This window comes from Trichomycterus rosablanca, chromosome 10 (assembly GCF_030014385.1).
Source record: "Trichomycterus rosablanca isolate fTriRos1 chromosome 10, fTriRos1.hap1, whole genome shotgun sequence".
NCBI classification, from domain to species: Eukaryota; Metazoa; Chordata; class Actinopteri; order Siluriformes; family Trichomycteridae; genus Trichomycterus; species Trichomycterus rosablanca.
Window position 1 is genome coordinate 40,210,629 of NC_085997.1, and position 61,642 is coordinate 40,272,270.

General features: G+C 40.4%; 1 protein-coding gene across 1 annotated transcript; it reads right to left on the minus strand.

Moving 5' to 3' along the window:
• Positions 1-3,624: 3,624 nt before the first annotated feature.
• Positions 3,625-60,596, minus strand: myof (myoferlin). The gene is made up of 55 exons (XM_063003359.1): positions 60,443-60,596; positions 58,886-58,941; positions 58,576-58,667; positions 49,779-49,887; positions 49,221-49,314; positions 46,747-46,865; positions 45,849-45,977; positions 45,346-45,408; positions 43,987-44,037; positions 43,879-43,909; positions 43,691-43,806; positions 42,453-42,579; positions 41,268-41,371; positions 40,309-40,377; positions 40,184-40,227; positions 39,540-39,622; positions 36,582-36,626; positions 35,134-35,258; positions 34,897-35,010; positions 33,376-33,553; positions 32,679-32,803; positions 32,469-32,578; positions 32,119-32,311; positions 31,380-31,535; positions 31,114-31,245; positions 29,397-29,560; positions 29,207-29,321; positions 28,975-29,077; positions 27,984-28,123; positions 27,190-27,360; positions 26,985-27,081; positions 25,866-25,943; positions 24,737-24,918; positions 24,375-24,533; positions 24,180-24,281; positions 23,281-23,442; positions 23,010-23,175; positions 21,626-21,696; positions 21,443-21,499; positions 20,261-20,269; positions 20,055-20,153; positions 19,721-19,849; positions 18,019-18,174; positions 15,928-16,019; positions 15,668-15,838; positions 14,724-14,872; positions 14,492-14,631; positions 12,633-12,721; positions 10,562-10,657; positions 10,319-10,460; positions 6,519-6,618; positions 5,850-6,040; positions 4,685-4,794; positions 4,446-4,593; positions 3,625-3,796 (listed from the first exon to the last, which is right to left on the minus strand). The coding sequence occupies exons 1-55, from the start codon at positions 60,528-60,530 to the stop codon at positions 3,758-3,760; spliced, it is 6,180 nt and encodes a 2,059-aa protein (XP_062859429.1). The 5' UTR covers positions 60,531-60,596; the 3' UTR covers positions 3,625-3,757.
• Between the last annotated feature and the right edge of the window lie 1,046 nt (positions 60,597-61,642).

A 61,642-nucleotide genomic window follows, 5' to 3' on the forward strand; every position in this document is an offset into this window, starting at 1 on the left:
CATATATGAACTAAAATAACTCTAAATGTGAAATATAAACATTAAATCACACTAGTTTGTATTAAACTTATTAAAGTTTATTTGATGCTAGTTTATTTTCAAATGATTTTAAATGAAAACAGTAATTACCTGCACACACGCTCACCTTCACTCAGTGTCCGTTATTCTGCAGCTGTGCTTTTAAAATAAAATAAAGCTTAAACTAAAGTAGTAAATTAAAAGTGTGGGCTGTAAGTTAGGAGTTTAATTCTGATTAAATGAGCAAACACAGTAACGGTAACGGCTCCTTAACACACCTGTATTCCGCCCTGCTGACGTCAGCTGACCTGTCACGTGATCTACCTGCACTGAACCCCCTTGTACAGTCAGTGATGGTTACCGGTTATATTCTCTAACTGATTTAAATCAAACAAACAAAAAAACAAAAGATGCGCGCTGTCTGCTCTGTCTTCTTAAATTTTGTATTATCTTAAGAGTTTAACATGTAAAATTATTACTATTATTATTATTATTATTATTATTATTATTATTATTATTATTATTATTATAAATGTATTACAGAATAAAATGATCTGTTTAAAATTAATAAGCCACCACCAGCAGTTTATGATCTGTAGCTCATGCAATATAGTCACCCAGACACATGAACACACAGATGCTTCAGCATGATTAATGAGGGGCGGCTCCGGGCTCCTGACTCCGGGCTCCTGACTCCGGGCTCCTGACTCCGGGCCCCAGGCTGGATTGTTTCATTGTCTGAACTGAATATACAGCCTCCAAATTTAAGGGTCTGCCCAAAACCTAGTGACCCGCCCTGCTCCCCACTACCTACCTGATCAGCTCCTCACTAGAGAGGATTCTAATAAAACCTGAACTCACAATCAGATTATTTAGATGCTCTACTTATACAGAGATTCACCCATCACATCACCACAGTTTTAATCTAAATCTAAGAATTTAGACATGCCTTCTTCTCAGGAGCGTAGGATGATGTAAAATGCATCTACAGTGGGGAAAATAAGAATTTGATCCCCTGCTGATTTTGTAAGTTTACCCCCTTACAAAGACTTGAACAGTCTATAATTTTTAAAAAACATTAAATAAAAGTTATAAATTAATTTGTATTTAATTAAGGGAAATAAGTATTTGATCCCCTACCAACCAGCAAGAATTCTGACCCCCACAGACCGGTTATGTGCCCATGAGGCTACAAATTAGTCCTGTCCCTGTATAAAAGACTCCTGTCACAGAATCTTCCGTTCAAATCTCTCCACCACCATGGGCAAGACCAAAGAGCTATCAAAGGACGTCAGGGACAAGATTGTAGACCTGCACAAGGATGGAATGGGCTACAAGACCATCAGCAAGAAGCTTGGTGAGAAAGAGACCACTGTTGGTGCGATCATTCGAAAATGAAAGAAATACAAGATCACAGTCAATCACCCTCACTCTGGAGCTCCATGCAAGATCTCACCTGGTGGGGTAAGAATGATTCTGAGAAAGGTGAGGTCAGTCCAGAATTACACGGGAGGAGCTTGTCAATGATCTCAAGGGAGCTGGGAGCACAGTCACCAAGAAAACCATTAGTAACACACTTCGCCGTAATGGATTGAGATCCTGCAGTGCCCGCAAAGTCCCTCTGCTCAAGAAGGCTCATGTACAGGCCCGTCTGAAGTTTGCCAATGAACACCTGAATGATTCAGAGAAAGCTTGGGAGAATGTGATATGGTCAGATGAGACCAAAATTGAGCTCTTTGGCATCAACTCCACTCGCCGTGTTTGGAGGCAAAGAAATGCCCGGTGGGGACGGTGTTCTTGTGGTCATATCCAGCATTTCTCTGCTCCCAGCACCCTTGAGATCATTGACAAGCTCCTCCCGTGTAATTCTGGACTGACCTCACCTTTCTCAGAATCATTCTTACCCCACCAGGTGAGATCTTGCATGGAGCTCCAGAGTGAGGGTGATCGACTGTGATCTTGTATTTCTTCCATTTTCGAATGATCGCACCAACAGTGGTCTCTTTCTCACCAAGCTTCTTGCTGATGGTCTTGTAGCCCATTCCAGCCTTGTGCAGGTCTACAATCTTGTCCCTGACGTCCTTTGATAGCTCTTTGGTCTTGCCCATGGTGGTGGAGAGATTTGAACAGAAGAAACTGATTCTGTGACAGGTGTCTTTTATACAGGGACAGGACTAATTTGTAGCCTCATGGGCACATAACCGGTCTGTGGGGGTCAGAATTCTTGCTGGTTGGTAGGGGATCAAATACTTATTTCCTTTAATTAAATACAAATTGATTTATAACTTTTATTTAATGTTTTTTTCTGGATTTTTTTGTTGATATTCTGTCTCTCTCTGTTAAAATAAACCTTCCATAAAAATTATAGACTGTTCAAGTCTTTGTAAGGGGGTAAACTTACAAAATCAGCAGGGGATCAAATACTTATTTCCCCCACTGTATGTAGAGAGATCACTAGGTTTTCAGGCAGACCCAGTGTGAACATTAAAAATAGCCTGCAAACAACATCATATTAAACTGTTCAGAAAAAAGGGGTCCACAGTCTAACCTAGAAACATTCCAACATTTTATTTATTTATTTATTTATTTATTTATTTATTTATTTATTTATTTATTTATTTATTTATTTATTTATTTATTTATTTATTTATTTATTTATTTATTTATTACCAGTTATAACTTTTAGTTCATTTAATTCTGTGTTTGTATGATTTGTGTAAATCCTATTTATTTAAAGTTTCCTCCAGACCACCCAAGAAGGATGGGCCCTGCTGAGTCTGGTTCCTCTCAAGGTTTCTTCCTGTAGTTTTCAGGGAGTTTTTCCTTGCCACTGTCGCCTTCGGCTTGCTCAACAGGGGTTTTTGTATCTGTTGGTCCTGGATTTTGTAAAAGTTGCTTTGAGACAATGTCTATTGTAAAAAGCGCTATATAAATAAAGTTGACTTGACTTGACTAAAGACCAGTTTAAAGTAGCCAATCCACCTTCCAACGTTTTTGAAGGTTGAAGGAACACAGAGTAATAATGCAGTCTGTTATTTGGAACACTGAAATTGTGCTTTAAAGTTCATGCAAACCCACACAGACAAAGGGTGAACATGCAAACTCCATGCAGAATGGACCCTGAGTTAGGGTTAGGTTAACCCAGGCCCTTCGTGGTGTGAGGTGGCAGCTCTACCCACTGCACCACCCTCTGTAAAGCAGAGATCATTTTAGGCACTCTGGTGTGCAGTGCTGAGATCTTGAGCTCTCAAGTTCAAATCTCAGCTCTGGTACCGCTCTTGGCTGTGTGTCTGTAGGGGGCGGGACAATGGCTGAATAGGGATTCCTCATAAGTGCTGCAGTTACGCCCTCTGCTGGCTGATCGATGGAGATCTGTGTGTGACTCTCCGTATGAACCCTGGTGCAGGTGAAAAGAAGCGGTCGGTGCTGCACACGTGTAGGAGGGGGCATGTGTTAGCCATGACCCTCCTCGGTCAGGAGTGGAGGTCTGCCTCAGTAGAGGGTAATACCATCGGGGAATTAGATATGACTAGATTGTAAGGAAAATGCATAAACAGAAAATACAAAAAACAGATGATTTTAAATACAAGGTGAAACAGAAATAAATCCAGTTTATTAAAATCAGTTTTATTGCTTCCACTGATTGCAGTAAACAACATTTGATTCTGTTTGTAAACATTTAAGAATAATCAGTTAAAAATAAAAAGTGTTCATGTGGCGTGTTGTTTCTGTGTGCGTCTCATCGAAGAGGCTTCACAATTTTCATCGATATGTAATTCTGCAAAAGAAAAACACAAAATCAGTTCTGAGCCCCCAAATTCACACAAACTCAAACTCCACCAGTTCTGAATATTGTTTATAATCATCACACGTTTTTTTCATGTGAATCGTGCAGTCGTGACTGAATATGTTTGTATTGTTGTAAAGATGAGGTTAAACCACAGACGATGCAGAATTAATAAATAGAATAGAGCATCTTTATTTATCATCTAAACATCTATAGGATCTGTACATGAGCAGTAAAGAAGTAAATGAAATTCTTCTCTCATGTGGTTCAGCTTGTTTGGAGGCCGGGGTCAGAGCACAGGATCACCCATTGTATAGTGACCCCGGAGCTGAGAGTGTTAAGGGCTCAACAGTGGCTGGTTAGCAGAAGTGGGATGCAAACCCACAACCTTTCAATTGTTACCCAAGAGCTCCACCCACCATACTGTATATTATGTGACACGATTAAGTGACTTACATTACTGTGACTGTAAGGGCCCAACAGTGGCAACCTGGCAGTGGTGGGGTTTGAACCAGTGACCTTTCGATTTCTAGTCCAGTGATTGTGTGTGAGTTAGTGAGTTAGTTCCAGGTGAGGTGAGTGAGAGTGAGTTAGTTAGTTAGTTAGTGAGTTATAGGTGAGGTGAGTGATCTTCTCTTACTGGTAATGAATACAGGAGGATTCCAAAAAACAGCAGCACCAGTATCAACAACAACATTCCGATAAAGATCCACTTGAATCTCCTCCACACGATGAACTTCATGGTCTTACACGGGTTGGTGAACCAGAAGAACGACGTTTCCGGTCGGCTGAATAAATAAAAAAAGAGATTATAATCGTTATATAAAGTCGTATTAGCTGTTATTAATGATTAAAGCTGCGCTGTGATTGGTGCATTACTTGGGTGGGTTGAGTTTTGGGTTCATGTTGGGTTCATCTCGACCTTTTCCTGCTGGTCTCTCATCTTCTTCCTTCTCATTCACGATCTCCAGCGTAATTTCCACTTTCCCCTAAACACAAGATCTTTATTATTAATGATTTATAAACTTTATTAATCACACTTACAGGACTGATTACAGATCATAAATATAATCTCTTCCTGCACAGGTACAGAGTTCAGCAGACGCTGTTATCAAAAACTCATAATTGTGCCTGAACTCAGCTTCAGGGTTATAAGGGCTTTGCTCAGGGGTCCTGCAGTGGTGGTGGTGAACAGGCAACCTTCTGATTACTTGTCCAGTACCTTAGCCACTGAGCCACTGCTGCCCTTCCTGTAATAATGATGCCCGCCTACAAAGCCAAAAATAGACCAGCCTGACCCACCTTATCAAACCCCGACCCAAACATCGAACCGTCCAGCTCAGCGGTGTAACTAGGAGCTCATGGGCCCCAGTGCAAAAGAAAATTTGGGCCCCCTCAACAAAAATATATATATATATAAATAGGTCTAGTAACGTTCAGCAGGTTACACAGATTCCCAAAATCCCTTGCTGAGCACTCGCTGTATATTTTGATTACATATATTCTGATATTTCATTGTCTTTTAGTTATTTTAATATTTTACTTAACGTAAATATTGTAATATAATAATAACGACCTGGCGAGTGCCTGCCCCCCCTGGTAGTTACCCTCCTGGTCCAGCTACAAGTCTGACCTACATCTCTGATCTAACAGGGTTTCAGCAGGTTCGTGTTACTGGAGTGAGGAATGTTTACTGAGGCGGCTCCACACAGAACATGTAAATTTATGTAAATCACTAAAACGACACAAACGGTTTTTCTCTTCATGCCTTTATGACAGGGCGGCACGGCGGTGTGGTGGGTAGCACTCTCGCTTATGTAAACTTTACAGTGAAACCCGACAGAACAAAGAATTATTTTGTTAGATAGAAGAAAAATAAAGTGGATTTTAAACTTGACAATTCTGTTTCATGTTCCTGTAGGAATTTCTAAACGATTTACAAACTTTTAATTGAAGCTAAAAGTCCAGAGACGAGTTTATAATTATTTATTCTATAAAAGATTTACTGGTAAATTTTACTTAGTATTTTATGAGTTCTACGTACACCCAGCTCCTTCTTCCCGTTCTTCTCGATGTAACAGGGCCACCATCCCCGAACCGACTTCTGAGCGAACAGGGACTTGGACTGGTCGAACTTCTGAACTGGTTTGTTGATGTTGTCCAGCATGGTGAGTCTACACTTCTCTGGAGTTTTTGCAGGTGAGATGAGATGGTGCAGGTTCAGCTCCACGGTTCCTGGAACACAGAACGGATCAGTGAAGATCAGACGGAGCAGATCACACGTCCAGAACAGCAGATCACACGTCCAGAACATCACATCACACATCCAGAACATCAGATCACACGTCCAGAACATCACATCACACGTCCAGAACATCACATCACACGTCCAGAACATCAGATCACACGTCCAGAACATCAGATCACACGTCCAGAACATCACATCACACGTCCAGAACATCACATCACACGTCCAGAACATCACATCACACGTCCAGAACATCACATTGCACGTCCAGAACATCACATCACACGTCCAGAACATCAGATCACACGTCCAGAACATCACATCACACGTCCAGAACATCACATCACACGTCCAGAACATCAGATCACACGTCCAGAACATCACATCACACGTCCAGAACATCACATCGCACGTCCAGAACATCACATCACACGTCCAGAACATCAGATCACCGCTCTGACTTACCCAGGTAATCGTCCAGAGAAAATTTATCATTGTCCCAAATCTGGATGATCAGCTGAGGTGGAATTCTGAACTCCGTTTTATCCAGACTCCAGAAATGTTCCTGTTTAAAGTAAACACTGTGTTAGTATTTAGTATTGTGGGATTTTAGTATTTAGTATTGTGGTATTGTGGGATTTTAGTATTTAGTATTGTGGTATTGTGGGATTTTAGTATTTAGTATTGTGGTATTGTGGGATTTTAGTATTTAGTATTGTGGTATTGTAGTATTGTGGGATTGTGGTATTGTGGTATTGTGGTATTGTGGGATTTTAGTATTGTGGTATTGTGGGATTTTAGTATTTAGTATTGTGGTATTGTGGGATTTTAGTATTTAGTATTGTGGTATTGTGGGATTTTAGTATTTAGTATTGTGGTATTGTGGTATTGTAGTATTGTGGGATTGTGGTATTGTGGGATTTTAGTATTGTGGTATTGTGGGATTTTAGTATTTAGTATTGTGGTATTGTGGGATTTTAGTATTTAGTATTGTGGTATTGTGGGATTTTAGTATTCAGTATTGTGGTATTGTTGGATTTTAGTATTGTGGTATTGTGGGATTTTAGTATTTAGTATTGTGGGATTGTGGGATTTTAGTATTGTGGTATTGTGGGATTTTAGTATTTAGTATTGTGGTATTTTAGTATTGTGGGATTTTAGTATTTAATATTGTGGTATTGTGGGATTTTAGTATTGTGGTATTGTGGGATTTTAGTATTTAGTATTGTGGGATTTTAGTATTTAATATTGTGGTATTGTGGGATTTTAGTATTGTGGTATTGTGGGATTTTAGTATTATGGTATAGTGGGATTTTAGTATTTAGTGTTGTGGGATTTTAGTATTGTGGTATTGTGGGATTTTAGTATTTAGTATTGTGGTATTGTGGGATTTTAGTATTTAGTATTGTGGTATTGTGGGATTTTAGTATTTAGTATTGTGGTATTTTAGTATTGTGGTATTGTGGGATTTTAGTATTTAGCATTGTGGTATTGTGGGATTTTAGTATTTAATATTGTGGGATTGTGGGATTTTAGTATTGTGGTATTGTGGGATTTTAGTATTGTGGGATTGTGGGATTTTAGTATTGTGGTATTGTGGGATTTTAGTATTGTGGGATTGTGGGATTTTAGTATTTAGTATTGTGGTATTTTAGGATTGTGGTATTGTGGGATTTTAGTATTGTGGTATTGTGGGATTTTAGTATTATGGTATTGTGGGATTTTAGTATTTAGTATTGTGGTATTGTGGGATTTTAGTATTGTGGTATTGTGGGATTTTAGTATTTAGTATTGTGGGATTGTGGGATTTTAGTATTTAGTATTGTGGTATTGTGGGATTTTAGTGTTTAGTATTGTGGTATTGTGGGATTTTAGTATTGTGGTATTCTGGGATTTTAGTATTTAGTATTGTGGGATTTTAGTATTGTGGTATTGTGGGATTTTAGTATTTAGTATTGTGGTATTGTGGGATTTTAGTATTTAGTATTGTGGTATTGTGGGATTTTAGTATTTAGTATTATGGTATTGTGGGATTTTAGTATTTAGTATTGTGGGATTGTGGGATTTTAGTATTGTGGTATTGTGGGATTTTAGTATTTAGTATTGTGGTATTGTGGGATTTTAGTATTTAGTATTGTGGGATTGTGGGATTTTAGTATTGTGGGATTTCAGTATTGTGGTATTGTGGTATTGTGGGATTTTAGTATTTAGTATTGTGGGATTTTAGTATTGTGGGATTTTTGTATTTAGTATTGTGGTATTGTGGGATTTTAGTATTGTGGGATTGTGGGATTTTAGTATTTAGTATTGTGGTATTGTGGGATTTTAGTATTTAGTATTGTGAGATTTTAGTATTTAGTATTGTGGTATTGTGGGATTTTAGTATTTAGTATTATGGTATTGTGGGATTTTAGTATTTAGTATTGTGGTATTGTGGGATTTTAGTATTGTGGTATTGTGGGATTTTAGTATTTAGTATTGTGGTATTGTGGGATTTTAGTATTTAGTATTGTGGGATTGTGGGATTTTAGTATTGTGGGATTTCAGTATTGTGGTATTGTGGTATTGTGGGATTTTAGTATTTAGTATTGTGGGATTTTAGTATTGTGGGATTTTAGTATTTAGTATTGTGGTATTGTGGGATTTTAGTATTGTGGGATTTCAGTATTGTGGTATTGTGGGATTTTAGTATTTAGTATTGTGGGATTTTAGTATTGTGGGATTTTAGTATTTAGTATTGTGGGATTGTGGGATTTTAGTATTTAGTATTGTGGTATTGTGGGATTTTAGTATTGTGGGATTTTAGCATTTAGTATTGTGGGATTGATTTAGGCTTCGTGTGTATTTTTGTACTATACACATTAATAAAATGATAAAACGTCCAAACCAGAGCGGTTCTGCCTAAACATGACTGAACACATCAGCATGTGGGCTACACGGTCAAAAATAATAAACCCACCCATAAAGTGGGTACAACAAATACAACAAACAATACTGTTCCATACTGTCTGTTCCATACCATCCAAAACTGTTTTGCAGACTGGTACTCTAATATTTATACAATGTTCACTCTAGAACAGCGTTTCCCTTCTTTTTGCACCACGGACCGGTTTCATATAAGATATAATTTCACGGACCGGCGGGGAAGGGAGGATTTAATAATGTTGCTCACAAATGATGTAAAATGAGCTTTTTTTCGCTGCAACGAGACGCTGCTCCCACCTAGGGTACCGGTCCGCGGCCCGGTGGTTGGGGACCACTGCTCTAGAGAATGCTTCCATGTTTCCAGAGTCCAGCTGTAATGTGCTTTATGTCAGTCCAGCTGCTGCCTGGTATTACTCATGATAAAGTGACTTGTGTTTAGCCATTAAGTAAGAGGAACCTTTAGCATTTTCTTCCCGATTAAGTCATATCCAATTCCCCGATGATATTTCCCCTCTACTGCTGCAGACTCGTGACTAACACACGCCCCCTCCGACACATGTGCAGTACCAACCGCTTCTTTTCACCTGAAGATCCGTATTGCACATGGAGAGTCATGCACTGATCTCCATTATCCCCTGTCTCTGTGCAGCACCATCCATCAGTCAGTAGAGGGCGTAACTGCAGCAGTGATGAGGAATCCCCTCCGGCGTTCCCACCCTCAGACCAGCCGATCGTCGCCTGTACAGGCACCTGAGATTCAGCAGTTTTATTGTGTATTTTATGGTGTGTTTGGAGGGCACAATGTTGAAGCACATCTGTTCTTGCAGCCATAATATTAAAATAATTAAATACAGTTTAGAGGCCGCTCAGGTGGCGCAGCGGTAAAACACGCTAGCACACCAGAGCTGTGATCTCAAACACATCGTATCGAAACTTAGCTCTGCCATCCAACCGAACTGGGCAGCTACATGAACAACGTTTGGCTGGGGTTCATACAGGGTTAGGGAGCCGGAGAGGGAGCTCATAACTGAGCGAATTACGACCTCTGCTGGCTGATCAATGGCACTGCACAGAGTTCAGGAATAATGCTGATCAGGGTGTGGCTCTCTGTGCACAAAGCTGATCTGCATATGAACTCGGCTGTTGCAGGTGAAAAAATGCAGTCAGTACTGCACACGTGTCGGAGGGGGCGTGTGAGTCTCGCTCTCCTCAATCTGGGCAGGGGTCAGCACCAGTAGAAAAATTGGGTAAAAATTGGACGCAGTAAAAATCAGGAGAAAATGCATAAAAACAGTTTAGCAGCGTGTAGGTCTCCGAACTCGTACCAGTGTCCTCATTACCTTTTTAGAAACTAAACAGAGTTGTTCTGCCGGCAGGTAATCAAAATTAAAGATAAATCTCCAGTTAAAGTTTCCATCACCATCCAGAGATCTGTAATGGACGTCAGTCTTCTGTTTATCTTCCTCCTTTCCTGCCATCCAGCTAATAAACACATTTACATAAAACAGTTTTTGATTAATAAACCAACAAATAAAGTCCACTCAGAGGAACATTAATTACACGTGATGGAATCTGTCTCTTACCCCTTCACATAAATATCACTCATGTGCTCCCCGGTGATGCTTGTCTCATCCAGGATGACGTTAGTCGTGTTCCAAACAATCACGCGTAATGAAAATCTGGTGAATAAATAATAAATCATTAACATCAGTACAAAGTATTTATCATTTATCATCAAAAGCTTTAATTATTAATAATACAACCCCAAATCAGAAATCAGAAGTTGGGACAGTGTGGAAAATGTAAATAATAAAAACACAGAGTTTCTTACATTAACTTCATTTATTAATAAACATCCATTCCTGCATTTTAGACCTGCTTAACATTCCAGAAAAAGTTGGGACAGGGGCAATTTAGGGCTAGTAATGAGGTGAAACTAAATAATGATGTGATGTTAAACAGGTGATTGTGATCATGGTTTGGTACAAAAGCAGCACGAGGAAAGGCTGAGAGTCTCTGATGAGTAAAGATGATCAGAGGATCCAGTTTGTCCACAAATGTGTGAGGAAATGATTGAAATGATTAAAAACAATGAACCTCAAAGAAAGATTGGAAGGGATTTGCATGTTCTCCCTCTACAGTGCAGAATATCATTCAACCATTTAAGAAATCAGGAATTTTAGTGTGTAAAGGCCAAGGGAAGAAGAGGGTACGGGTACTGGACTGACCTGCCTGCAGTCCTGATCTGTCCCCAATAGAGAACGTGAGGAGAATTTTGAAACGACGACGACCCCCCGTACTGCTGCACATCTTAAGACGTGTTTGCAAAAAGAACGAGACAAAATAATGTCACGTGGGAAGAAAGGACGCAAATGCAGAAGTAAATAATAATAATACTATTTTATTTAATTATAAAGGACAACGGAAAGATAAACAGCAAACAAAAAACAGAACACAAAAAACCCGATCGGAAACTCCGACGGAGCTGCTGACGCAGCTAAATGAAAAATAGACAAAGTGAAACCAAAACAGAAGGAAGCGGGACGCGAACCCCGGTCAGCCGCGTGGCAGCCGGGAGCGTTACCACCGCACTGTAGTGGTGCTGGAAAACGGGAGCGCGAGAACCTCTAATACGCTTAGGAGCGAAGGGAGAGGAGGGGAACTCCGAGGAGCGCTAGACCCAACACCGCGACTAACAATCGCAGTGACCGGTCGGCGCGCCCTGGATCGCGGAGCTGACACACCAATCTGAAACCAGAAAGAAACAAATAAACAAAGTTAGGCAGTTCTAGACTGCGGATTCGAACCGGGGTCTTTAGCACGGCAACCGCTTGCTCAGCGGAGTCGCCACCCAGCGGTTGGAGAATCCAATGTTCAGAATAACTGAAGGCACTGATGCCAGAATACTTTCAGCGCTTTAACACAGCGCTGAGTGAAACCGCTAACGCTAACTGCTAGCGCAAAATGAACTGCAGTTCGAGGACTGCACCGCGTCGCACCACACTATATCTACGAGACCACCAGAACATACCAGTTACCTCAAACCTTGCGGTTTTACTTACCCGAATGGCATACGCCACCAGGGCTACCAGCTAAGGCTACGAACGTGTGGACGAGCTGGCACCACGGACCGGAAAACAAACAAAGGTGCGACACCCGCTGCTGTGTGGAGCTGGCTTAAGTAGTCAGCCCCACGGCTGCGGGTGATCAGCACTAATTAGGAGGCCTGGTATAAGAGGCCTTTGTTCTCTGAGCTCTGTAATGTCTGCTTCGCTGGGAACCCGGGGCACGTTCACCAGCTACCACAGACCTCGTTATAAATAAAAGCTGAAACACTAAATCACTTGGTCTCCTCGGTGCCAAAACCTCTTTTAAGTGGTGAAAAGGAACGACGACATTACAAAGTGGTAAATGCTTTACCGTCCCAACTTGTTTTGGAATGTTAAGCAGGTCTGAAATGCAGGAATGGATGTTTATTAATAAATGAAATTAAGTTGAGCAGATAAAAGATGAAATATCTCAGCTTCATCCTGTCTGACATCAAATAAAAGTTAAAGTCAATGTAAGAAACTCTGTGTTTTTATTATTTACATTTTCCATCCTGTCCCAACTTTTTCTGATTTGGGGTTGTACATCACTTTTATTTTTTCTTACTTTTTAGCTTTGCGTGGAGAAATATCAAACGGAGCACCAGGAAGTCCAAGAGTTTTGGGGAAAACATCAACCCACATCTGAAGAGTTCCCTACAAAAGATAAATAACAAATAAAATAAAAGTGTGATTCTCATTTTTGTTTTATTTTGGTTTATTTTTGTTTTATTTTTGTGTTTAGTTTTATTTAGTTTTATTTTTGTTTTATTTTGTTTTATTTTTGTTTTATTTTGTTTTATTTCAGGTTTATTTTGATTTATTTTTGTTTTATTTTGGTTTATTTTTGTTTTATTTTGATTTTATTTGGTGTATTTTTGTTTTATTGTTTTATTTTTGTTTTATTTTGTGTTATTTTTGGTTTATTTTGGTTTATTTTTGTTTTATTTTGATTTATAATGTTTTATTTTAATTTATTTTGTTTTATTTTGTTTCATTTTTGGTTTATCTTGGTTTATTTTGGTTTATTTGGTTTTACTTTTGTTTTATTTTGTTTTATTTTGTTTTATTTTGGTTTTATTTTGTTTTATTTGTGGTTTATTTTGGGTTTATTTTGTTTTATTTTGTTTTATTTTGTTTTATTTTTGTTTTATTTTGATTTATTTGGTTTTATGTTTGGTTTATTTTGGTTTATTTTTGTTTTATTTTGTTTTATTTTGTTTTATTTTGTTTTATTTGGTTTTATGTTTAATTTTATGTTTGTTTGTTTTTTGGTTTATTTTGGTTTATCTTGGTTTATTTTGCTTTATTTGGTTTTACTTTTGGTTTATTTTGGTTTATTTTGTTTTATTTTTGTTTTATTTTGTTTTATTTTGATTTATTTTGTTTTATTTTTGTTTTATTTTGGTTTGGTTTATTTTGTTATATTTTTGGTTTATGTTGGTTTGGTTTATTTTGTTATATTTTTTGTTTTATTTTGGTTTATTTTTGGTTTTTTTGGGTTTATTTTGTTTAATTTTGTTTAATTTTGGTTGATTTTTGTTTTATTTTGTTTTATTTTGGTTTATTTTTGGTTTTTTTGGGTTTATTTTGTTTAATTTTGTTTAATTTTGGTTGATTTTTGTTTTATTTTATTTTATTTTGGTTTATTTGGTTTTATGTTTGGTTTTATGTTTGGTTTATTTTGGTTTATTTTGGTTTACTTTTGTTTTATTTTGTTTTATTTTTGGTATATTTTGGGTGTATTTTAGTTTATTTTTGGTTTATTTTGGTTTATTTTTGGCTTATTTTGTTTAATTTAGTTTTATTTTTGATTTATTTTGGGTTTACTTTGGTTTATTTTTGTTTTATTTTGTTATATTTTGTTTTATTTTGTTATATTTTGGTTTTATTTTGGTTTTATTTTGGTTTATTTTGTTTTATTTGGTTTTATGTTTGGTTTAATGTTTGTTTTATTTTGTTTTATTTTGTTTTATTTTTGTTTTATTTTGGGTTTATTTTGGTAAATTTTGTTTAATTTTGTTTAATTTTGTTTAATTTTGTTTTATTTTAATTTATTTTGTTTTATTTTGTTTTATTGTTTTATTTAGTTTTAATGTTTTATTTTGTTTTAATATGTTTTGTTTTGTGTATTTTTGTTTATTTTTGTTTATTTAGTTTTAATATGTTTTATATTTGTATATTTTTGTTTATTTTTGTTTATTTTGTTTTACTTTTGTTTTATTTTTATTTATTTTGTTTTATTTTATTTTATTTTAGTCTATTTTGTTTTATTTTTGTTTATTTTTGTTTATTTTGGGTTTATTCGGTTTTATTTTGGTTTATTTGGGTTTATTTGGTTTTATTTTTGTTTATTTAGGTTTATTTTGGTTTCTCCATGTTGTTGAGAAGGTGACGGAGGGACGGAGCAGATCTATATACTCGTACCTGAGACAGCGTGGGCTGGAAGCTGCTGTAGAGCGTTCTGGTTTCTACGTGCTCGGGTACGAGTCCTTGTGTTCGGAGAACATGTAAAGCGATTCGTTCATTCGGGGGTCCCAGGTGCTGGTGGATTTCCTTGTTAGCCTCTACAGAAATATAATGACATGAATATTAATCATTATTATTAATAATTAATAAAAACACGAACGCTCTGATGAGACGATGGAAAAATAATCACCAAAGTCGGAGAGTTGATACTCCTGGCCGTTGAAGCTCAGGGTGTTCCCGTTGTCCTCGGTTCTCGGAGCTGAAACTCCTTTCAGACGGGCGTGGTTCTGTAAAATCTGGGAGGGCTTCAGCTGATCCCGCCACTGGTTTGGACCGGATCTGTTTCAGAGAGAACATGTTAAATCTGTTAAAAATAAATAAACCTTTTCTTAGCCCATTCTTAGCTGCCATCTGGAGCTTGCAGGTTTGAATCTCAGCTGTGCTACCTGCAGGCTGGACAATGACAATGATTGGTCCAGGGGTGGGAGTGCCGGAGCGGTTTAACGCACTAGCTCACCACTCAGCAGAGCCTCGGACCCGACCAGGCGTCTACACGATCACAATCGGTCGTGTTTGAGTTAGGGAAGGGCGTGTTAAGATAAGATTCCTTTATTGATCCCCATGGGGCAAATTGGTGTTGGGTGTTTTACTGCTGCCACTTCAGTATGTGAATTTTACTGGTCTGGGCCCCTGTACCCTTGGGGTGGGGCAGCACACAGAGCTTAGCTTGTCTCTCTGTACGCTATACAGCTCTGTATGGGAACCCAACACTGACGGGTGATAAGAAGTGGCGGCAGATTGAACATGTGTCTGGGGTGGGGGAGGACGTGTGGTGATCCGGTTCTCCTTGATCAGATCAAGGGTTGTGCAAATGGCAGTGGGTTAACAATGGGGAATTGGATATGACTAAATTGGAAGACAAAGGGGGAAAATCCAAGGGGGAAAAAATCTGAATTAGACTAACCAGAAAGTCTAGATTTAAATCTTTATATTTGCAGAGATTTATTAGCTGGTAAATGTGATCACATGCTATAAACGTGATGTTATGATAGTAACATTACTACACAGGTAACACGCCGGGCCCCCCAGGTTCTCTACCAGCCCTGGTGTTGAGGAGATTTTACTGATGCTCACGTGCAGTAGGTCTGAGGGACGCCGCAGTACGAGCCGAAACGTGAAAGGAAACGATTCTCCAGATCAATAACCGTCTCGCCCACTTTCTCATCCCGAGCCAGAAGATCAAAGTCATACACGGAGATCTTCAGATCTTTATCTTGAGGGAGGAAACACGACATCTCAAACATTCTGGTGATGAGAGAGAATAAAAAAGAGGATTTAATAACATACACTGAACTATAAAAGTCTACAAGACCAGAATAATGAATCCTAAATACCTTCCAAACACCGGACTGGTGGTATTTGGAATGTAATTGTCTCTGTCATCAATGCTCTTCTTTCCCAAAGCGATCTTTATATAGGGGTCACACTGTACAGAAAACACAACACAGTCATAGGGTTATGGTTAGGGTTAGAGGTTAGGGGTCTATAGGGGTCACACTGTACAGAAAACACAACACAGTACCAGTGAGTTTTACAATCATCATGAGAGTGAAAGGAAATAAACAGTCTAGGGTTAGAAGTTAGAGGTTAGAGGGATATAGGGGGTTATGGTTATGGTTAGAGGGGTATAGGGGGTTATGGTTATGGTTAGAGGGATATAGGGGGTTATGGTTATGGTTAGAGGGATATAGGGGGTTATGGTTAGAGGGATATAGGGGGTTATGGTTATGGTTAGAGGGATATAGGGGGTTATGGTTAGAGGGATATAGGGGGTTATGGTTATGGTTAGAGGGATATAGGGGGTTATGGTTATGGTTAGAGGGATATAGGGGGTTATGGTTATGGTTAGAGGGATATAGGGGGTTATGGTTATGGTTAGAGGGATATAGGGGGTTATGGTTATGGTTAGAGGGATATAGGGGGTTATGGTTAGAGGGATATAGGGGGTTATGGTTATGGTTAGAGGGATATAGGGGGTTAGGGTTAGAGGTTAAGTCAAGTCAAGTCAACTTTATTTATATAGCGCTTTTTACAATAGACATTGTCTCAAAGCAACTTTACAAAATCCAGGACCAACAGATACAAAAAACCCCTGTTGAGCAAGCCGAGGGCGACCGTGGCAAGGAAAAACTCCCTGAAAATTACAGGAAGAAACCTTGAGAGGAACCAGACTCAGCAGGGCCCATCCTTCTTGGGTGGCCTGGAGGATACTTTAAATAAATACACGATTTAAGGGGATGTAGGGGATGAGGGTGAGGCTAAAGCCTAATAAAATGGACTGACCAAAGTGACCTTTAATTCTGATCTGTCAATGGTTTTTCTACCGTAAATCTGAACATAATCAACTTAGAAGTGAAATGTACTCATACAGGACACTTTCTGACGTTTCTAAATATTCTGCTCTCTAATAATAATAACGCTCCGGCCGTCTTAACCCACAACACACACGATGTGTAAATGTTCCAGCAGCTTCCGGTGTAGTGATGAAGCGTCGCTCCCTACTCCCTACACAGTCTGAAGTTCACTTCATTTGAACATTCTCGTTACCTCTGGATCTGAATCTCACTTAAAATGGTGGAATACCCTACGTAGTGCACTTCACAGGAACGACCGGGGTGAATGGAACGCTCCTACAGAATCGGTGCTGATGGTTGAAAGAGCCACTTTCTGAACCAATCAGAGCTTCTGATTGTAATTGTTAGTAAGAAATGCTGTTATTTGCATTTATTCGGTTTGCGTCACACAGATGACGCGGTAATGAAACGCTCGATCGGCTTTCTAACCACTTCCTGTTTTACTTCACCACCGGGAAAAGTTTGGAGGTTTTTAATTATAAGCACATTTACAAAATAACGGATTCTGTTCCTAATGGGACGCACGCTTATAAATGTAATAGCATCTGGAAGAACAGAAGCTAAGGTAAGCAGCGGTTATGATTGTTTTTGCCGTGTTTGGGATTTTGGCCGCTGTGCCGTGATTTATCGAGCGTTTTTGTTCTGTAATGAAAACAAAACGTATCAGTTGAAGCTTTTAACTGGAACCTTCTTGTTACAGAAATTACATTCATTTACACAATGAGGAGGAAAGTAAAGACACGAAGTAAAACGGCTAAATACACTCGCTAATCTGTTGTTGTTTTTATCTGAACTTACAGATTATTTCTTTATTTCTACGCTACATTTATAATATATGTTTTGTGTAGATTATATTGACTTGTGACTCGTATTCTGTGACTTGTGAACATCTCTGGTAAGTGCATGGCAGAATGTGAACCTAGCTCTCCAGTTAACACGTATCAGTGCACCCTCAGTGCAGGTCCCCAGCCCACATAAACAGGAGTGTAGCATCATGAATTAAACATGCAGCAGAACGATCCGCTGCTGCGTCGCCCGTTTCCATCTCTGCTCGAGCCTCATGATACTTACTAAACCGTTGTTGTCTTTGGGCTGCAGGTCAATCGCTCTGACCACGTAGATCCTGACCAGGCACTCCTGCGGGCCGCTGTCAGGAAGCTCTCGGAACTGCTGTGGAGGTGGTCGCACGCTGGGGTCATCTGATAGAGGATAGATCTTAAAGGAACCCTAAAAACAACAACCGGCGTCTTTTTATTAATCAGAGAATAAATGAAAATAACAGTTTTATACAAACTGCTTTAAAACATGGAAACACGTCACATCATCTTCACTAACTGCTTTATAAACTCTCACTCAGGACTCTGTCGGGTCACCTCACACCCCTACACCCTCACTCACCCACTCAAACCCACGGCCAACATTTACAGCAGCCAAACAACCTTTCTTAGAAGGATGGAAAATGTGGACACAGGAAGAACATACAAAACACACATGGACTGAAGGTGAGGCTTTAATGTAGATCTACAAAACCCTGGTGCTTCACAGCCTCTGCACCAATAACACCACGTGAAACAATAAACACATACTACACTAAACCAACACTAGGTGGCGCTGGTGCATCAGCATTACAGCAACACTCCACCTCCGTCTTTACATCTATTAGGAAAACCAGTTTATTAAGAACTCAGAGTCACTGACTAATAATAATAATAATAATAATAACGATGACGTGGTTCGGAGGTTAAGGGACTGGACTAGTAATCAGATGGTTGCAGGTTTAAGCCCCACCAACAACAAGTTGTCACTATTGGGCCCCTGAGCAAGGCCCTTTAACCCCAAATGCTTGGACTGAATTTACTCATAATTGCAACCATTAAAACCACCTCCTTGTTTCTACACTCACTGTCCATGTTATCAGCTCCACTTACCATATAGAAGCACTTTGTAGTTCTACAATTACTGACTGTAGTCCATCTGTTTCTCTACATGCTTTGTTATCTCCTTTCATGCTGTTCTTCAATGGTCAGGACCCCCACAGAGCAGGTATTATTTAGGTGGTGGATGATTCTCAGCACTGCAGTGACACTGACATGGTGCTGGTGTGTTAGTGTGTGTTGTGCTGGTATGAGTGGATCAGACACAGCAGCGCTGCTGGAGTTTTTAAATAACGTGTCCACTCACTGTCCACTCTATTAGACACTCCTACCTAGTCGTTCCACCTTGTAGATGTAAAGTCAGAGACGATCGCTCATCTATTGCTGCTGTTTGAGTCGCTCATCTTCTAGACCTTCATCAGTGGGCACAGGACGCTGCCCACGGGGCGCTGTCGGCTGGATGTTTTTGGTTGGTGGACGATTCTCAGTCCAGCAGTGACAGTGAGGTGTTTAAAAACTCCAGCAGCGCTGCTGTGTCTGATCCACTCATACCAGCACAACACACACTAACACACCACCACCATGTCAGTGTCACTGCAGTGCTGAGAATCATCCACCACCTAAATAATACCTGCTCTGTGGTGGTCCTGACCATTGAAGAACAGCATGAAAGGAGATAACAAAGCATGTAGAGAAACAGTTGGACTACAGTCAGTAATTGTAGAACTACAAAGTGCTTCTATATGGTAAGTGGAGCTGATAAAATGGACAGTGGTTTTAATGTTATGATTGATCTATGTAAATCTGTAAGAGCTTGAAATGGATTTATTTTATTGACACTTCTCCTGGTGATTGAATCTGGACAGTGCATCTTGGTAACAGTTTTGTAATTTCTTTACCTTGAATTCTCCGACTACACTCGGGTCGTCCTCACCGTCGTCACTTCTGCCCCGACAGAGTTTAAATGTGTTACAGAAATCAGTCAGTCCTTTATACTCAGAAACGCTCTCAAGTTCTCCATCAAACACCTGAAAACAACAACAAACAACAAAACTCTCTCCAACATGAAAAATTCTGAAGAAACGTGGATGAAGATTCTTAATGAGCAAATAAATATTGATTTAATAAATTACTACACATGATCTGAATTAATCTAATATCAATATTTATTTAAGTCCCTCCTATAAGGAAGATAAATATTTGATGTAGAACGAGCAGGACTTCGTCTCGTACCTTCAGGGTGTCGTATCCTTTCTGAAGGTACGGCCCACATTTCTCATGATCTCCAACAGAAGCGTAAAACTTGCTCCACCAATCGATCGTCTCCTTCTCCTGTAATTCAGAATAAAATCCTCATAAAAATACACAACTAATATCTAAATCATCAACTTAAACCAGTAATACAGTTTCATTCTGAAGGAGGAAACAGAAACTTTTACCTTTTCTTGCTGTTGGGACGGACGGCATGTAAATACAAACACAAGATCATGTTAAACATTTCATCTTAAATAAATAAATAAATAAAAAGCAAGAATTGTACAAGCAGATTCAGCTCGTGTAATGATTAATCTAGACTAATAAATAATTCCGTAGATTGTTTTTAATTTCAGGACGGAAAGTTGTCAGAAATTAAATTCAGCTGCTACCTACACATGTTCTGATTGGAACGAAGAGAATTATTTAATATTTTAAAGATTATTTAATATTTTAAGGATAAAATCAGTGACGTTTAATGCCTGGTTCACACTACACGATTTTTGTCCTGATTTTCGCTCGGTGACTGGTCGGCGTTAGATTTGCTGGCGCGGGAGAAACTCGGCGTTCACTTGGCGATCGAAACTCGGCTCTCAGTCGCTATATGAACTACTCAACAACTCGATCTGAGCGGCTCGATTTCTAGCATGTCGAATATCTGGATCTGAGTTGCCCGACTGGCAATGAGTGCGGTGTCAAACAGCCGATGAGAACACAGGATACGGTGAGAGGGGAAATGCAGGGGAGGAGTGTAAAAACGTGGTACAGGGGCGTAATATAGTTTATATCAGAATACATCAGCACACACACACAAGTTTTACAGTATTTCTGACCTGATCATTCTCTACAAAACACCCACGCTGCATTACAATAAATATTTATTAACCTCCAACAGAACAGACGCCCCCTGCTGCTGGCGTAGCCAAATCCACTCAGATTCATTTGTTTTTCCTACTTGATTTTACGCTGCACATCAGCGCATTAACAGCTTTCATCTCTCGCTTATTGTTGATGTACATGTTTGGACGTGGTGTCGTTAAACCCCTCGTCACTTCTCACGAGTGTTTTCGTGACTAAATGTAGTTTGTGAGACCAGAGAAGCTCGTCTGTGATTCCAGTTGGTGATAGATGGTGTAGTGTGTGACCCCCTATCACCCATCAGTCGTGTAGTGTGAAACCCCCATCACCCATCACACCAACTTAGAAGACTCCCGATTACAAGAGATCCAGTTGTACAGCGATCTGACCACTTGGAAAGTCGTGTAGTGTGAAACCCCCATTACCCATCAGTCGTGTAGTGTGAACTTGGCATAAGCAGAAGCAGAATAATTCAGTTGAGCGGCGTCACGTGTTCAGACGATACGTACACGCAGAGGAACTGATGGAGCCATTTTGTCTACAGCTGCTGAGATGCCGTGTAAAAACTGAAATTCACAACGCTGACAATTAACCAAAGCTCAAAGATACAGAAATAAAAACCCTGAACATGATCCACATGATCCAGGAACACTCATGAGATAAAGTGAGGGGAATGATGGTGGATTGTTCACCTGCGTCTCTAGTAGAGGACGTTCCTCTATGTTTATGTGAAGCTCCTGAGGAGCCGCCGCCATCAGAGCCACTGCAGAACAAAAGAACATTAGAAAAACGGTTAATAACAAAATACCTTCACATCACAGTACCAAACACACGTTAGTCTCTCTTACACACTTTTACACAAACTGACCGGGATTATGCCCGGGATTATGACCCGGATTATGCCCGAGATTATGCCCGGGATTATGACCGGGATTACGACCCGGATTATGCCCAGGATTATGCCCGGGATTATGACCGGTATTATGACCGGGATTATGACCCGGATTATGGGTGCTGCACAGCTAAATGGGTTTTGTGAACGTGGGTTCAAACCTCATCTCCGTTCACTGTCTCTGAGGACTTCTCCCGGTGCACTTGAGTTTCCTTCTGAAAATTCTCCTTCACCCATAAACCTTAACTTTTAATTTCTCTTTTTTCTGAATAGCCACGAACTCCCACAAATACACTCCAAAATCCTGTGGAAAAGTGGGTTAGTGGTGCCAGCTCCAGATCATTTTGCCCATGGAACTGTAGTGGGATATCTTAACAAGCTCATTGTCAGGTGTTCACATACTTTTGGCCACGTACTGGAACTATCATAAGGTTTAAAGCGCTGTTGTTTAACGTTCCATCTGAATCGACACCTTAATCACAAGCTATCATGAAGGCAGCAGGTCTGAACGACCCGATCCTGGGAAATCGAGGGAACCAGGTCATGTTCCAGTCTTTAAGAATGAAATGGGTTCAATACCCGTTCCTTCTGTCTTCAATGACTTATTCACGTCACTTTACTAGGCCGTCGTGGCTTTGTGATGGTTGGCTGCACAGATGTGTCAGTGTTCTCCAGCACCCTCTGTCTCATGTCGCCCCTGATTATACAATCCACGTCCAGTTTGTTCTCGGTCCTCTTCATCTTCCTTCCACAAGTCCTGTCATACAGTAACATCTCCTTCAGTGTTCTCATGTGGGGCCTCATCACACCCAGAGTAACAGAACTTATGGGACTAAACATGGTTTTCCATTCTGGCCGTCTCGTACACTCGCTCAGTGGTGATCATCTTCCTCCATCAGATTTTCAGCAGTTTTCTGATGCTCCTGTTCTCAAAAGCCTAAACGTGTCTTTCTCTTTCTTCATCGTCCATGCTTCACATAATATGTGGCTATTGGCCAGACCAAGGGTTTCATCAATCAGTCATAGCTTGGTAATGGTGCTAATAGACGTGTTTTACCGTATCCTTGTCAGTTTGAGCATTACCACCTCACCATTCTCAACTTCACGTCCACTTATTAGTGATATGAAAAAGCAGTGAGTGTTTTAAAACGGTAATAAAATCAGGACACATTTCTAAACTTTACCTTTAGATGACATGGCCACTTCAGCGACGGTGTCGTACGGGTTGCATCGGAACTCCTCCAGTGTGTCAATGGTGCACTGGCCAACTACAGGCTTCCTGCCAAACGGTCTGTGATCAATCACCTTCAGCACTATCGGAGGCGTGTACATCTCGTCTTTAGGCAGGAGCTTCACAATCAAACAGAAGATACGTTACAACTTTTTGACTTTGTGGTTCGTGTCCAGAGAAAATGATTTATATTTATATTTATATATTTATATCATTAGTCTTACCACTTTCATTACTAGAACATTTCCAGGGAAGTTTGGGCTCCTCTTCATGTTCTTGATGACGGCTGACTGAATCCTCTCACCTCCACACTCCACCACCAGGCTGGGCGAGGACACCGGTGCCAACTGGTACGTCTTCATGTTACGCAAACCCCACGCCAGTACCTACACCAACCATACAGAACCAAAACAAGTGATCATGTTTATAAACCCAAATATTTCTTATATTAATATAATATTTCAAATATTATGCTGTACACTATTGATCTATAGAATTCAGAGCAAATCTTTAGTTTTACCTACTTACAGTTTGTTTACATTAGATATCAAAGGAAATAGATCCTGATAGGACCCTTCCTGATCCTGTATGAGGGATCTCACTAATGTTTTGGTAATGGTGTGTGTTGATGTGATATGATGTGACTGATCATGTGTATATTTATATGACAGAGGTGTTCTTCTTCTTCTCTTCTGAAAAAGTGATTACAGGTTGATGCCATTTTGGTGTGATGACTTCAGTACTGTTGCACTGAGAGAACTAGTTGATGCCTGACCTTGTTAGTTCTACAGAGATGGTTGTTTAATCAGTGTTCCTTTCCTCAGATGAACCCAGACATTCGAATACTCACGTTTGGACTAATATCTAGTTCAGTACTGACTCTCATGTTGTAAACACTGTTTTTATTTGCTCAGGGAGTATCGTAAGCTATTGAAGGACTTTAGGATTCGACTGCAGCCCTTCAGACAAGCCCTGAGCTTTAGAACCCTCAGTACTGCAGGTCACTTCTCTTCACCCACATACAATTAAACATACAGTATAAGAGCTGATAAACAAAAGACGTTACAGAACTGTTCCAGTAAATACTGCTCCACAGTTCAGTGTAAAACTATATTTTATTTACCTCGATAGCAGTCAGCTGCACCACCGGCCGAATACCCTGAGGCACCATGTACAGCACGTCTCTTTTTTTGGGGGGGACCAGAGGAAGATCCGTCTCACCTCCCTAAACAAGTCCAAATCATTTCACATTATTATTATTACGTTCAATTTTAACATCATCATAAACCTTTCACAGCAGCAGCAGCATGAACCGCACCTTGTTCTTCAGAATGAGCTCTGCAGAGACCAGGATCTGTCCGGCGGGCGTTTCCTTGTGCACCACTGGACACCAGATCAGTTTAGGTGACGCGTCTACGTCTGGTATCAGTTTTACTAGCGGCACACAGATACTCCTGCCGAGGGGCTCGTCTTTACCCTGGAACCCATGATCACAAAAGTGTAATCAAAACGTCAGTTACATTAAACACGTCAACACAAATAAACAAAACATTTAAAACTCAAACATTTTCAAACAGATATTTACAGTGCTAAATTAAACCATAAACCTAAACAAACACCTTAACTGAGCACTAACACCCCTAAAATACTTCAGTTTATTTTAGAAGAGTAAAAACCAACCACTTGGTCACTGTCAAAGATCTCCAGCATGACTTGAGGTGGGTTGAGGGCGAGAGACTGGGGGTCACCGACGATTTCCACACTGTTGAAGATGAGGGTTTGATCCCAGGTGGGGTTCAGTGTGGACTTGATGGTTTCTGTGGTCTGGCTCATGTGTAGAAATGAAACGTGCACGTATGGATCTGTAATCAAACCAGTACAAGAAATGAGGAGCTACAGGACAAAACAGGACCCAGTTTAAGCACCAGTGGGTATAAAAAGTTTACACCCCCTCTGTTAGACTGGCAGGTTTGTGTGATGTGAATAAATCAGACCAGGATGAATCATTTCAGCTATTTTCCATTATTAATGTGGACTATAATTTGTACGTGCTGCTTTTATGCTAATTTGGAGTGACTTAAACGTTAATAAAGTGCTGAAAGGTTCAATCACAGGTCGTTAAATGTTTCAGCTTTAAAAGGTTGTGCAGAGTAAAAATTAGCATAAAAAATAGAAATCACCTTTTTACCCATTTTCTGAGCTCAGGGTTTAACATTTTTAAACTGATTTGAGTGTTATTACGATTTGCTTGACTAACTACAAACTTATTTCTGCATTTTCTCCCCAGTTTATTGTAGTCAATCTCTCTTCTGCTGCTGGTGGATCCCTGATTGTAGGTGAGGAGGGTGTATTGCTGCTCACGCCTCCTCCGACCCGCATGCAGCCCTTAGCGGAACCCTTTTCCACCCATGCACTCTGCACAGGCGCCTCTATCTGCCAATCAGGGTCCTTACACAGCGTTTGAAGACCCCACCCACATAGTCCGGTCATCCCGCCCTAGCAGACATGGTAGCCAATTAGAGTCTGCTGCAGGCACTGCCAATTATGCCCGCTAGATGCCGCCCAGCCGACCGGTGGCAACTCAATAGTATCCTCTGAATATCCGGCGGAATATATCGAACTATGAACTTCTTTATAAAAGCTAAAACATTTGCTCACAATTCTGATAAAGTTCAAGTTTTCTGACCGTGTGTCCAGTATTTTCACTACAGAGCCACCACGACCCTGATCAGGATGAAGATGTTACAGCAGAATGAATGTGAGTGTAATGTTGGTCTGAGAGAGGAAAGTTTAGCATGTTCTCACTAACCTGAGAAACTATCTTTGTCCAGGGCGAGCAGGTTTCTGGCCTGATAAACGTAAACCCGGAGGTGGTACTCACACGATCCTGTACACAAGATTAATAAATCATGATTAATATTTATATAAACTGATTAATGAGACAGAATTTAACATGTTCTACAGGACTGGGCTTGGAATGACAGTGGAAGCCTAGGTGGTAGAGCATTGTGCTATCAATTGAAAGGTTGTTGGTTTAAATCCCGGCTCTACCATGCAGCCACTGTTGAGCCCTTGAGCAAGTCCCTTTACCGGGTGCTTTGAGAAGCTGCTAAACCGCTTTGGCACTAAACTTTCATCTTTTAAAGTTCACCTGATTAACCTGATCGAGTCGAGAGCTGAGCAAATCGGTTATTTGTGCCGAGAGTCGCGGTGAGAGTGAAGCACAAAACGCTTCTCATGTGATGAACTAACAGCTGATCCATGCTTTTTACATAAAAACCAACATCTGTAACAGCAGCACAAATCCCCACAGATAATGTACACGCTCCACCATCATGTTACTCTTTACTTTCTTTATGTAACGCCCACCGTTGATGACGCAGGCTTGGTTCCCAAAAACTGGTGGAAACGCGGGTCGGTTCTCTAAAAACCGGTTCAAGAACCAGAACCAGAGTTCTTTTTGTGGAAAAGCGCTATTTGAGGTGCTTTTAGGTCCCATTTCTAAAAAAATTTGCAAACCTGTCCCTAAAGCGCCCCCTAAAGGCCAGTGGAACCGCTAAGACTAGAACTGTAATGGTGGGCTAGTGTATAGTGCTAGTGTATGCTCCACCAGAACCCCTAAATCAGTATAAATGAGAATTTTACTCTCTAATAGAAAAAAAACCCCAAGCTTTAATATAAATACATACTTTTATTAAATCACTGAACAATTCACTAAACACTGCATCACTGCCTGGGTTCGAGTTTTCCTGACTGTAGAATTGAGTCTCCAGTCACCAGTAAGGGTGCTGCTCTATTATCACAATGTTAAGGGTTCGAACCCCACCACACTGAAGCTGCCACTGTTGTTTTTTTCTTGTTTGATTCATTATGACATAAATGCTGTTCGTACTGCAGCTCTATAGTATACATGTATGTTTTTACTTACGGTCGAATGAACACGACACGTTGGGAGTATTGGCTCCCAGTAAGTTTGTGGCCTCTGATTTTGATTCTTTTTCTCCCTTTTGTTCCACATCAATCCCCTGAAAATCAAACACAAAACCTCTAAAATCTATAAAGTCCTTCAAACAAATGATTTTAAAACATCACTTAAAATGGTTTTCTGTTTTAAGCTTCACACCAGTACCCACCAGTCCCCCCTCCAGTTTGAAGATAGCTGAAGCACCGATGCGATCAGACGGAGCCATTTTCTTTCGCCAGCGGCGTCGGCGGAACGAATCAGAGGAGCGCTCGTTTTTATGGAACTTCCAGCCAACGAGAGAAGAGAACTCCCATCCCTCCAGGTCCACGACATCTTTCAGCTGGTATCAAAGGAAACAACGGAGGAGTGAAACACAGAAATCTGTACTATAGATCCAGATTTAATCAGAACTAATATTTATTTATATTTACTCTCTGTAAAACTGATATTTTACTCTTAATGATTTCACATCGTAACTCCATCTTTTGTTGGAATCCTGTTTATCCACCCGAGGTTAAAGACTGCAAGTCAAGACTGCTGTGCCAACAATGCTGCTCCTGCTAGATGTGACCGAAACCTGGCTTTTTTGCACCAAAAATGTCAAGAACTCACTATGGACTTTATTACAGACAAATAATAAAGAACTCACATTATTTTTTGCTATTTATAACTTTTAGTTCAATTTTATTTTGTGTTTGTATGATTTGTGTAAATTCTATTTATTTAAAGTTTCCTCCAGGCCACCCAAAGAGGATGGAGGTTCCTGCTGAGTCTGGTTCCTCTCAAGGTTTCTTCCTGTAGTTTTAAGGGGTTTTTTCCTGCCACTGTCGCCCTCAGCTGCTCAACAGGGGTTTTGGTCTGTTGGTCCTGGTTTCTGTAAAGTTGCTTTAAGATGATGTCCACTGTAAAAAGCGCTATACTAATAAAATCGACTTGACTATACGGAGGATGAGGGATTTGTACCTTAGCGGCAGCGCCTGCACCCGCCACCTTTTTACGCCATCGAATCTTCCTTCTACGACGATGGACGTGGTACATCTTTTCAGCCGCCACCCAGGACTTCGGTTTATCATCAGGAGGAATCGTAACTCCGTACTCCCACCCTGCATTAAATACACTTTTATTTATTAGACTTCAAACACTTTATTAAAACACGGATTATAAACAAGACAGAAATTCTGACCAAACATGAATAATAAACTAAGTTCTCTAATTGCTCATTTAGAAAAAAGATCAAGTTCATTTTAATCCTAACAGTCAACATTAATGTTGTTTTCATCTGGAATAACAACTTCTCCAAGAGTTAAGTTATAAAAAGCATAAAAAGAGGCCGAAGGCCCGGAGAAGCAGGTCAATTCAAATGAATTTCTGATTTTTTTTACTCTTTTCTGTCGCATGTCAGTGGACTAAGTAGCTGGACTTGTTGTGACTGGCACTTTTGACCACTTACCCCCACTGTGGGCCACAGATATTTTTTGCTTTTCTTTTGGTACTTAATTTTTTTGCCATTTCCCTTTTTGTCTGTGGGTTTTTAGTCACAGAACTCTTCTACCTCAGTTAAGCAACTTGGTTGTAGCTTGTAAATTGGGTTTATTTTTTATTTTGCAGATACGGGGCTACACCCAACGCCTCTGTGGCATTACAGAAGAGACATGCCTGACAATCAAGTCCAAAGAAAAAACCCCAGTGGGGAGAAAACTGTGATTAAATAGAGGTACATCCTCCTAGAATTAACGCTTAATGAGGTGCAGATTATTTAGGCTAAAAGACCTGATACACTGAATCATCTGCACCTCCATAATGGCACAGCAAACTGGCATAATTTTGCAACTCGAGCCCTCCACCCATCTCTGCAGCAGGTGGTAACAAGATCCTAACCCTATAACCCTGCCACTATGTTAAAGAAACACTTGGTTTTATATGATTTTGTAACTGTGAGAAATAAAAGACTAACCCCTCTCATCCACCGCCCGTTTATCATCAAACATCCACTCGTCCATCCATTTCCATCCAGGAGGGCATTCTATATCATCGGGACGAAGAGCTTTCTCTCCATTCTGTAACAAAGTACCTGAGTTAAAGTTCTCAGCACAATGTTTATATAACGTTCACATTAAAACATCACTACAGAACAGCAGGAGACAGACACGCCCTCTGTTAGGTAGTAAAGCAAGACAGATTCTGACCACATCTGTATAAGGTTCTGCGGCCGGCGCCCACTCTCCTCCAGGGTAGCGAGTCTGATTTTCATAAACCTCCTCCAGGAACTCGGTGTGTCCAGCATCCGCCTCTGTCAGCAAACTAACACACAGTTTATAACAACCATCATTAACCCATTAAAGTCCACGTGAGCGTAAATCCAGTGACTCCACTCACCTCTGCTCTGGATCGACGAACCACTCGCCCTCCCACTGCCAGCCTGTAGAGGGCATGAAATACTCCTGCTTCAGCTTCACTTTACCCGTCACGTCAGAGAACTTACTGCGGTTCAGCAGACCCGCCGTGCCCCACTTCCCCAACATCTTCGCCTGGTTTTCATACTGACAGCAGCAGAAAAGCGTTTTAACACACGATTCCTCATCAGAACATCCAGTTAAGATCAGAAGTTTAAATCCACTGGTCAGGGATGCAGATGTCACTGGAGTCTCGTGATTTTAAAGACTATTTATGTCTCTTAGCAGACGTTTTTATTCAAAGCGACGTACAACTGTGACAGAACACAAGCAAGCTATTGAGAGTTAAGGGCCTTACTCAGGGGCCCAACAGTGGCAGCCTGGCAGAGGTGGGGCTTTAACCAGCAACCTTCTGATCACTCATACATATATTTTTGTTTGTTTGTTTGTTGTTTTGTGCTTTTTCTCCAGATTTTTTGCACGTCCAATGTTTACCCGATTGCGTTACGCTTCCTCTCTTCTGGTGCTGACTCCCATTCTGATTGAGGAGAGCGAGACTGACACATGCCCCCTCTGACACGTGTGCAGTACCCGACTGCATCTTTTCACCTGCACCAGGCGAGTTCACATGCAGATCACTTTTGTGTACAGAGAGCCACACCCTGATCAGCATTATTCTTCTACTCTGTGCAGCACCATCAATCAGCCAGCAGAGGTTGTAATTTGCTCAGTTATGAGCTCCCTCTCCGGCTCCCACCCTGTATGAACAACAGCCAAACGTTGTTCATGCAGCCGCCCATCCCAGCCAGAAGGCAGAGCTGAGATTCGATATGATGTATTCGAGATCCCAGCTCTGGTGTGCTAGCGTGTTTGATCGCTGCACCACCTGAGCGGCCAGGATGAATATTTTAATGCTGTGATTCAGTTTAATGTCTGCAGTCACACTAACCCTATTTATATAGAGATAAAAAAGTCATTAATGTAAAATCTTTGTTAGTGATTTAAAGTTTTAATCAATAACAAACAATCAGGACAGAGAGTGAGATTACATTCTAGAACTTTACTCAGTAACTGCATAAATATTTCTGATCCAACAGATCAGAGTTTAATATTTTAATTAAACCCACAATTAATTACAAAATAATGTTACGTTTTCTTCTTTTATTTATATTTTATTTCTGCATTTTCTCCCTGATTTATAGTAGTCAGTTTGTCTCCCCCTGCTGATCCCTGACTGTAGGTGAGGAGGGTATACTGCTGTTCACGCCTCCTCCGACCCGCGTGCAGCCCTTAGCGGAACCCTTTCCCACCCATGCACTCTGCACAGGCGCCTCTATCTGCTAATCAGGGTCCTTACACAGCGTTTGAAGACCCCACCCACATAGTCCGGTCATCCCGCCCTAGCAGACACGGTAGCCAATTAGAGTCTGCTGTAGGCACTGCCAATTATGCCCGCTAGATGGCACCTAATCGACAGGTGGCAATGCTGAGTTTCGAACAGAGGAGTTCAGAATCTCAGTGCTGGTGTGCTAGAGGAATATCCCGCTGTGCCACCCGGGCGCCTAAAAGTTTTCTTTTTAAACAACAATAAAAGAATGAAGATCTGCAGAAATATTACAAAACTCCCAAAACTACGACGACATGCATGATCGTACCGAGTGGAAACTTTTGATCATAAATTAAAATAATAAATTCTTTACCAGCTCAGCAAAAACGTTGAACGTTCCTTCAGCAAAAGCGTTAAACTTCTTCTCATGCGCCGCTAATCCGAGCCACATATTTATCTGTATTTGGGCAGGAACCTTGGAACCCTTGTTTTTATCCATGGGGTACTGCAGGGGAAGATAGGTAAATGTACCGGTTACCAACAGGTCAGAATAATAAACAGAGACCGACTCTAACCAAAGTTTAATGAGTTTAATCATCATTACTGAGGTAATTGTGCCCGACACCACGGTATTTTTACCTTCAGGAAGACGGTCTGTGTTTTTCCACAGAACTGACCACACGCCTGCTCACTGTACGCTGAGTACAGCACATGAAGAGCTGGGACGCGACAGTACGCCACCCTCTTTTCTCCTCTCAACATCCAGATGATCACATCTGGCATGCTGTTCTGGGGCTGGGGGAGGGGGGGGGGGGTCACAGTGCACACCAGAAATCAGAATTTATAAAAACAACACATAATAACTTAAAAAACTGTGACTGAAAACAGTTCAAGCAAGTGAGGGTTAATGGATTTGCTCAAGAGTCCAACTGGAACCAGCAGCTTTCCAATTACCCTCCAGTACCTTAACCAATAACACCTACATTTACATTCACAGCATTCAGCAAACACTTTTATGCAAAACGACTCACAACTTTGACTGAATACATTTCAAACAATTGAGGGTTAAGGGCCTTGCTCAGGGGCCCAACAGTGGCAACTTTGCAGTAGTGGAGCTTAAACCAACACCACACACACACTAGACAGAAGAACTGACTTACTGCAAGCAGCACAAACAGCTTGATGCTGCAGTTTACTAGGGTATACATTACTGTAAATGTACGATTTGGGTTTATTTGTAACTTTACTGCAAATCAATCAATTTATTAACTGCTTGACAAAAATATTAGGTGTTTAAAATGTAAAAAACATATAAACATGTTATAATGCTAAAGTTACACATATAAAATAATAAACAGGCTGTTGAAGGGATGCGAACCTCTTCAGCCAGTTGTAGGAGTTTGTCCAGCCAGCTGTCGATGGTGCTCAGACTCTCTCTAACGTCACGACTCTCATGTAACACGCAGTCGGCTGAACTCAGGATGTTCTTCAGCACATTATCACGCAGCTTCTTAATCTGGATGTCCAGAGCTGTAAGATTAGACGTTCCCACCAGGTCCGGGAGTTTAAAACTACAGAGAAACGATTAAGATTTCAGAACCAGACTCTTATTTACCACACAGGAAAGTGACGACATGTGCAGTTCTTTATACCACAGTCTATACACAACATAAATCTTACATTTCTGTTATAGAAGGGCCAGTGTTTAGAAGATATTAATGATCTGACCTGTTGAGATCGTCCATCAGCTGGGTGATAAGCTTGTTCCAGATCTCGTAGAGTTTTGTATCTGACAGTTTGGCCTGCACCGCGTTCTTCAGCTCGCTGATGTTTTCTTTCTGGAATTAGAGACCAGAAAAACCAACACAGTTTCAAATCCAGCTCATTATAGAGGGAAATAAACTTTATATTACTTAAACCTGAAGTTACAGCATTTACCAGACGGTGTGCGATGTACAGAATGATGTTCACAGCATCTAGGCGATGACTGATGTCCTCCCAGTACGACATGATGGCCACGACAGGTTTGGTGTTCGCCCAGGGCAGGTAGTAATAACAATTCCCTTTAAAACCAGAATAATCACATGATTAGTAACTCAAACTAATGATTCCATATTATAATCTGAATATACGCCAGCCCACTGTGGCTGGGTCCACGGTAAACTCTTATTACACATCAAAACTTCACCACCCTGATTGTATAATCCAAAGTTATTTTAATTTCACATTATTAAATAACCACAGAATACCGTCAGTTTTAATGGTGTAGAATCCTGCAAAATATTAATCTGATCCCAGATGATACACTGAGCGAAACCAGAGCTTCGATTCTGCAGTTATTACACACCGATCAGCCATAACAGTGAGTGTAGAAACAAGGAAGTGGTTTTAATGTTATGGCTGATCAGAGTATTTTCTAAATATATTCTTAATACGCTGGCAAATTATTGCTAATAATTACAGTTTACTCTCATTTTATTAACATACTTTTTAAGCAGCTTTTGAACAGTGTACTTCAATCATACTGAGAAATCTACAGCGTACATTTTTACATACGTACAGTAACATCTACAGTAACATCTACAGTAACATCTACAGTAACATCTACAGTCTGAATCTTTATGTGTGTTCTCACCGTCAAACACGGCACAGCTGTACTGGGTGGTTGAAGCTAACGGGACGCATGTTGAGTCCAGTTTATTGCCATAATTTCCGATACTAACTTCAAACTGAATGGGTTCTCCCGGCTCCTGTATCATGGTGGCGCTGTGGAACACCGCACTCAGGCAGTACTTCCTCCTTCGCTGGTATTTCTGAGCAGAAATAAAGAAATATAAATTAACATATAGTGATGCACCAAAACATTAGGACCCCCCCCCAACATGCATGGTAATGTCTGTTTTACAAGTGTTGTCACTGTCACTGATATCTTGTACGGATGGTAGTTCACATGTTCAATCCAGCAGATTTAGACACCAAAAAGATCTGAGGGACTTGATGAGACTTAAAAATCATTTTGACTGAATAACTGGGTTGGAGAATCACAAACTGCCGAGATAAGTCCTGGTACCCGATATTAACGGACTCAAAGAGTTAGTGGAGTTCATGTCTCAGCAGGTCAGAGATGTTTTACAGCACATTAGGTTATTGGTTCTAATGTTTTGGTACATATAAAAACTTTAGGGAAGGAAATTCTGAATCTGTGATGTGTTAATTCTCTTGATTCTTTATTTAACTGATAAAGTACAAACGTGTGACTTTTACGGCTGATAAATTTGATTGTATTTTGTAAATATAAAATGTAGAATTTCATTAAAAGTTGGGACGGGGCAAAATAAGAGTAAAAACGTGATAAATTAAGTTCCAGTGTTTGATATTTCAAAGGTTCCACAGTGAGCAGGTGAGTTGGTACCAGGTGAGGGAATCATGATCAGGTATAAGAGGATCCATCTAAGGATCAGTCTGTACAAGCCATGATGGGGCGTGGCTCACCACTGTGTTCCAAACTTCATCAGAGAATCAATCAGTTCAAATTTTGCTTAAATAAAGATGAAAGAAAATGAACAAATATGTCCCAATACAAAATGTCCCAACTTTTCTGGTAACAGGAGTTTGTATATTTGATGTGACTGGAAATGTTATATTTTATTAGTTATTTGCATTAAACTCATAAGATTTTGCTTTCTTAGTTTAATTAGCAGAGGCAGAAGAGACTTTTGAAGGTTTCAGAATTCCAGAGACTGATACTGACCTCGACACACACACACACACCCACACACACACCCACCCACACACACACACACACACCCACACAGCCGTGTTTCTAACAAACTGACCATTCTTGTAAAATGATAAACAAGTTTGGTGTGGACAGTTGGCCTTGAGCTGAGTCGCTGAGCAGAGTTAGCCTGAAGGGGCAGTAAAGCGGGGTATAAATACTGCGATAGGGCGAACGGTATCCACCTTTCTCTTCTGTACAGCTGTATGAGTGTTTGCATTATGAGATGGGTTCTTAGCTGAGTAATAAATTGATTATTTGTTTTTACTATTACTCCGGTTGTCTGTGTCAATCTTTATTTTGAATTCCCAGCTGTTAGACTTCAAAACATTAATAACAGAAGCTACTTGATAATTAAGACAGAAATTATATTTGTACCTGAGTAACCAGGATGTCGTCATTCAGTATTTCCTCCACTTCCTTCTCCGCCTTTCCCTCAAGTTTGGTGGAAAGTTCAATGAGAACTCGACCCCTGTATGCCACCCCTTCTCCCTACAAAACACACAGAATCATGGGAACAGTCCAGCAGACTTTAGTTTATTGGATATAATGTTTTGAAAATGATCTCTAGCTGTGATTAAATATCACCACACTGGCAGTATAATGAGGACGCACCTTTCCAAAGTTCAGGTCTTCATAAGGGTCAGGAAAACCCGTGAACTCTCTGGGGCTGCCGTATAGATTAATGTAACTTGGACCAAATGCAGGTAGAAAACCAGTCTGAGTCTCGCCGGCGTTTTCTGTAAGAAGAACCAGAACATTAATGTACAAGCTTTAAAAAATAAAGATGGCAGGTGAGGGATGGCGGGGTGCTGCGGAGGATGACGGCGTCTGAGCTGAGGCGGAAAAGAGAGAGACCTATAGGATGTGTAGGTACAGTATAGTTTAGTTCAGGCAAAATAAAACCAGCACAAACTAAATCTGATATTAATGTTCGGATGTTAGAGCAGATACACACAGAGTAAAGATCGAATTCTCCATACTTTACACAAACATCAGCTTTATATACACCCATCAGCCATAACATTAAAACCACCTCCACACTCACTGTCCATTTTATCAGCTCCACTTACCCTATAGAAGCATTTTGTAGTTCTACAATTACTGACTGTAGTCCATCTGTTTCTCTACATGCTTTGTTAGCTCCTTTCCTGCTGTTCTTCAATGGTCAGGACCCCCACAGGACCCCCACAGAGCAGGTATTATTTAGGTGGTGGATGATTCTCAGCACTGCAGTGACACTGACATGGTGGTGGTGTGTTAGTTTGTGTTGGTATGAGTGGATCAGACACAGCAGCGCTGCTGGAGTTTTTAAACACCTCACTGTCACTGCTGGACTGAGAATCGTCCACCAACCAAAAATATCCAGCCAACAGCGCCCCGTGGGCAGCGTCCTGTGACCACTGATGAAGGTCTAGAAGATGAGCGACTCAAACAGCAGCAATAGATGAGCGATCGTTTCTGACTTTACATCTACAAGGTGGAGCGACTAGGTAGGAGTGTCTAATAGAGTGGACGGTGAGTGGACACGGTATTTAAAACCTCCAGCAGCGCTGCTGTGTCTTATCCACTCATACCAGCACAACACACACTAACACACCACCACCATGTCAGTGTCACTGCAGTGCTGAGAATCATCCACCACCTAAATAATAGCTGCTCTGTGGTGGTCCTGTGGGGGTCCTGAACATTGAAGAACAGGGTGAAAGGGGGTAAGAAAGAATGCAGAGAGACAAATGAACTACTGTAAGTGATGGAGTCTCTCTCAATAAATTCTATTTTCTATCTGTTCTGTTTCTCTAATAATAGAATCACTGTTTATCTGTTAAATTCTGTTATAAAATGAGAAAATGAAAAGCAGGACGTTATTATGTTAAACATTACTCAACACAAAGCAGTTTAACTATATGAGAGATCATACAGTTACCTGGTAGTGCAGGTTTAGTAAATTAATAACCGCGTCCATCCTGACTGGACAGTTTATTGGAAAACAAACCAAACATGGAACTTTATGAACATCATGCAAAGACTCATGAAAAAATTATAACTTAAAACAGCCAAACCTAAATACACTTCCTTTCCTCGATACTCTTTCTCTGGATCCTGATCTGGTGCAGCGGGACAAAAAATAGGAAAATCATTTACAACTAAACAGCTAACAAATATTTATATACAGCTAAATAGAGTTTAATAATTCATATATTTGATCCGAGTGTCTAGGAACTTTCAACCAATAATCCTTGCTGTCCTGTTTCACCGGGGTATAAATATCAGGTGACACAGATTAAATAAACGTCCAGATCCAAACAAAATGTTTTAATAAACACAAAACCAAACCTCCACCCCCTCAGTCCTCTGATCCCGTCCCAATATAAAACCTGTGCTGAACTAAAGAGGAGAGGAACTGGAACCCTGGATGATCCAGAGAGGTTCAGTAAAGAGGAACGCTTTCAAATTCACTGATCTGTATTTTCCAACCTTATGAGATCTTATATATACAGTGTATCACAAAAGTGAGTACACCCCTCACATTTCTGCAGATATTTAAGTATATCTTTTCATGGGACAACACTGACAAAATGACACTTTGACACAATGAAAAGTAGTCTGTGTGCAGCTTATATAACAGTGTAAATTTATTCTTCCCTCAAAATAACTCAATATACAGCCATTAATGTCTAAACCACCGGCAACAAAAGTGAGTACACCCCTTAGTGAAAGTTCCTGAAGTGTCAATATTTTGTGTGGCCACCATTATTTCCCAGAACTGCCTTAACTCTCCTGGGCATGGAGTTTACCAGAGCTTCACAGGTTGCCACTGGAATGCTTTTCCACTCCTCCATGACGAAATCACGGAGCTGGCGGATATTCGAGACTTTGCGCTCCTCCACCTTCCGCTTGAGGATGCCCCAAAGATGTTCTATTGGGTTTAGGTCTGGAGACATGCTTGGCCAGTCCATCACCTTTACCCTTAGCCTCTTCAATAAAGCAGTGGTCGTCTTAGAGGTGTGTTTGGGGTCATTATCATGCTGGAACACTGCCCTGTGACCCAGTTTCCGGAGGGAGGGGATCATGCTCTGCTTCAGTATTTCACAGTACATATTGGAGTTCATGTGTCCCTCAATGAAATGTAACTCCCCAACACCTGCTGCACTCATGCAGCCCCAGACCATGGCATTCCCACCACCATGCTTGACTGTAGGCATGACACACTTATCTTTGTACTACTCACCTGATTGCTGCCACACATGCTTGAGACCATCTGAACCAAACAAATTAATCTTGGTCTCATCAGACCATAGGACATGGTTCCAGTAATCCATGTCCTTTGTTGACATGTCTTCAGCAAACTGTTTGCGGGCTTTCTTGTGTAGAGACTTCAGAAGAGGCTTCCTTCTGGGGTGACAGCCATGCAGACCAATTTGATGTAGTGTGCGGCGTATGGTCTGAGCACTGACAGGCTGACCCCCCACCTTTTCAATCTCTGCAGCAATGCTGACAGCACTCCTGCGCCTATCTTTCAAAGACAGCAGTTGGATGTGACGCTGAGCACGTGCACTCAGCTTCTTTGGACGACCAACGCGAGGTCTGTTCTGAGTGGACCCTGCTCTTTTAAAACGCTGCATGATCTTGGCCACTGTGCTGCAGCTCAGTTTCAGGGTGTTGGCAATCTTCTTGTAGCCTTGGCCATCTTCATGTAGCGCAACAATTCGTCTTTTAAGATCCTCAGAGAGTTCTTTGCCATGAGGTGCCATGTTGGAACTTTCAGTGACCAGTATGAGAGAGTGTGAAGCTCTCACTACTAAATTGAACACACCTGCTCCCTATGCACACCTGAGACCTAGTAACACTTACAAATCACATGACATTTTGGAGGGAAAATGACAAGCAGTGCTCAATTTGGACATTTAGGGGTGTAGTCTCTTAGGGGTGTACTCACTTTTGTTGCCGGTGGTTTAGACATTAATGGCTGTACATTGAGTTATTTTGAGGGAAGAATAAATTTACACTGTTATATAAGCTGCACACAGACTACTTTTCATTGTGTCAAAGTGTCATTTTGTCAGTGTTGTCCCATGAAAAGATATACTTAAATATCTGCAGAAATGTGAGGGGTGTACTCACTTTTGTGATACACTGTATATATATATATATATTTGTATGCATTTTCCTCCAGATTTAGCAACTCAATTTTCTCTTCCGCTGCTGAGAGATACCAGATTACATCTGAGGAGAGCACGTCGCTGTACACGCCTCTTCCTACACGTGTACACGCCCTCCTCTTCTCACCCCTGCATTCTGCACAGGCGTCTCTTCCACCAATCAGGGTCCTTACACAGTGTATTAAGATTCACCCACCCACACATAGTCCGGTCCCCACCCTGCAGATACGATGGCCAATTAGTATCTGCGCTGCACTGCCAATTATGACCACTAGATGGCGCCCAGCCGACCGGAGGCAACACCGAGTTTTGAACCGAGGAAACCTTATAAGATCTTATAGGAGAAGACTAAGTGTTTAACTGACAAAATGAGGTCGTATAACCAGGGGCGCCGATAACTGTGTGTGTGTGTGTGTGTGGGGGGGGGGGGGGGTCACTGTACAGATATGAGTTTAATAATTAGGAGGCCGTCAGTTACAGTAAATATCTGAAATATTCCACATCATGTTAAAATGAAGATCTGCAATAATTCCTTTGCATGGTGAAGCAGCTGATAGTGTGGGTGTCAAACAGCCCGGGGGTCCTGGGTTCAAACCCTGTGTGTGGTCACTGTAAGGAATCATATCTAGCAGAATTGTTGGTAGGTGATCTGAACCCCGATTAAAACCCCCACAGAGAAACTCCTCACATGTAGAGATCAGAGGTAATGATCAAACCCAAGTCTTCAGGACCCATGTTGCCGTGCACCACCCTCAGTACCTGCTGCACTGCTGTCTTCTCATTTTATTTCTCATGTTGATTTATAGTAAAAATAATCAAACATCATTCAGAATCTGAGACAGAACCAGGGTGTAATACCTTCAGATTCACCACCAGATGACGCTATTGCAGTCAGATTTAGGTATGTGGTGCCGATGGCGTCATTCCTGGTCAGTCTGTCCCTGCACACACACACACACACACACACACACACACACACACACACACATTCAACAAGTCAGAGAGTCCCAGAACATTCCGGGTGGATCCTCTCAGACTTTCCACACTGAGTGGAAATGCACAGAGGGACAGGAACACCACAACACAGCTCTGAGTCACACACACACACACACACTCTCTAACACACTCTCACACTCTTACACACACACACACACTCACTCACACACACACACACACTCACTCTTACACACACACACACTCACACACACACACACACACTAACACACTCACTCTCACACTTACACACACACTCACTCACTCACACACACTCACACACACTTACACACACACTCACTCACTCACTCACACACACTAACACACTCACTCTCACACTCTTACACACACACACTCACTCACTCACTCACTCACACACACTTTAACACACTTAAACACATTCTCACACACTCCCCCCGCCCAAGGGGAACCGCCCGGTAACAAAACCTCCCATTACAAACCCACACACACACACTCCCACACACACACACACAGCTGCAGTAACTCACCAGTCGAACACCGTCAGTCTGATCCGTTCACACATGGATGGAAACTGCAGACGGAGGAAAATGTTTCAGTTTGTTTGTTTCTGAATGTGAACGATGGTGACGTGATGATCAGATCTCATTCTCACCTTCACCTGCAGGTTCAGAACCTGGTTCCACTCAGGGTTCGAATTCTTCTCTATTATTCTGGTGCAGAGCTGAAGAGAGAGACACAAACACAGATTAAACTAAAACACACGGTCACACGCTCATGATAAAAGTATTTGGACACCTGATCATGAGCCTGGTGGACAGTCCTAAACCATGGTCATTAATATGATGCCCCCCTTTGTAGCTATAACAGTCTCCTCTCTTCCAAAAAGGCTTTCCGTAAGATTTTGGACTATGCTGTGGGATTTGTACTCTTTCTGTTTATTGTAATTTATTTATTAGGATTGTAACGTGATGTTTTACACTTTGGTTCCATTCATGACAGGACAGGTAGTTCCAGGTTACCCATGATTCATCAGTTCAAGTTTAATATCAAACACAGACTCGGCACAATTTTGGTGTAAAGGAAAGAGCGAAGACTTAAATCTCACTGAGCATCTTTAGGATGAATTGGAATGCTGATTGTTAGCCAGGCTTTCTTGTTTAACATCAGTTCATGACCTTGTTTTGAAAGTAAGAGCGAGGGCAGCACGGTGGCTCGGTGGGTAGCACTGCAGTACCAAACATGTTTGTAAGTAAATCTGAGGTACAAATGTGGGTTTTTAAGTGAGATTGAGAGGAATAAATAATCTGGTTGGTTTTGATGGTTTGAGCAGAGCGTCCTGGTTCCAGTAAAAGAAAATCTGAAAGCTCTTAAATACAGTAAAACTTTAGAGAACCGCATTCTGTCAAATTTGTGGCAGAAGTTTGGGCACAGTGTACTCTCAAGGTTCAGCACCAGCGCACCATCACGGTCAATTAAACCCAGATCTTAATGCTCACCATCAATAAACATCTTTCCAGTAAAGCAACAAAATGATACAAACATTATTTTAACGCTCATGAGTGTCGGAGTTTCACAAACATACAATAAATATCACTGTCAGTGGTGGTTTACCTTCTTTCCAGCAAACCAAGCCTCAACAAACGGATCCACAAGATTCTTCTTATTGCTTTGCCCCCCGAACGCTTCCTTTAAGGACTGAGCGATGGAGTCGTCCACTGTAAGAAGAATTTCATTTCTGTTTATTAAGTGAAGATTATAATCTGCATTTACTCTGAGGGGTCTGAAACTCACAACCTCCTGATTCCAAACAAACAAATGAACCGTGTGATAAACTTGGTTTCCTGCACACTGATTTGTTAGAACCTCAAATAAATGGTTCTTATTTACAGTCCAATCATTTCCTGCTGGGGTGGAGCAGCGGGTTGGTATGATAGGCCACTACTGCAGAGACCCGGGTTCTAGTTTCAGTGGTGCTATCGACCGCCTACACTGACATGATTGGCTGTGGCTGAGGGGGGGTTGGCTGAGCCCTGTGATGGACTGGCACCCTGTCGAGGGTGTTCCTGCTTTGCACCCAGAGTTTCCAGGTAGTACTGGACCAGCAGCAACCCTGACCAGGATAAAGCAATTAAAAAAATAAGATTAAATTATAACTATAATGTAGTTTGGTGTAATTGGGAGGTGATTTACTGACCAAATGAAAAAATGCCAACGACGATGTGAATTTAGGACAGTTGTAGCCTAGTGGTTAAGGTGCTGGACTAGTAATACAAAGGTTGCTGGTTCAAGCCCCACCACTGCAGGTTGCCACTGTTGGGCCCTTGAGCAAGGCCCTTAACCCTCAATTGCTTAGACTGTATACTGTCACAGTACTGTAAGTCGCTTTGGATAAAAAGTGTCCGCTAGATGCTGAAAATGTGAATTTAGGTGCTAAATATTCTTTATAATCTCAGTGAGGAAAAACTTAGTAATTCAGCTTCTATTTAAACTGTTCTGCTGATTTTAATGATCCGTTCTAATAAAACATTATTTGTATTAAATTAGAGAAATAAAAGGTTTTTCACTAGCGATTTAGCCCCCCCCCCCCTGCAGTTTTGCACTAATGTGGAAAATAATTAGAAACACGAGCCGAGAACAAAGCAACACCGTGCATCAGTGCCACTTCTGCCCTGCAGTTCTCATGAATGCAGCGATTCTGAAGCTCCTGCAGCAGGAATGTTGAGGAAATCCCCGTTACATCAGGATGAATAATTCAGACCGAGCGCTGCTCTATTAAGAGAAGAATTTCAGACGAACTTTGTGGGACGTCTTCAGCACGAAACACTTTGAGCTGCAGTGTGACCCATCGGAGGGCGACTCCAGCCGGCAGCAGCAGGTTATTCTCCACATCATCATCATCAGCGCTCCGTTCCCTCATCTCCACCTACAGAACCAAGTACAAATACTGAAATAATCCAGACAATCATATTAAAACATCCTGAACATCTCAGACTGAACCTCGTCATTACTGTCTTTAATTCATCTCTCTACATACAGTCATATACACCAATCAGCCATAACATTATGACCACCTTCTCGTTTCTACTCTTACTGTCCATTTTATCAGCTCCACTTACCATATAGAAGCACTTTGTAGTTCTACAATTACTGACTGTAGTCCATCTGTTTCTCTACATGCTTTGTTACCTTCTTTCATCACCACAGAGCAGGTATTATTTAGGTGGTGGATGATTCTCAGCACTGCAGTGACACTGACATGGTGGTGGTGTGTTAGTGTGTGTTGTGCTGGTATGAGTGGATCAGACACAGCAGCGCTGCTGGAGTTTTTAAACACCGTGTCCACTCACTGTCCACTCCATTAGACACTCCTACCTAGTCGGTCCACCTTGTAGATGTAAAGTCAGAGACGATCGCTCATCTATTGCTGCTGTTTGAGTCGCTCATCTTCTAGACCTTCATCAGTGGTCACAGGACGCTGCCCACGGGGCGCTGTCGGCTGGATATTTTTGGTTGGTGGACGATTCTCAGTCCAGCAGTGACAGTGAGGTGTTTAATACCTCCAGCAGCGCTGCTGTGTCTGATCCACTCATACCAGCACAACACACACTAACACACCACCACCATGTCAGTGTCACTGCAGTGCTGAGAATGATCCACCACCTAAATAATACCTGCTCTGTGGGGGTCCTGACCATTGAAGAACAGCATGAAAGGAGCTAACAAAGCATGTAGAGAAACAGATGGACTACAGTCAGTAATTGTAAAACTACAAAGTGCTTCTATATGGTAAGTAGAGCTGATAAAATGGACAGTGAGTGTAGAAAGAAGGAGGTGGTCATAATGTTATGGCTGATCTGTGTACTTTTGTTAGTACAGTGTCTGCTGGTTCATGATCTCAGACTGAAACATTATTGTTAAAAGTTCAGTGTAGAGAAATAAATGAACCTCACTGTTCAGCTCCATTAATCAGTTATTTTATTGACCAGATGATTAATTATTGGTGTTTAATGTGAGTACTGATGATAGACGAGTACCGGAGGATGATCTCCTGTCCCGATGATGAACATGCTAACTTTCAGGTAGCCTTTCGCTCCACAGCTGGTGTCGTCAGGATCGTTTAACAGCAGCCATTTTCTCATGATGCTGTGAGCTGCAGATAAAAAAACACACCTCAGTTTCACTGATCATCATAAACACATTAAACATCGTGACTGAGACGTACCCGGTTCATCGTAGATAAAACCAACATCCACCTGAAGAGAAAATAAACAGATGATGATTAAATAGTGAGAGAGAGTAACGAACAAACACAGACGGTTCGTTTACTGACCTTAAATTCTCCCATCAAACTGTCGGCTCTGAGTGATGAGGAGTTATACACCTACAGCACAATAAATACAAATAAATATATAAAACACTCAAATATTACATTCAGCAAATACACAAACCCTCAAATATTCCAGTTAAATGATAAGTTATTATAATGTACATGTTTATATAATCGATTATAATGTAGAAATAGATTAATAATAAAAACATGTCGTAAAAAAACTGAGTTAATTATAATTCCACACAGTTTACAGGTAAATGTGAGAAGATTAAGTGATAAACACCAGATATAAACAATACTGTAAAATATATATAATATATAATAATGCATATACTCACCTCAAACCTACAATGTTACTTCACTTCGATCTTACCATAGCACACCATTCAGGCATAACATTATGACCACCTTACTAACATTGTTGCATAGGCTACGGCTTGCATAACGGGCTGTAACTGTACTGCAAGTCGCTTTGGATAAAGGCGTCTGCTAAATGCTGAAAATGTAAATGTAAAAATTGTGGTCCCCCTTTTGCTGCCAAAACAGCCCTGACCCATCGAGGCATGGACTCCACTAGACCCCTGAAGATATGCTGTGGTATCATTAACCTCTCCAGCAGTTTGAGCTACAGTAGCTCGTCTGTTGGACTAGACCACATGGACCACCCTTCACTCCCCACGTGCATCAATGAGCCTCGGCTGCCCATGACCCTGTCGCTGTTCCTTCCTTGGAGCACTTTTGATAAATACTGACCACTGCAGACCGGGACACACCCCACAAGAGCTGCAGTTTTGGAGATGCTCTGACCCAGTCGTCTAGCCATCACAATTTTGCCCTCGTCAAACTCACTCAGATCCTCACACTCGCTCATTTTTCTGCTTCTAACATCAACTTTGAGGATAAAATGTTCACCTACTGCCCAATAACAGGTGCTGTGATGAAGAGATCATCAGTGTTATTCACTTCACCTGTCAGTGATCAGAATGTTCTAAATAAAGTACATTAATAAAGAAAGGTGAATAAAGACTTTGTAAATAAATAAAACAAGCACTTTATTGCAAATCTGTTGTCATTATTGGCCACTAGAGTGTTCATTTGTATGAACAGTAACAGAAACGCTTCAGTAACGCTCAATCATTCATTTACTGCTGTATTCAAAACCACAACCAATAAAAGTGCAGCATCAGATTTATTGCGTTTTATCATTTCTTAAGTGTGAGTTGTGATATACCGTGATGTAAACACTGTTCTGTGGTAAGAATGAAGCCAGTGAGCTGAAGCAAAGAAAATTATTATCACACACAAACGGAGGTCACTGTTATATATCTGTAAATTTAAGATTTATATTTTTGTATTTACCCGTATGCTGACGTGTTGATCGAAGAGGTCTGACGGCAACATGTTGAGGTTGTAAAAGAACATCTGCAAAGAATTGTGGGAAAAAATATTAATGATTCAAAAACATTATTTAAAATACAGAAGATTTTAATACTCTGTAATGTGTAACTGAACAGTTCTGGACTGTGGGGATCTAAGTAATCTAATGTTTATTATTATTATTATTATTATTATTATTATTATACATTTTCTATTTATGCATTTTTTCCCCCAATTCTCTTCCCAATTTAGTCGTATCCGATTCCCCTCTACTGCTGCAGACCTCTACTCCTGACCGAGGAGAGTCGTGACTAACACACACCCCCTCTGATATGTAAGCAGTATCAACCGCTTCTTTTCACCTGCACCGGGCGGAGTCATACGGAGATCTGTATAGCACACAGAGAGTCCTGTGCTGTTAACTAAAAATAAGACTACCAAATACTATGTTCAGAAACTCTTTGAACGTGATTTTAAATGTCTACCTCGTCGTAGTACGGGTTATTTCCTTTCTTGATGCGAGTTCTGTGAGTTTCACCACAAACATGAACTTTCACAACGGGCTTTATGTTGTTTCCAGGCAACTGACGACCCTCAATCACTCGAACCCGGATCTAAAAAACAAACAGGTATCACATATATATTTATTTTAGACTTGCACTCACAAACTCCATGGTCAGAAAGGCTGAGATATTTTCTAAAATGCATAAAAAACTTTTTATTTAACTGACAAAAATAATCGAGTTTTGCAAATGTTAACAGATTTAGAATCTGATGCTGTAACACAATCCAAAAAAGTTGGGATGGGGGAGTGTTCCCTCTTGTGTTGCACATTGTTTTTGTCACTGGCGTTGGTTTTTGCATCTTTCAGTAATAACAGTCTGGATGGTCCTTTCTGTCCTCGACACAGGAAACTTAACGTCTGTTTTTTATTAAACAAAATAAATAATGAACAAATCTGACCGCAGCACGTTTCCACTGACTTCCTGTCCCTCTGAGATGGTTTGATGCATTTCTTTATGGAGCAGTGGCCTGTGTTAAGTACTCCAAAGCAATCAAGGATATATTTATCACAGTAGCATTTATCTCATATAGTGCCATCTACAGGCTGGAAGTTCTCTCACATTTAACAGTGGATTTTAGCCCTGCCCTACACAGACCGAGATTTCTCTGGATTCCATAAATACTATGATACTATGTACATTAGATGGTAAAAGATGGTATTTTAGCTGATACACACTGGCACACCTGTAGTATGTAGCACCTTCTCCCTTTTACTGCATTTTATGAAGTGTCCCAACTTTTCTAGAATGATTTGTGTATTAATTGGCATGAACCCAGTGATAGAACCCATCTGTATGCTTGGTATGGAAGCCCTTGTACCTGGAAGTCCTGTGGTTTGTTGGATAAAGGTCTGTGCTGAGTTCTAGTCCTGAGCTGAAGTCTTTGGTTTGGTTGAGCAGACGACGGTGCGCCGCCTGTATCAGCCGCATCATCTCCACCTGATCAACAAAACCAACAATTCAGAGGAATTTATTACACAAATCTAAAACATAAAGGATTCTGTTACTGATGCACCAGCCTTAATGTAAACAACACAACAATATAAGTCTTAATTTAAACACAGATCAACTGAATAATGTGAGCATCACTGTTGATTTAATATCTGAAACACTGAATCCCGGCTCTGCAATGCTCCCACTGTTGGGCCCATGAGCAAGGCCCTTACCACTCTTATCTCCAGGCCCACTATATGGCTGACCCTGCGCTCTGACCCTAGCTTCCAAACAAACTGGGATGTGAAAGAAAACCTGTACCATAGATGTATATATGATAAATTAAGGCGTTCCTAGATGTTAGGGCAGTGGTAACTTATGGTACTGGACCAGTGATCAGAAGGTTGCTGCTTCAAGCCCCAAGTGTAAAATGTTTTGGATAAAAGCTTCTGCTTTAAATGTAACTTGTGGTCAGTCAGGCCGTCTGTGTCCAGCTAATGAAAGCAGGTAAAACCACATTAACACAGACAAGTGTCATCAAACACTGTGTTTTTTTTTTTTTTTGGGAGCATTAATAAACTTCACTAAAATTCTGCTTAAATAATGATAAAAAACATAAAAATTGTGTATGAATAATATTAAAACCCTCATTTACCTTCAGTTTCAGGATAAATTGACTAAATGCCCATTTTCCATGGACAGGCTCTTTGTCTGAGTGCCAGTGACCCCTGTAGCACCAAGAGCTTTTAGAATTTAAAAGCAGATGTAGCAGAATTTATCAGCTAATTATTGGTCACCAACAGGTCATAAAAAAACTAAGATTTTTCCTGCTGCTCCTGTAAATCTGGTCCTCAAACCTGATCTGGTTTTTACTCCGGACGTCCTTCTATAACCCTCCTATTTCTATCCAGGCTTGGGACCTGCACTGAGAGGTGACACACAATTAAGTTTTTATTTGTTATATCCTCCTGAGACCCAGCAATTTATTTTTGTCCTCTGTGGGGGACATGAGTCTGAGATCTCTAACTCAAGCACCGTTTATGCTATCCATGTGAGTACTACTGTACTGAATAAAGTTTTTTCATTTTATTTATTTTATTGCATTTAGAAATGTACTGTATAAAGTACATCCTGGGCTTTTCAGTAATGTCACATTTGTGGGGGTGTGGCAAACAGAGCTCATGAACTTTCTTTTCAAAGTGGCTCCAATCTTATATTCCACATTTTATGGCAAGAGATCAGTTTTTTGCTGATATTTTGTTTCTGTTGCTAATAATCAAATTGTTTCATCAATATGAGAGTCTTGACTTCAATTTAAAAAGATTTCAGAAATGTCCAGCAATTTTAACCCTTTTAAAACACAACATTTATTCAATGTCCTCTGTAGTGGACAGCAGGACTTACTACCCCCTGTTTAGCCTATTTCTATACAAGGAAGCAAAGGGCTGATTAAGGCAGAGAACATTGTATTTAGAAATTATGCAGATTTAGAGCTGTTAGGAGATGAGGAAGAGGGCCAAGACTGTAGAGCTGTAAGAAGAGGAGGCCCAATAATGAGGTCAAAAAATATGGGACACTGCATTTGCCAAAACTGCTGATTGCAGTACATGCATCACCATGCAGGAGAGCAGAATGCAAAGGGAAAACATTTGTCAAATATATTAAATGGAACACATGTTTGTGTGTTTCAAAGACAAAATACTGCTTCCTGTTATTCCATGTGTGATGCTGTAAATGCTGTGTGATGTGATCTTTAGGTGACTGTTTAAGTGAATGCAGTTAAAAGAAAAAAGTTCCACTCTGAGATGTTTTTCGATGTCCACTACAAAGGACAGATAATAAAAAAAAAAAAAATAACATTGTTAAAAAATAAATTGTTGCACTATGTTTCTTCCAACCACAATCCTAAATACTAAAACCTTTTTTCTTCTGGGTCTCAGGAGGATATTTTGGCACTTCACTTATTTCACATCTTTTAAAGTTAAATTGTTCCACGTAAACAAACACAGAACAGTCGGGTTCCTCATTCAGCACACAGCGATACGAAGCTTTGGAACAAAATAACAGATGAAATGAAACTGTTTCCCAGATGATGAGATGCGAGTGTTTATTGGACACAGTGACTAAGCAAAAAAAAGAAAACCAGACTGAAGATAAAATGTTGGCAGAACAGCGGGGGAGTTTCTCTAATTCCTCACAATAAACAGATCAACACGTGAAGCTGCACAGAGAATAAAACCTGATCTGAGCACAGATACAGAATCCTCCTGATTTATCCTTCATCACTCTTTACTGCCTCATTTAAACATTTAAATTCATCCAGAGAGAAAAACAAACCCAGACAGAATGAGTTACGTGTACCTGCATTTCCTGCCACACCGCCGTCCGGCTGATCGTTTGGGTTGGGAACGGCACTGGCTGGTGGTTCATAACTTATTACCAGATCGATCGTGGCCTACAATAAAAATGTAAAGATTTAAACAATGTTATCACAGACAGTTTATCACAGACAGTTTATCACACAGACAGTTTATCACACAGACAGTTTCACACAGACAGTTTATCACACAGACAGTTTATCACACAGACAGTTTATCACACAGACAGTTTCACACAGACAGTTTATCACACAGACAGTTATAAAGAGTTTCAGTTTGATGTTGATGTTGAATATTAATATTTATTTCAAATCATTTGCATGAAATGTTAAAAATAAAATAAAAACTAAATGATTCTGATCAGACTTTGTAATGTTTGTGTGTTTGTTTACTTTGTAAGATTTCATGAGGAAATGAAACAGAAATCCAGGTCATTAATAAAAAAATACAATGATGAATTTCTGTTTTCCTTTTGCGGATTTTGTGAGTGTGGACGTGGATTTATTTGTGCACACAAAATATAAAAGAATAAAATACTTACACCAATATTCTGCCCACTTTCATTCACCAAAGCCAGATTTTTTGAGGGGAGCGACTTCACTTGATTGCTCGCTAGATCTGTTAGATAAACTTTAGCTGAGCCGAGAAACCTGTAACAAAAGATCAGATCAGATTTAATAATACAGAAAAGCATCAGTGTTAATAAAACTAAACATGATGTTACAGTACAGAATATTATTCAATTTTATTACTTTTATCCTACAAAGTGGATTTTACTGATACTGTAATGAGCCCCAAAATAACAAACCATAAATAAATAAGTAGAAATAATTATTGTAACCCCTCTCCGTCCCAAATGCAAATTTAAAAAAAAAAAAAAAAAAAAAAAAAAAAAAAAAAAAAAAAAAAAATCGAACAAAACCGATCAGCCATAACATAATGACCACCTCCTTGTTTCTACACTCACTGTCCATTTTATCAGCTCCACTTACCATATAGAAGCACTTTGTAGTTCTACAATTACTGACTGTAGTCCAACTGTTTCTCTACATGCTTTGTTACCCCCTTTCATGCTGTTCTTCAATGGTCAGGACCCCCACAGGACCACCACAGAGCAGGTATTATTTAGGTGGTGGATGATTCTCAGCACTGCAGTGACACTGACATGGTGGTGGTGTGTTAGTGTGTGTTGTGCTGGTATGAGTGGATCAGACACAGCAGTGCTGCTGGAGTTTTTAAATACCGTGTCCACTCACTGTCCACTCTATTAGACACTCCTACATTTACATTTACATTTTTGGCATTTAGCGGGTGCTTTTATCCAAAGCGACTTACAGTCTAAGCAATTGAGGGTTAAGGACCTTGCTCAAGGGCCCAACAGTTGCAACCTGACAGTGGTGGGGTTTAAACCAGCGACCTTCTGCTTACTAGTCCAGTACCTTAACCGCTACGCTACAACTGCACTCCTACCTAGTCGGTCCAGCTTGTAGATGTAAAGTCAGAGTCGATCGCTCATCTATTGCTGCTGTTTGAGTCGCTCATCTTCTAGACCTTCATCAGTGGTCAAAGGACGCTGCCCACGGGGCGCTGTTGGCTGGATGTTTTTGGTTGGTGGACGATTCTGAGTCCAGCAGTGACAGTGAGGTGTTAAAAACTCCAGCACACTGCAGTGCTGAGAATCATCCACCACCTAAATAATACCTGCTCTGTGGTGGGTCCTAACAAAGCATGTAGAGAAACAGATGGACTACAGTCAGTAATTGTAGAACTACAAAGTGCTTCTATATGGTAAGTGGAGCTGATAAAATGGACAGTGAGTGTAGAAACAAGGAGGTGACTCTGATATTAACCAATCCACCCTTCGCATGTTTTCTGTTACTGATGTATTGTGTAATGAGGTACAGCGGTGACGCCCAGCACTGAAGGGTCTGGACAGAGAGAACCGGCTCAGCACCCTCAGCATTCTACAAAACTCAGGAACTAAACAAGAGACTGAAACTGAATCTACTGAAGCCTGAAACCCACAAAAGCTCCTCAGTGTTCAGTCACGTGTCTGAAATAAGAGAAAGAGGAGAAATACGAGGCCTCCTCCCAACGCAAACACTCGGACCTAACCAGGCCAACATTACTCAGTTACTCGGTGTTACACAGAAACGTCTGACCTTTTTTACTCTGAAAAGCAAATGTTTACCTTATAAAAGTTTATGTGCTCACTAGGAGTGTTTCAGCTGCTGACATTGTGATACGATTCAGTGAACACGCCACATCCCATTAAGCTCGATTTAATTTTGTTTCATATTTATACAGTTTTATCAGCGGCTGATTTGAGAGGACTGTGTCGGGATGTAAACACATTACAGTCCCTGCACTCTAAGAAATTTCATTTTCATGTTTTTACCACCACTTTATCCTGGTCAGGGTCACAGTGTGGCTGTGAATCACTGGGCGTAATGAAGTAATACACCCCAGACAGGATGCTGACCCACCTTGGCCATCCACCGCCCCTTCCCCAAACACAGCCAGTGAACCCTGGATCCCAGCAGTAGTGAGCTAGTATAATTTATTACAGTACCATCCCAGCACCCACTCTTAGAAGTTAAACTATTACCAGGCTCAGTGTTCAAGATGTATTTTATGACTTTTTAATGTGTAAATAAACACGTGTTATGTACAAATGCAGTTCCACCTCTGTGATGAGTAAATGTGTGCTTTATTACTTCATCTACTGACAGTAAACAAACCTCCTACTAACCACACAGCATGTGTTTACATTAACACCTCATCTATTATCACACTCTACATTTATCTTGTTCTTTATTTAATGGCAGACCAGTCACTGTACTATGTGAGTATAATCAGTGATATTCCTTCTTATCAAGTTGAAAAAGACCAAAAATTGTGGACACCCCTTGATTATTGAGTTCAGTCGTTTTAGCTACACTCATTGATAACAGTCGTTTCATAGAAAACAATTCTATAAAATATTGTAAATACATCAGTGTCTGAAATTCTCACAGACACACACCAAAAACCATCCTCCCAGAAGAGTGGAGGCTGTTATATTTGCCAAGTGCGTTGTACAACCAAGTCATGGTGAGGTGTTCATGTGTGTTTAGCCACGTTCAGTAGTTCATTTCTCAAACATAGTTATGACAACAAAAAAGTAAATGCACAGTGCCACCATACATGTTTCAAGATGGGAATCAATCAAACAACGTTATTTCTAGGTGCTTTTATAGTGAATTTGTTTCAATATCAGGAATTTTTTTAGATCAAATGAATCCCAATCACGTTCATTCTGGCCATTTTGCTTCAAATAAACGATCATTAAACCTCCCAAAAGTTCAATCTTTGAAGCTTCATTTTCATTACAGAACAAACTCATGCGGTAAATCACAACACCGAAACACAAAGAACAGAAACACAAAAGCTCAGCTCGTGTTCTTCAAAACCAGAGCACATTTATCTGGGCGTGTTCCATCAGGAACATAAAGAAACACACATGAAGACGAAGGTACAGTTCTTTTCATGAAACGGTCCTGACTCTGATTGTGACCGGTTGCTAGTGTGAAGCTCGACACAGGACCATAATAACATTTATATTTATTATATCTAGCTCTCTTGATAAAATCTGAACTCTGCTGTAATATTTCACAACTCCAGTCCTGGAGCAGAACTACACTGCAGATGATTTTCATAATGAGAAACTGATTTATGCTTTTATAAACTAAAACAGATGTAATAGTGAAAGAAAAACATCAGGACAGACTCTTTACATCATGATTTTATCAAGTTCTCCTGGAAAACTCTAAATACTGAGGAAAATATTTAGGTTTTGTGCTGTTCTGCTGTACTGGAGAGTGGCAGTGCCAACTATACCAAGACTGCAAAAGTTAAGAAAAAACTTAAGTTGTCTGGACAAGAGTCATGACCTTAAACCTTACCAACACCCCTGCAGGCGGTGAGCCTGACCTCAACATCAGACCAACATCGTTACCTGACCAACACTAATGTGTGTGTGGCTCAACAGAAGTGAGTCGGGATCTGATGCTTTATTTAAATCTACATTTAGGAGCTCAAAGGTACCAAACATGTGGCCACATTTCATGGTTCAATAAAGTGTTGAAAGTTCAGTGATCATTTTCAGTTCAAAAATATTTACATTAAAATGAAGTGCTATACAACTACACTGATGTTTGGTTGTACAGTTATCATACAGTAATTTAGCATATTGTTAAATGTGTGGGTTGTAGATCAGTGGTGAAGTTTAAGGACTAGTGATTAAAAGGTCACTGATTTGACATCCACTGTCACGATTAAAATTGACTCTGGATAAACTGTGTAAATGTAGATCTGCTCTCTTATTCACTATAATTCCTGTATGTGTGAGCAGGAGATCTGGACTAAACCACAGTAACGGATGATTCATGTGATGGATGTGTACAAAAGCCTCGACTGCACCTACAACACAAACACTCGTTATAACCAGTCCTGTTTTATCACATGCTGATTGTTGGTTGATTCTGAAACTGTTCCTGGAAGAAAATTAGTGGATGTGTTTTACATCAGAGACTGATTTTACATTTACTTCCTGGTGATTTAGCACAGCGTAGCATAAATCAGGTTAAATCATGGATATCCTACAGTGGATGAAATTTTACATGGAGATTGTTCTGAACTTATTTAAAAGACATGAGAGTGAGAGTGTCTAGAAGTCAGTGCTGTCACCCTAAAATCCAACAAGGCTATAGATGTAATCTGCACTCTGCACAGGCGCCTCTCTATCTGCCAATCAGGGTCCTTACACAGTGTTTGAAGACCCCACCCACACAGTCCGGCCATCCCACCCTGCAGGCCAATTATGTTTGCTAGATGGTGCCCAAGCCGACCGGTGGCTTTGAACCGAGGAGTTCAGAATCTCGCCGCTGGTGTGCTAGTGGAATATTATTTTAATGATTATCAAAAATACAAACTGTTCGTAAACTAAAATTTAAAAAATCTATTTGTTCAACCTCGTACTGCCTTATCACTGATATATATCAAATAATATCTAGAGATTTATTATTATAATAAAGTGATTTTAGCTGATTTACAGACGGACGTCACAAAATTCCAGGATCCTGTTCCACCCACATTGGGAACCACTAAAATACAACAGTAAAATGGTTCTAGCTGCAGGGAAATCTGAAATGTTTGGGCATGTAGGACGAGGTGGTGGCCACGCTGACAGTAAACTCCACCGGGACAATACTGGATTGTTATTTAAATGTGTGGGAAGCCGTTCCCAGCAGGGCACAAGTTCATGTTCTCAGTATAAGAAGCTTGTTTTTGTTTTCTATGTTTTTCGACTCTCTTGGTCACTGCAGACTTTTCTCTCCATATGCTTCACATGATTCTGTTTCACCCTGAAACTGAACATCTCATCTAACTAATTCAGCTTTAGTGTAATGCTCAGATATCTAAATAACACAGATCATAAACATGAATTCAGCAAAATTAGTCCGAGGTTTTAACGAATCGTGAAAAAGTTTAAATGCAGCAACTACGGCTAAAGAAAAAAAATTCTCTTCAATCTGTTTTGTCAGGTTTACAATTTCTCCACAAACTGATCAAACCTGACTCCCTAGATCCTGTGCTGGCAGCTTTAATGTTTTCCACTTAACACTGCACATCCTCTCTAAACAGTTTAGGGAGTTTAAACAACCCTATAGAATAAAATCCCTGATGAAGCCTCCTCAGATGCCAGAGCCAGCACTGCCTGTGTCAGTAGTTCAGTCGTCATGACCTAAAGACCAAAACGTTCATTTACAAAATCAACAAGTTCACAGCATTAACCTGAACATGTGCCAACAGATTTACACTGATCCAAACCTTCAGGTGTTTTTGTTTATCTCTCCCTCCCAGTATTGCAGTGCAAGTCTAAACCTAGTGAATGGGTGTGAGTGGGACCGACATCGTAATCCTGAGAAATACCTGAGACCGAGAGAGTCCAATCAGCCGTCAGTTTCTCAACATACTGAGAGTTAAAAAACTGTTGCATAAAACTGAGAGAGAACGAGAGCAAGTGCAAACACAACGTCCTGAGCTTACATCTGAGAAACAGGTTATTAATTACACTTCAATTATTTCTTACACCGATCAGCCATAACATTAAAACCACCTCCTTGTTTCTACACTCACTGTTTAATCAGCTCCACTTACCATATAGAAGCACTTTGTAGTTCTACAATTACTGACTGTAGTCCATCTGTTTCTCTACATGCTTTGTTACCCCCTTTCATGCTGTTCTTCAATGGTCAGGACCCCCACAGAGCAGGTATTATTTAGGTGGTGGATGATTCTCAGCACTGCAGTGACACTGACATGGTGGTGGTGTGTTAGTGTGTGTTGTGCTGGTATGAGTGGATCAGACACAGCAGCGCTGCTACCTAGTTGGTCCACCTTGTAGATGTAAAGTCAGAGACGATCGCTCATCTATTGCTGCTGTTTGAGTCGCTCATCTTCTAGACCTTCATCAGTGGTCACAGGACGCTGCCCACGGGGCGCTGTTGGCTGGGTGTTTTTGGTTGGTGGACGATTCTCAGTCCAGCAGTGACAGTGAGGTGTTTAAAAACTCCAGCAGCGCTGCTGTGTCTGATCCACTCATACCAGCACAACACACACTAACACACCACCACCATGTCAGTGTCACTGCAGTGCTGAGAATCATCCACCACCTAAATAATACCTGCTCTGTGGTGGTCCTTTGGGGGTCCTGACCATTGAAGAACAGCATGAAAGGGGGTAACAAAGCATGTAGAGAAACAGATGGACTACAGTCAGTAATTGTAGAACTACAAAGTGCTTCTATATGGTAAGTAGAGCTGATAAAATGGACAGTGAGTGTAGAAACAAGGAGGTGGTTGTAATGTTATGCCTGATCGGTGTATATTACTGTTGAATGGTACATTTATGTTGTATATGAAGGTCACAGGTTCTAACATTATCAGCAGCATATAAAAAAGAAACCAACACCTCAGCGATGGCTACACCAGCTAACAGAATGAGTACAGTCTGAACATTTATAGGTAAAATCAGCACAATTATTGTATCTGAGAAAAATGACATTAAATATGTATAAACAATTATAATCAAGTTCTCCAAACAATGGAACCTTTCGGAGGTTTCAGCTTCACTCATTACCAACAGGTGTAAAATTTACTGTGGTAATTACATGCCAAAAACCAAAAAACCAAAAAAATGTAAGTATAACGAGGAATTCACTGTTCCAGAATCAATGTCCCCCTGTGCACAAGGTGAGGCTCATGATTTAAGAATTCAGGTGCGGTGGAACTCCAGTGTCCTGCACAGAGCTTTGATCTCAATCCCATCAAACACTTTTGGGTTACGTCTGCCATGAACAAGGAGCTGCTGAAACATTCTATACGCTCAGAAGCTGCTTGGCACCAACCTTCAGACTTAAAGCCCAAAGCAAAACTCACTAAGCTTCCGCTGCCCTTTAATTGTGTCTGTGTGATCAACAACAAACTACAACAACAAACCTTAGCTGAGCTAAACGCTGCTAATTTGGAACAGGATCGTCTCGTCTTATTTCTCCGACCATCTCTACATCTATGATGACGTAAAACTTGAGAGACCACCGACAACGTAATCCACAATCCAGCAGTTTTTAATTAATGGAAAACCTGCTTTTAATTATTCATGTTACTGGATATTTACAGTGTGACCAAAAGACTTTTAATTTTATATATATATATATTTATTTATTTATTTATTTATTTTTTTTTTTTTTTTGTTTATGCTTTTTTTTCCCTTTTAGGGCGTCCAATTGCCTGATTGTGTCACGCTTCCTCTCCACCAATGCCGATCCCCGCTCTGATTGAGGAGAACGAAGGTAACCCACGCCCCCTCCGGCACGTGGGCAGCAGTCATATGCATTTTGTCACCTACACTTTGACAAGTGCAGTGCAGCTCAGTGTTGTGTACGGAGAGACACACCCTGACAGCACTCTTTTCTCATCTCTGTGCAGGCGCCATCAATCAGCCAGCAGAGGACGTAATTGCATTAGTTATGAGAGAGAGATCCCATCCGGCTTAGTCCCGCCCATATCTGAACAACAGACCAATCGTTGTTCATGTGGCCGCTCAGCCAGAGACTCGATACTATGTATTCGAGATCCCAGCTCTGGTTCCAGCATGTGTTTTTACTGCTGCACCACCTGAGCAGCAAGACTTTTAATTTTAACCCTGATTTTTTTCTGAATTTAATACCACGTTTCATTACAAATGATAATCAATCTTCCAATGAGCAGATCAAATTTACACTCTAACAGACTGATCTGAGTTTTTGCTTTAATAATTGAATTCTGAAATTGAGTTTAATTTAACACAGACTCAAAACAAAACCTGTTCACTCACTGTTACACTGATTATGTGATTCGTAATTAAAAACACTGAATTGATCTTTAAACGTCGGACTTTTGGCCTCTACTGAATCTTTGAAAGAATTCAGGTACAGAAAAGAAACCCTGACAGGTATAATACAGTTATAATTCTACACCGATCAGGCATAACATTATGACCACCTTCACAATATTGTGTTGGTCCCCCTTTTGCTGCCCCATACGTAACAAACTGTACTGCTCTGTGTATTGACACCTTTCTATCAGAACCAGCATCTTCAGCAGTTTGAGCTACAGGAGCTCGTCTGTTGGATTGGACCACACAGTCCACATTTACATTTTCAGCATTTATCAGATGCTTTTTATCCAAAGCGACTTACAGTACTGTGATAGTATACTGTCTAAGCAATTGAGGGTTAAGAGCCTTGCTCAGGGGCCCAACAGTGGCAACCTGGCAGTGGTGGGGCTTGAACCAGCAACCTTTGGATTACTAGTCCAGTACCTTAACCGCTAGGCCACAATTGTCCACATGTGCATCAGTGAGAGTGCATTTTTCTGCTTCTAACATCAACTCTGAGGATAAAATGTTCACCTGCTGCCTAATATACCCCCCCCCCCCCCACACACACACACTAACAGGTGCCATGATGAAGAGATAATCAGTGTTATTCACTTCACCTGTCAGTGCTCATAATGTTATACCTGCTTTGTGTATATAAAATGCTTGACTTTAAGTGTAAAGCACTATTGCCAAAGTTTAGCTGCAAAAACATAATGTCAAACATCCTAAAACTGCAGCTAAACTAGTAAATGAAATTAGATTAGAAACTGATTAGATTACAGGAGAACAGATAACAGAATGTACCTCACGCTAACAGAATGCACACGCTAACAGTGTGTCCAGAACTGAGCAGCGTTCTGGTGTTTAACACTTACTTGTCTTTTCCAAGGGTCTCAAAGTCTTTTACGATAACATCAATGAAGGAAGAAGAATCAAGTGGAGAACCTTTCAAATCAAATACAAGGGTCTGAAAAATATAAAAAAGTATAAATATGAATAAGTGTTCAGATTCTTTTAAAATGGTTTAACTAATGACTCAATTTCACCAAATATCTGATTTTAACAATAAAAAATAAGTAATAAATAAATAATCCACCCGTGTTGGGTGTTTGGAACATAATAATCTCATATTGATACTCTGCAGCTTTATATTTATTTTTTACTATCGTACTATTTCAGTCTTACCTCCTTCCAGACTGGATTAACTTCACTGCTGACTGAGCGGGTTTTCTTTGTTTCACCTAAAGAAATAAAATAAAATAATAATCTATTAGGTGGGTAGCACTGTCACCTCACAGCAAGAAGGGCCTGGGTTTGAGTCCCTGGCTGGGTGGTCAGAATCCATTCTGTGTGGAGTTTGCATGTTCTTCCTCTTGTCCGTGTGGGTTTCCTCCGGGTGCTCCAGTTTCCTCCCACAATTACTAAGACATGCAGTCAGGACAACTGGTGTGTGTTTGCCCTGTGATAGACTGGCAACCTGTCCAGGGTGTCCATTTAATTGGACCCACCATGACCTTGACCAGGATAAAGTGGTGGTAAAACACACAATGAATGAATGAGAAAAATCTATTTACTATTTATTCAGCTCCAGTAGCAGCTTTATTCTGATCAGGTTCTCGGTGGCCCTAAGCCCGATCTGGAAAAACTGAAGGCGGGGCAGGAATACCCCACAGAGTGCCAGTCCAGAACAGACCATCACACATTCAACATTTCATTTACACCAAGGGGGCAGTTAGTATTATCTAGTGAATAATCCACATCATACAGTATGTGTATAAATACAGTAATAGTTCAGTTCTACTGTAGCCAGACACATAAGGGTAGTGTTAGCTTAGTGGTTAGGGTACTGAAGAGATAATCTAAAGCTTGCTAGTTCAAGCCCCTTTGGATAAAAGCACCTGAATGACTGACACAGCATGTTGTAACACACTGACATTATTACACAGCAAAACCCAGAGCTGAATTAACACCATGTACTGTATTAACATTTTTACTTTTTACACACTATTTATAGGATCCCCAGGTGTTCAATACCAAAAAACGTTTAGCATAAATCAATGCAACAACATTAGGGTGTAGGTCTTAATTTAACATTCTCGGCTTAACACTGTCAGTGTTTATTAACACCTTCATAAAACAAAGTCTTCATTCAGTTCTTCTAGTTTTAGCAATACATTTAACACAGGAGTATTTAACACCACAACTGCTCATTCAACATCAATTCCATTTCTAACTTTTATTCATATTTAAGTTACCTAGTTCATTCAGCACTTCATGTGTTCAGTAAAGTTTATTCTAGCACTTCATCAGATCATTTAACACTAATTAATATTTATTCTAACAAAAAATTTTAATTCAGCACTTGCAAAGTGTTCAGTTACAGTGATTTAATACAGATGTGTTGTTTTAAAAACATTATTGCTATTCACTGTCTAAATTCAGTATTTAAGTATGAATGTTATAATAACTTTATTATATCTTTATTTATTATAGCTTACAAAACTGTATTTAGTTCTGAGATGCTCTTCTGTAAGTCTCTCTGGATAAAAGCGTCTCCTAAATACTGAACATGTAAATGAGATGCACATACACAATATCAAGTAGTTAAGAAGTTCACACATGCGATCTAAAATAATAAAATACCCAGTAAAACTATTGTAAAATTGTACTTAATGATTATTTAATGATTCAGTCATTAAAACTCTGTGGTGTCTCTGTGCAGCTCCTGGATGTTTTTTTTACCTTTAAAGACGATGGATGTGATGGGGTCCGGGTTACCGAGCTTCTTTTTGGGAAGACCCGCCGCAGATTCCACCGCGACACGCAGCATAATGACAGAAATAAAGTTTTAAAAGTTCTATTTTATTCTCTCATGATGGCTCAGTGTTTTGTTCTGTCCTCACTTTGTTCCTCAATGAAGCTGAAGCTAAGGAGAGTTTTGGGCAGGACCATCAGATTAGGGAGTGGATATAAACAAATTCAACACTTCTACATGAGCAGCTCAGTTACACAAACTTTCTGCTTCATCCTTCTGATCATCACACTGAACTTTAATCTTCATTCTGTTTTTAATTTATTCATCATGTAAATAAAATTCATATTACACGAACAGTAAATAAAATAAAACTTTCCATTAGCATCAGCTGTAATGATAATTAAGGGAGAATTGCGGCTCTCTGTTGCCCCCTACTGGTGGAGTTAGTTCTGGTGTTCACACCATTTACAATAAAAATGTTTGTGGTTGTTTGACATATTTACACTTATGTATATGTGACATTACACGTTTTTTTATTTAAAGCGACTTACAATTGTGACAAGTACTTGTGTGGAGTGTAGACAGTAATGGAGGGTGTGGTAGAGAAGAGAGTGCAGAGGGTGGAGTGTACAGAGTAATAAAGAGGTGGAGGTAGAGAGGTGGAGAGGGAGCTGGAGGTGACAGATGAAGATGCTGAGATTCTCATTAGGAGTGATGAGGATGGACAGGATCATGAAGGAGTTTATTAGAGAGATGCAGCAGGTTGGATGTTTTGGAGACAGTGAAAGAGAGATTGAGATGGACTGAGCATGTGCAGAGGAGGGATGAGAGTTTTATCAGGAGATGGTGCTGAGATGGAGGAGGTTCATGGTTGAGGTGAGGAAGGACATGCAGGTGGTTGGGGACATAAGGACCTTTAGGACAGGGCAAGCTAAAGACAAATGATTTGTTGTGGCACCCACTAACAAGAAAAACTGAAGGTGAAAGAATTGTGATGACAAACATTTTGAGCAATTGAAGGTGAAGGGCCTTGCTCAAGGGCCCAGCAGTGGCAACTTTGTGTTGGAGTTCAAACCAGCTTTCAAAACCCTTTGATTTGCTAGCAGTCAAAGATTTAACGAGTTTGTACCAGAAGATTGGTGATTACTATTAAAGCCACAAATTAAGAGGCAAATGAGCAAATATTA

Bases quoted from the DNA above. Each gene is read 5' to 3' on its own strand.
- myof (XM_063003359.1), bottom strand. From the start codon at position 60,530: ATGCTGCGTGTCGCGGTGGAATCTGCGGCGGGTCTTCCCAAAAAGAAG. The intron at 58,942-60,442 runs GTAAAAAAAACA...TTATTTCTTTAG, and splicing joins CACATCCATCGTCTTTAAAG to GTGAAACAAAGAAAACCCGC. The intron at 21,500-21,625 runs GTGAACAATCCA...TGTGAATTTCAG, and splicing joins GTCCTCTACTAGAGACGCAG to TTTTTACACGGCATCTCAGC.